We start from the raw sequence: 72089 nt of genomic DNA on the forward strand, positions 1-72089 counted from the left end.
CGTACCAATTCCAGTCCGTGCCTGTTCCACTTCCAGTCTGTGCCTGTTCCACTTCCAGTCTATATGCGTTCCACTTCCAGTCCATGCCTGTTCCACTTCCAGTCTATATGCGTTCCACATCCAGTCCATGCCTGTTCCACTTCCAGTCTGTGCCTGTTCCACTTCCAGTCTATATGTGTTCCACTTCCAGTCCATGCCTGTTCCACTTCCAGTCTGTGCCTGTTCCACTTCCAGTCCATGCCTGTTCCACTTCCAGTCTATATGCGTTCCACTTCCAGTCTATATGCGTACCAATTCCAGTCCGTGCTTGTTCCACTTCCAGTCTGTGCCTGTTCCACTTCCAGTCTATATGCGTTCCACTTCCAGTTCCACTTCCAGTCTATATGCGTACCAATTCCAGTCCGTGCTTGTTCCACTTCCAGTCTGTGCCTGTTCCACTTCCAGTCTATATGCGTTCCACTTCCAGTCCATGCCTGTTCCACTTCCAGTCTGTGCCTGTTCCACTTCCAGTCTATATGCGTACCAATTCCAGTCCGTGCCCGGTTCCACTTCCAGTCTGTGCCTGTTCCACTTCCAGTCTATATGCGTACCAATTCCAGTCCGTGCCTGTTCCACTTCCAGTCTGTGCCTGTTCCACTTCCAGTCTATATGCGTTCCACTTCCAGTCCATGCCTGTTCCACTTCCAGTCTATATGCGTTCCACTTCCAGTCCATGCCTGTTCCACTTCCAGTCTGTGCCTGTTCCACTTCCAGTCTGTGCCTGTTCCACTTCCAGTCTATATGCGTTCCACTTCCAGTCCATGCCTGTTCCACTTCCAGTCTGTGCCCATTCCACTTCCAGTCTATATGTGTTCCACTTCCAGTCCATGCGTTCCACTTCCAGTCTGTGCCTATTCCACTTCCAGTCTATATGCGTACCAATTCCAGTCCGTGCCTGTTCCACTTCCAGTCTGTGCCCATTCCACTTCCAGTCTATATGCGTACCAATTCCAGTCCGTGCCTGTTCCACTTCCAGTCTGTGCCTGTTCCACTTCCAGTCTGTGCCTGTTCCACTTCCAGTCTGTGCCTGTTCCACTTCCAGTCTATATGCGTTCCACTTCCAGTAAGTACGAGTTCCACTTCCAGTCTATATGCGTACCAATTCCAGTCCGTGCCTGTTCTACTTCCAGTAAGTACGAGTTCCACTTCCAGTCCGCATCAGTGAAAGAGAAAAATTACCTGTTTGCAAAATGTTATAACAAATCAAAACAATTTTTTTTTTCAAAATTTTCAATCTTTATTCATTTATTTTGCAAAAAAAAAAAAAAAAAAAAAAAGAAATGCCACCAAAATAAAGCAATTTAAATGATAAAAATGTCATATGGGTACAGAGTTGCATGATCACACAATTGTCATTCAAAGTGTGACAGCGCTGAAAGCTGAAAATTGGCCTGGGCAGGAAGGGGGTTAAAGTCCCCGGTAGGCAAGTGGTTAATGAGGCATTAGATCTGCATTGCTTTGTGCTTGGAGGATGATGTCAGCTCCTAGGACAAGGCTTGGCGGATCAGCTTATCACAGCAGACAGGGACATTAATGGACATTCTCCATCCTCCCTCGTGCCTTTCTCTATCTGTTCAAAGTGTTACAGAGTTACATTTTTGGCCGGAGGTCTCCTTTAGGATCTATAAATAGTGTTTGTGTCACCCAGGTGGGTGGAGGATTTCCCCGAATCTGTTTGGGGATCCCCTTTGTGGTTGGCAATCCCAGCTAACAGAGGCGGTGTTCGGGTAACAACCAGTGAGAAGATGAGGGGATCCCCAGAGACGCATTCTGCTACTTTGTATAGATATAAACGGATGCAGAACTCCACACAAATGATTCACAGCCCAAAAAATAAAAACATGTGATCTGTCCTATCAGCCCGACCGTTTATAATTCTGTCCGGCATCGTCTGTGATTCCACACAGCCAGGAGGGTGACACCACTTCCTTTGCTGGAGTTAGGGGGTACACTGGTGTCACTGCCCCGCCCCATACAAGACAGTCTGGTCTTAAAGGGGTAATAAACCCAAAACCAAAAATGTTATATATTGCAGCTTACCAGTCATTAGATGTGGCGGCTGCATTCATTTCCTTTGTTTGGATCCCCCCCCCCCCCCACCTCTGTTTTCCCCTGGTGACCTGGCCAGTAACACACCTCCTGTATTAGAGTGCCCCAATCTGGAAGAAGGACCATAGGGGGCACAGCAGACAGCAGCTTTGTCAGTCTGGGGAGAGGGGAGTGATAGATGTACTAGCAGATTTGAATACACTAAGGCCCCTTTCACACGGGCGCGCCGCCCGACAGAGTCCGTTCTGCTCAGCGGGGGATCAATCTGCCGATCCCCGCTGAGCAGGCAGATGACAGCTCCGTCTCCGCTCTGTGTGCAGAGACAGAGCTGTCACATTCCCGCTGTCCTCTATGGGGAGATTGGATGAGAATGGACCGCCTGTCCATTCTCATCTGACCCCATCCGATCCGATCCTCCAGACGGATGGAAAATAGGGTTTCCATCCATCCGGATTTCACGGACAGGATCAAATCAGATAGCAGCGGGTGTCAGAGGAGATGTCTCCGCTGACACCCGCTGCCCCATAGGGATGCATGGAGCATCCGATCCGGATCGGATCGCTCGTGTGAAAGGGGCCTAACAAGAGGAGAGTCTAGGCCAGTGGTGGTTAATTTTTCTGATATGGTGGGCCTCAAGTGCGACCCTCACCCTTTCAAAGGGGCTGCATATAAAATTCAAAGAACATTCAGTGCTTTTAGCCGGAAATCGGCTTTCCAGTAAAAGTGATCCAAGCAGCTTTATAGCCTCCTAATTACTTTTACAGGGCTGAGAAGGGCCCCACTGCTCCCATCTGCCACGGTAAGCAGTTAGGATGGCTGCCTACAAAAGAGATGGAGGAACATCTGTTCCCAAAACCCCTTCTCTGACTAAGGCCGCGTCTTTGAGCGTCTTTCCAGGGTTTTTAATGCATTCTTATGCGCAATTTTGGTGCATTCTTATACAGCGTTGAGCTTTGGCATTTTTTTTATTAGCCAATAAAGAAAACTATCATTTGTTGCATCATTTCTTGCTAGGCATTTCAGCTTTTTTAACTTTTTCATTAGCTTTTATTTTACTTTTTTTTTTTATCATTATTATTCATTTATTATTTCTTATTTTCTTTTTTTTTTCAGGGTAAGGGGTTAGAGATAAGGTTAGGTTAGGGTTTGGAGTTGATGTTAGGGTTAGGATTGTTTATTCTTTTTTTTTTTTTGTTAGAGTGTTTATATTATTGCTTCTACTACTAATAATAAATGTATGAATAAATGTAAAATAAATACACAAATTAATAAAAATAATCATAAATTAATATAAAATACATTAAATAAATGAATATTAAGTAATAAATAAATAATTTACTCTTAGCCTTGACCCCTAACCCTTAAAAAATAAAATAATAAAAAATAACTAAACACCCTAACTGTAAAACAAAATAAATAAATAATTATTATTAGTATAGTCATTTATTTATTTTTTTTGTTTGGGTTTGTCATTTTTATTATTATCATGATGATGATGATTATTATTATTATTATTATTATTATTATTATTATTATTATTAATAATATTTTTTTTCAATTTTTTTAAGATTAGGGGTTAATTATTATTAATTATTTTTTATTTATGTATTATTACATATTATTCTTTATTTTATTTATTATTTATTTATGATAATTTTTGTTTTTTGTGTTATTTATTTTTAAATTAATTTTTTTTAGATTTTATTACTATTTTTTTTTTCAATTTTTTTCATTTGAGCAGAAAAACGTGCAAATGTACACAAAAACACGCAAATGGCGTGTTTCCATTCATTTTTGGAATTTGGAATGGAGATGTGAACCATCCCTTAGAGAATAATTGATTTTTTTCTCCTCCAGCGTTTCGGAGCTTCAAGCTACAAAATGCTGAGGTGTTAATGGGGCCTTATAGAGCCGGAAATTATGAAGAATTCATAATTCCGGGTCTAAGAGCCGTCATTTCCTGGTCGGTACAGCCAGGGAAGCAGCTGCTCGGACATGATCTGTGTTTAATCAGATGCTTTGAAGGGCTGGGGAGAGATATCTGGGGTCTAATAAGACCCCTGATGTCTCCATAGAGAGTATATGTCACCTGCCCAAAGCTACCACAAGGGGTCTTGTTCACCACTTAAAGCGGAGTTCCGGGCACAAAAACTATATTTTTTTTTTGTGCCCCTCCGCTAGGTAGACCTGACCTGAAAAGGAATTGGATAGTTATTTTTTTTTTTTTGTTCACTCACCTTTTAATTGAAGATCGTAAATACTCACCTCACAGTACTTTCTCCCTCGGAGCCGCGGCTTACCCGTCACTTCCTGTCTCGCTATGATTCCTGGGAGCTGAACGTCATAGCTCCCAGGAATCAATGCGACGGCACCGGGCCCGCTCGTCATTTCCGGGCGACGCCGCATTCCCCTGCTAAACAGCTTCTGGGCATGCCCAGAAGCTGTGGAGGAATGCGGCGCCGCACCGGAAGTGACGAGAGGGGCCGGTGCATTCTGGGACAAGAAGACGCGGAAGAAGACACAGAAGAGGACCGCGCCGGCTTCAGCTGCCCACAACAGAGATGGCAACGCTGTGGAAGAAATTTTATAAGTAAGTATTTCTTCTAAAAGGTAAGTGCGAACCGGGACAGATCAGAGGCTATCCATTGTGGAATGTGCTAGCCCTGACTGTCCCGGGGGTATGCTTATTGAAAATTGACTTCTGTGCCCGGAACTCCGCTTTAATGATGATAAAAAAGTTACATGAAAAAAGTGAAACAAAAAAAATTAAATAAATAAAAATAATTTAAACATTTTTTTTTTAACACTTGGTTGTCACCAGAACAGATGTCAATGTTGGAAGATTTCCCATGTCTTTTCTATCTGCGGTGACAACTGTAGAATGTTGAGTTTCCCATTCCTGGCCGTGGTCACTGGGACACATACAGTGCGTCGCCTCATATAAACACCTGACAGGGGCTTTCACGCTCCTACATTTAAAGATCAAGTCTTGGATTCAGGCTCAGTTCACACTACTGCGATCTGAAAGTCGTGTGACTTTGCCAGGCGACTTCCTGGTGACTTGATGCGACCTGAGTACTACTTTGACGCAACTTGCAGGGAATGCCTGGGTAATCTTCCTGTAATGTTGGATCCAAATCACTTCCATGTAGATGAGGATCCGACTTGGAGGCGACGTCCATTAATCGCTTGCCGACTGTATAACCTGCATATACGGCGGCAAGGCGGCTCTCCTGCATCAGATCACGTACCTAGTGCGTGATCTGGCACTTCTAGGTAGGGGCGCACGCACGTGCCGCCGGCGACATGGCTCTGTGTTTCGGACGATCAGCGGGTGCCGGCGGTAATCTATTGGCCGGCACCCGCTGATCGTTCGGGAACACACAGGACAGGGCTTTACCGCCAGCCCTGTCCTGTCGGCAGGAATGTAAAAGATTTTCTTTTCCTGCAGGTAATGTAATCGATTAGTTGCCCTAGTAAAAGCATCTCCCACAGTATACATAAACACTGGCTAGGCACAGATTTAACCCTTTGATCGCCCCTGTTAACCCCTTCCCTGTCAGTGTCATTAGTACAGTGACAGTGCATATTTTTAGTCTATTAGTGTCACTGGTCCCCAAAAAGTGTCCGTTAGAGTCGGAATGTCCGCCACAATATCGCAGTCCTGCTATAAGTCGCTGATCGTCGCCAATTCTTATAATTTGTAGATGCTACAACTTTTGCACAAACCAATCAATATGCACTTATTATTTTGTTTTGTTTTTTTACCAGTTATGTGTAGCAGAATACATATTTGCCTAGATTTATGAAATACATTTTTTTTAATCTTAAATTTTTTGAATTTTTTTTTATTTATAATTTTTTTGTTTAAAAAAAAAAACACAGAAGTGATCAAATACCACCAAAAGAAAGTTGTGGGGAAAAAAGGACATCAATTTTATTTGGGTACAGCATCGCATGACCGCGCAGTTGTCAGTTAAAGTAACGCAGTGCCGTATGACAAAAAAGTGTCAGTTAGAGTCGGAATGTCCGCCACAATATTGCAGTCCCGCTATAAGTCGCTGATCACCCGCCATTAATAATAAAAAAAAAAATATCTTATAATTTGTAGACGCTACAACTTTTGCGCAAACCAATCAATATGCACTTGTTATTTTGCTTTTTTTTTTTTTTTTTTTTACCAGTTATATGTAGCAGAATACATATTTGCCTAAATTTATGAAGAAATGTATTTTTCTAATTTTTAATTTTTTTTTTATTTATTGTTTTTTGGTTTATGGTGGGGACAAAAAAAACACAGAGGTGATCAAATACCACCAAAAGAAAGCTCTATTTGTGGGGAAAAAATTACATCAATTTTTATTTGGGTAAAGCATCGCATGACCGCGCAGTAGTCAGTTAAAATAACGCAGTGCCGTGTCACAAAGAAGTGTCAGTTAGAGTCGGAATGTCCGCCACAATATTGCAGTCCCGCTATAAGGTCGATGATCTCCCGCCATTAAAGCGGTAATATACCGGTTTTTGTGACTTTTAACTACAGGTAAGCCTATATACTCACAGCGCCGGAGCCGCCGAACCCGGAAGAGACGCCGAGGGATCATGTCAGCTACCACAGCGGTGTCTGGGGGTCTGTGTCGGGGCTTCATTCTAAGGTAAGTATTTCATAATGAGCTAGTATGCGAATTTAGCCTTTGTCTTGCAGAGTTTTTTTTATTATTTTTAGTATACTACCGCTTTATTAGTAAAAAAAAAAAATATTCTATAATTTGTAGACGCTACAACTTTTGCGCAAACCAATCAATATGGGCTTATTATTTAGAATTTTTTTTTTTTTTTTTTTTTTTACCAGTTATATGTAGCAGAATACATATTTGCCTAAATTTATGAAGAAATTATTTTTTTAATTTTTTTGTTTTTATTTATAGTTTTTTGTTTATAGCGGGGAAAAAAAACAAAAAACACAGAAGTGATCAAATACCACCAAAAGAAAGTTCTATTTGTGGGGGGGGGGGAGGACATCAATTTTATTTGGGTACAGCGTCGCGCGACCACACAGTTGTCAGTTAAAGTAACGCAGTGCCGTGTCACAAAGAAGTGTCAGTTAGAGTCGGAATGTCCGTCACAATATCGCAGTCCCACTATAAGTCGCTGATCGCCCGCCATTAATAGTAAAAAAAAAAAAATATCTTATAATTTGTAGACACTACAATTTTTGAGCAAACCAATCAATATACTCTTATTATTTTGCTTCTTTTTTTTTTTTACCAGTTATGTGTAGCAGAATACATATTTGCCAAAATTTATGAAGAAATTATTTTTTTTAATTTTTTTTTTACTTATAATTTTTATAGCAGAAAAAAAAAAACAAACAAACACAGAAGTGACCAAATACCACCAAAAGAAAGCTCTATTTGTTGGGGGAAAGAACATCAATTTTATTTGGGTACAGCATCGCACGACCGCTCAGTTGTCAGTTAAAGTAACGCAGTGCCAAATCGCAAAAAATGGGCTGGTCATGAAGGGGGGGGGGGGGGTAAATCTTCCCGATTGAAGTGGTTAAAGTCTATGTGCACAAGTCGGATAGAAGTCGCCTTGAAGTAGTACAGGAACCTTTTCTAAGGTTGGAGCGACTTCAGTTGTGCTATATAAGACAACGCTCAATGACTAACATGGGATTTCACATCATGCGATTTGGGGTCTCACAAGGATCCCAAGTCGCAGCAGTGTGAACCAAGCCTTAGTTACACCAAAGGGATTGAACAAAAAAATGACTTTATTGTCTGCCAGTAAAAGTAGCAGCGCATCCCGTAAAAGTAGATGACACGGCGCTGAGTCCCGGCAACATCTGCACCGTTTTATTAGGACGGTTATATTTAGACTGAGGATTCGATTTAGCTGCAGCCCGGCTTCACCCCCCCTTCCCCTCCTCCTGTCCTGCTTCACCCCCCCCTTCCCTCCTCCAGTCCTGCTTCACCCCCCTTCCCCTCCTCCAGTCCTGCTTTGCCCCCCCTTCCCCTCCTCCAGTCCTGCTTCGCCCCCCCTTCCCCTCCTCCAGTCCTGCTTCACCCCCCTTCCCCTCCTCCAGTCCTGCTTCACCCCCCTTCCCCTCTTCCAGTCCTGCTTCGCCCCCACCCCTCCTTCTCCTCCTGGACTTCTAGCAGTTCAGGTCACCCCTGTGCATGCTGGGAAATGGTTAAAAGTCCTTAGCAGCCCACAATGCACTGCGGCTCACAGCGTTCAAATTCCAGGTTTTCCTGTTTTTGTGTCAAATGTCAGCAGGACTGAGAAGAGCTGCGGCAGAGGGGCGACACTGTGTAGGTGACGCTGGGAACTATACATGAGATTTATTTATTTTATATATTTGTTCTATTTTATTATTTAAGATTATTTTATATATACATTTTAGTATGTTACAATATTTCATAGGTTTTCACCAGAAGAAAGTAGCAGGTCGGCGCAATTTCAGGTGTTAAAAGACATCTGTGCAGCTTCATGCAAGGATGTCTATTGAAGTCGCACCTGAAATCGGCAAAAGTAGTGCAGGAACTACTTTTGCAAATCGTTGCAGCAGCGCAAAGTCGACGTCGCACTGGTTGGAACGATGCCATTGCTGACAAATCGCTTCAATGTGAACGAGGGCTTAGGGTCCTTTCACACGGGCTTTCCTCCTGGCGGATTCTGTGTTGCTCAACGGGGATCGATCCGCCGATCCCCCGCTGAGCAGGCGGGTGACAGGTCCATCTCCGCTCTGTGTGCAGAGACGGAGCTGTCCGATCCCTGCTGTCCTCTATGGGGAGATCGGATGAGAATGGACCGCCTGTCCACTCTCATCCGATCCCATCCTCCAGACGGATGGAAAATAGGGTTACCATCCGTCCGGATTTCACCGACAGGATCAGAATCGGATAGCAGCGGGTGTCAGCAGAGATGCCTCCGCTGACATCCGCTGCTCCATAGGGATGCATGGAGGATCCGATCCTGAAAAACTGACAGGCGGATCGGATCGCCCGTGTGAAAGGGGCCAAAGTGTCAAAGCCTAATTAAACAAGCTGAAGTTAGAAGGCGATTGGTTACTATGCACACCTGCACCAGATTCTGAGTGCTCCAGTTTTGGTAAAGTGTGTGGTATCAGTGCGTTGTATCAGTGCATCATATCATGAATCATAACAATGTGTTGTAACAATGGATTGTATCCATGCATTGTATCAATGCATCATATCACTGTGTTGTATCAGTGCATTATAACAATGGATTGTATCAGTGCATTGTATTACTGTGTTGTATCAGTGCATTATAACAATGGATCATATCAGTGCATTGTATCAATGCGCCATTTCAGTGTTTTGTAACAATAGGTCATATCATTGAGTAGTATCAATGTGCCGTAATCAGTGAGTTGTATCAAAGCATCATATCACTGCGTTGTATCAGTGCATTGTAACATTGGGTTGCATCGAATCAATACATTGTATCAGTGCATTATAACAATGGGCCATATCCGTGTGTTGTATGAATGCGCTGCATCCGTGCATTGTAACAATGGGTCCATAGGCGTGTGCACAGGGTGTACCAGGTGTGCCTGGGCACACCTTAATCACCCTGTTCTGTGCAGATTCCCCCTGCTGCTTGGCTGCAGAGAAAGGGACTGGGGAATCTCGGCTTCCAGTCCCTTTCTCTGTCTCAAAAATGAGACATCAGGGGTCTGTTTAGACCTCTGATATTTTACCAAAGCCCCCCACCCCCGATAGGGCTCTTAAAAAAAAATATAAAAAAATTATTGTAAAAAAAATAAATAATAATATTAATAAAAATAAACTACTGACATTGGAGAATAAATCAGCCCTGTTTTCAGTATCAGATCCTCATCCCTACTCAGGGCCATCTTTAATATTGACTGGACTCTGGGCAAATCTTTTCTTAGGCCCTCCAAAATCCATGTATTACCTATTTGCAGGCAGTGAGGGCTCAAGGGGCAGCTGCTTTGGGCCCCACAACAATGACTGGGCCCAGGGCAGTTGCCCCTCTTGCCCTGTGTTAAAGACGGCCCTGTCCCTACTAATTGGGAAATAGAAGAATTCTGTTGACCTCCTGGGCCTAGCAACCAGGTAAAGTCCTAAAGCAATGGGACTATATATCGGACCCGATACCGTCAGTAAAGGAGGTAAGCAGAAAATTGAAAACATATACAGTAAACCCCCCTCCATTGCGGGGGTTACGTTCCGGACCCAGCCGCGAAAAGTGAAATTCCGCGAAATAGAAAAACCCTATTAAAATGCATTGTAGGCATGATTTTTTTACTGTCACTGTACGTGTAAAAGCATTTTAAGGTCTTTAAACACACTTTTAAAACAATAGAAACTCATTTAAACACATAAAAGATACTTAGAGACAGAGCAAGAGCTATGGAAAACACAAAAATATTTCATTTTTAATGATTTATATAGTAAAATAACATTACAAAAAAAAACGCGAATTACCGGGACCGCAAAAACTGAACCGCGATGTAGCGGGGGATTACTGTATCCTTTATTACAAATATCATAAAATACATCTTGTAGCAAAACTTAGCAGCACAATATTATTAGCAGCATGACATAACATAGGTGAGTGATAATGATATGAGTTGCCCATTCGATGCATTTTGCAAATTCATTGCTTCATCAGGAAATTTTGGTAACACCATTCACCTAAAAGCAGGCTATAATTAACAAAGCCATAGTGAAAAACAGAAAAAGAAACAAAAAAAGAGCAGAAGAATTACATACAATAATATGTCAATCGGATATTAAAGATTTGACATCAAAACATCAAATGCATATAGCATATGAGGCAGAGGCGTAACTAGAACCTTCAGGGCCCCGGTGCAAGAAACCATGAAGGGCCCCCCGGACTCCTCGCCGGGGCCCTTCCCTTCAAGCCTGAGGCTCTTCCCACTGATCATGGGGCCCTTTACTCTCATTGCAGGGCCCTTGATTACGGTCCCGCAGCGGGACCCTTTCACAAGTTCTGCAGTGGGCCCCCTTTCTGCCATCTTGGGGCCTCCCCACGGTGGTGGAATGCCAGTGTCAGTAGTTTTTATTTTTTGGTATTTTAATTGTATTATTTTTTATCATTTTTATTTCATTTTTTTACAATGTCACTGACTATGACTCTGTCCATTCAGAAAAGGAAGGAGCTGGTAAATTGCATATTTACCGACCCCTTCCTGGTTCTCTATTGTGACACATCCCCTGCAGCAGCCGGCAGCAGAGGGGAGGGAGCACAGTGGAGGGGGGGACCAGGGGAGCACACAGGGACCCAGAGACAGCAGAACACAAGTGAACTGGATAGGAGGAGTGGGGGGGGGGGGGGGGGCAGCATACAGGGGAACCAATCTCCTCCGTTTTCTCCTGCAGCTACAGGTGGAAAAAGGAGGACAGTGATTTCTCTACATGCTGCCCCCACCGCCCCTCCTATCCAGGTGTACAGGGGAGCCACACAGGCCCCCTTGGTCGTGGGGCCCAGTTGCAATTGCAACCCCTGCTACCCCTGTAGTTACACCCCTGATATGAGGGCATGCTTACCATACTTCAATTGTGTAATCACATTATTCGTTAGCTCGACAAGGGGTACTACTGACTACTGACATTGGTATAAGTAGTTCATTTTTATATTTTTTTTTAAAATTTATATTCTATTTAATATTATTATTAATTATTTATTTTTATTTTTTATTTCTCCCCTACTGATACTGTCCACTTTTCTACTGACGCCAATGCCCTACTGACATTGTCCACTCCTCTACTGACACACTGTGCTATATATATATATATATATATATATATATATATATATACTGTATAAGGTGTGTATGTGTTTGAGCTATGTTGTGCACACCCTAATGCAATAGGCTGCGCACACCTATGAATGGGTTGTATCAGTTTGTTTTAACAATGGTTTGTATCAGTGCATCATATCACTGTGTTGTCACAATGTGTTGTATCAGTCCATAGTGTCAGTGCATCGTAAAGCGCTGCGTAAACTGCTGGCGCTATATACAGTAAATCCTGTATAATAATAATCAGTGCGTTCTATCAGTGTGTTGTCAGTGCATCATATCAGTGCATTGTATCAGTGTTGCTCACATCCTATGAATGATTGCAGAACCGGAAAGACTTGAGATGATTTGTTTTTTCTTGTAGCTTGGACGAATCTTGGGTTTCCGCGCTCCGCAGTGGAGAAGACTTGCGCCAACCTCCACCTCCGCTCTGCCGCCCCGCCCAGTGCCAGCCACATCTCTCCGCACCATGTACACCACCAGAACGGAGCAGGGAGGTGGCGAGGCCGCTGTGGTGGACCTCCGCAGTGACACCGTGACCAAGCCGTGCGCCGAGATGAGAAGAGCGATGGCGGAGGCGGAAGTCGGGGACGACATCTATGGAGAAGATCCCACTGTGAACGGTGAGTGAATAAATATTAATTACCGCCCCCGAAGAATCAATATTCTAAAATGTCGTCAATTCAAATGTACTGAACTTTATTATTTCATGAGAGCGGCATGGCGGACAATTCATAAGAGCTGGGAGAAAGCCAAGCATATGATTGGATGGGGTGTCCACATGTGTGAGTGAGCATGCGCAGTCACAATCTAAAAACCAATCTAGCTGATTGTACACCGATTTTCAATATGTACTGCGCACTCCTGCTGTTGTATTCCAATATGGCGGGGTCTCCAAACATTTCAGTATGAGGGCCACGTTGTGGGTTTTACAAATATTCACGGGCTGTAAAAATCTGGTTTATTATACAAGTCTACCCTTATATTAGGGAGGGTCTATCCGAGCTTCCCCTAGGATCCAAGAGGGCTCATGAGATCCAGGAGAGCCCATCTGAGTCCCCGCCCTTCGGATCCAAGATGGCCCATCCAGTCCCCCCTTAGATCCAAGAGAGTCCATCAGAGACCCCCCCTCCCAGATCCAGTATGGCCCATCAAGTCCCCCCTTAGATCTAAGAGAGACCATCAGAGTCCCGCCCCAGATTCAAAATGACCCATTGAGTCCCCCTTAGATCCAGGAGGGCCTATCAGAGTCCTATCTTAGAGCCAGATGGGCCTATCAGGGTCCCCCCTTAGATCCAGGAGCACCAATCAGAGTCCCCCCCCCCTAGAGAGCCCATCAGAGTCCCCCCCATAGATCCAGGAGGGCTCATCAGAGTTCCTTCTTTGATCCAGGATGGCCCATCGAGTCCCCCCCTTAGATCTAAGCGAGTCCATTAGGCTCCCCTTTAGATCCAATAGGGTCCATCAGAGTCCCCACTTAGATCTAAGAGAGCCCATCAGAGTCCCCCCTTAGATCCAGGAGGGTCCATTAAAGTCACCCCCCCCCTAGATCCAGGAGGGCTCATCAGAGTCCCTACTTAAATCCAGGATGGCCCATCGAGTCCCCCCTTAAATCTAAGCAGGTCCATCAGGCTCCCCTTTAGATCAAATAGGGTCCAGCAGAGTGCCCCCCTTAGATCCAAGAGATAGCCAATTAGTGCCCCCCCCCCCCCAGATCCAGAAGGGCTCATCAGAGTCCCTCCTTAGATCTAGGATGGCCCATCGAGTTCCCCCTTAGATCTAAGCAAGCCCATCAGGCTCCCCTTTAGATCCAATAGGGTCCAGCAGAGTCCTCCCTTAGAAAATGGAGGGCCCATCAGGGTCCCCCTTTAGATCTAATAGGGTCCCCCCTTAAATCCAGGAGGGACCATCAAGTCCCCCTTAGATCTAAGAGAGCACATCAGAGTCCTACCTTAGATTTAGATGAGCCCATCAGGGTCACCCCTTAGATCCAGGAGGACCCATCAGAGTCAGAGAGCCCATCCGATTCCCTCCTTAGATCTGAGACAGCTCTTTAGAGTCCCCCCCTAGATCCAGGATGGCCCATCATGTCCCCTTTAGATCCAGGAGGGCCCATCAGAGTCCCCCCCTTAGATCCAGGAGGGCCCATCAGAGTCCCCCCCTAAATCCAGGAGGGCCCATCAGAGTCCCCCCCCCCATAGAACTAATAAGGCCCATAAGGATCCCCCTTAAGGATGGGGGAAGGGGTATGGAGGGTCTGTGGAGGGTCTTGGCTGGCTAACTGGCAATGGATGTGCTGGAAATACATAGATCACTGCCATCCAGCTGGGGGATTTTCACAGACAGTTGCTGAGGGCTGGATGTGACTCACATGTGATAGTTTGGAGACCCCTCCTATATGGTATGAATGGTGTGACACCATAAAGGACATCCAGGTCTGTTATCAGAGAAATAATAATATACATTTATTTCTTCCAGAGATTCAGCGCTACGCCGCCCAACTGTTCGGAATGCAGGACTCTCTCTTTGTGTGCACCGGCACAATGGGTAATTTGATTGCAGGTAAGTGTCCCTGTCATTGGGTATCTTCAGGGCTGGCCCAAGACATTGTGCTGCCTGGGTCCAAGAATGAAATGCTGCCCCATCCCCCACAACAAAAAAAATAAAACCACGCCCACCAAAAGGCCCCCACATCCATGTTTTTATATCATAATTAAAACTAAAATTAAATTTATCAGGAAGTCAGATTTACATGCAACAGCACCTTGTCTATATGCAAAATTATATGACATACCACCATGTTACCACTCCCCCATCTTGGTGCCCTAGGGCATCCATGGGTGCAGTGTGTGTCAGCACAGTGGGGCCACGTTGCACTTATTGATATGCCACTGGGATAGGGCAGTATAGGGGTGGGCTAGGGCAGCAGAGGGGCAGGCTAGGGCAGCATAGGGGTGGGCTAGGGCAGCAGAGGGGCGGGCTAGGGCAGCAGAGGGGCAGGCTGGGGCAGCACAGGGGCAGGCTAGGGCAGCATAGGGGCAGGCTAGGACAGTACAGGGGTGGGCTAGGGCAGCATAAGGGCAGGCTAGGACAGTACAGGGGTGGGCTAGGGCAGCACAGGGGCAGACTAGGCAGTACAGGCGGGGGCTAGGGCAGTAGAGGGGCAGGCTAGGGCAGCAGAGGGGCAGGCTGGGGCAGCACAGGGGCAGGCTAGGGCAGCATAGGGGCAGGCTAGGACAGTACAGGGGTGGGCTAGGGCAGCATAGGGGCAGGCTAGGACAGTACAGGGGTGGGCTAGGGCAGCACAGGGGCAGACTAGGCAGTACAGGCGGGGGCTAGGGCAGTAGAGGGGAAGGCTAGGGCAGTACAGGGGCGGGCTAGGGCAGAACAGGGGCGGGCTAGGGCAGAACAGGGGTGGGCTAGGGCAGTACAAGGGTGGGCTAGAGCAGTACAAGGGTGGGCTAGGGCAGTACAGGGGTGGGCTAGGGCAGTACAGGGGTGGGCTAGGGCAGTATAGTGCCAAGCTAGGGGCTGTATAGTGATTTTTGAGCATGACAGGTTATGCAACATTTGGCCATCCAGCAGATCAGAAGCCACTACTAGAAAAAATGATGGACAACCTTTGTGTCCGGTCACACAGAACTAACTTCTATTACCTCTGTTGCTCTCTCCCAGTGCTCCCACAGTCTTCAGTGCCTAGCCTATGCATGCATCAGAGCAGAAGAAGGCAGCCAGACATGAGAGGCTTGGGGGCTAAGAATATGCAATGCTTAATACATACTGGATGGAGTAGAACTGGGCAGGGGCGTAACTACAGGGGTTGCAGGGTTTGCGATTGCTACCGGGCCCCATGCTCCAGGGGGCCCAGTAGCAAACCAGTGGGTGAACTTCCAGGATTGCAAAAGTCACACTTGCGACCGGGCCCTGGCATTGCACCACTGTGGGGAGGCCCAAAGATTGCAGGAAGGGAGCCCACTGCAGAACTTGTGAAAGGATCCTGCTGCGGGACCGTAATAAAAGGCCATGCAACGAGAGTAAAGAGCCCCAGGATTAGTGGGAAGAGCCCTGGGCTTGAAGGGAAGGGCCCCGGCCAGGGATCTGGGGGGGCCCTTCATGGTTTCTTGCATCGGGGCCCTGAAGGCTCTAGTTACGCCTCTGGAACTGGGGGATTCCATAGCAGAGAAGGATCTGGGTGTTCTGGTAGATCACAAGCTTAATAATAGCATGCAATGCCAAGCTACTGTTTCCAAAGTAAGCAAAGTCCTTTCTTGTATTAACAGAGGCATGGACTGCAGAGAGAGAGATATCATTTTGCCCCTGTACAGATCATTAGTAAGACCTCATCTGGAATATGCAGTTCAGTTTTGGGAACCGGTTCTCAAAAAGGATATCGGGGAACTGGAGAAAGTGCAGAGAAGGGCAACCAAACTGATAAGAGGGATGGAGAACCTCAGCTATGAGGAAAGATTAGAGGAACTGAATTTATTCTCTCTTGAGAAGAGAAGATTAAGCGGGGATATGATATCTGTAACTCTATGCATCCCCTTCTCCAGTTCTACCCAATAGAAATGCAAGCCTCACAAGCTGCGCCCGAACATTGGCTGCTGGGAGCTCTTCATGTGTGCTCAGGTGTTTAACAGCCGGTGTTAGACTGTGTGTGAGCACCCTCGCGCCCGGCAAGTATGAGTATGTGTGTTGAAATCAGTAGTGCGGCCTTTTTTTACAGGGGCAGCAGAGCGGCCGCCCCTGGATGACACACAAAACTGCTGGAAAAAAAGTCGTCTCCCCTCTCAAAGTTCTGCCTGGATCCAATGGACCCAGTGGGACCCATAGTAGGGCTGGCCCTGGGTGTTATGGATGATATGTTTCTTTAAATGCAACTCTATGGTGCATCTCTGTTGTACTACTTCCTGTGTTGTGTTTCCTTTTCCTGTTGGTTTTACTTCAGTAAAGCATGGCTTCTGTACAGTAATGGCTTGTGCTGTCTCCTTCCATATATCACATCAAACATGGTGTCAGAAGATTTCTGGATCCATACTCCTTCTACACATTTGATGCTGAGAGCCTGCTAGCCTTGATGTGAGTGTTCTTAGACCTGATTGTGCTTTCTAACACTTGCAGTCCTGTCCTGGATACTGAGTATTTGCAGCAAGGAGAACAGCATCATGGCAGCTAACAGCATTCCACTGCCTGAGACAATGAGGGTGAGTGGAGATGTCAGCAGTAACTGGGACAATTTCAGGGCTGAATTTGAGGACTACTCCCTAGCCACAGGGATGAATGAGAAGCCTGCAGCAGTGCAAGCAGCCACACTGAGGAGGGTGATGGGCAGTGAATGCCTCCATGTGTACAAGCATAATCTGAACCTCACAGAGGAGGAAAAGAGTGACACCAAAACTATTCTGAATGCATTGGAAGCTTTCTTCAGACCCTCTAGAAATGTAATTTATGAAAGATATATATTTGGCTGCTGTGAGCAAGAAGACTGTGAATCAATAGACAGGTTTGTCACACGGCTAAGAGAAAAAGCTGCAAGCTGTGAGTATGGCTCTCTGAGAGATGAACTTATTCGTGATAAAATAGTTTTGGGTATCACCAGTGAAAGCACACGTCGCCACCTGCTGAGGAAACATGATTTAGATCTACATACAGCAATTGAGATATGTCGCACTGCAGAAATTACTGACAAACATATGAAAGCTATGGAGCAGGATAAACTGGTTGACAATATCCATGCAGCCTCTAAACAACAGCAAAACTTCAGAAACCACCAGCATAAGTTTCAGCACAAGGGTCACCTACACAACTCACCTGGGAGGAAGCCTGCATCATGCAAGTATTGCGGCAATGTGCATGTACAAAAGAAAGAAAAGTGTCCTGCATATGGGAAAATTTGTACTGCATGTGGTAAACCAAATCACTTTGCAAGGGTGTGTCTCTCCAGTAAAATGGAAGCAAGGAAGCTGCACATAATTGAGCAAATATCCGATCCGGAGGACGCACACCTGCTTAGCACTGATATGGTTTACTCCTCAGAATGCATTGGTGCTGTAAACACAAAGGGCAAAAAATGGTTTGTAAACCTCAGATTAAACAATATAATCCAACCATGCCAGCTGGACTCGGGTGCAACGTGTGATGTCATGAGTATAAAGGACAAAATGAAACTGGCACCCAGAACACCCCTTCAGCCTAGTAGCACCAAACTAAAATTGTATTCAGGGGAACTAATGGAATCATTGGGGCTATTCCAAACAGAATGCAGCATACGTGATTGTATACACAAACTGAACTTTGAGATTGTAGACGCGGATCAGCAACCTCTATTATCGGGTTCAACATGTGAGCGCCTTGGACTGATGCTGTTCACCATTCCTGCTGAGCTACATAATGTGGATAAGCAGCCTGCAAAATCTCTGACTAGGCCACTGACAAAACAGCAAATTCTTCACGCCTACAGTGATGTGTTTGAGGGCCCGATAGTCTCTGTTCCAGGAGAGGTTCGTTTTGAACTGGATCCTACCATTCAACCTGTACAATGTGCCCCTCGCAATGTGCCTATCGCCATTAAGCCACAGGTTAAAGCTCAACTAGATAAATATGAAGCTGAAGGACATCTAACTTCAGTATCAGAGCCTACAGATTGGATCAGTAACATGGTCGTTATCAGAAAGCCTGAGAAGATCAGAATATGCATTGATCCCAAGTTTCTGAATATGGCCCTGAAACGGTCACACTACTTAATGCCAACGCTCGATGATATTTTGCACAAACTTCCTAAAGCGCGTGTCTTCACACTTGTTGATGCTAGAGATGCCTTTTTGCAGTGCAAACTGGATGAAAGGAGTAGCTACATGACCACGTTCTGGACTCCTTGGGGCAGAAAGAGATGGCTCAAACTACCATTTGGAGTCTCTGTAGCACCTGAGGTATACCAGCGAAAGCAGCATGAACTATTAGGTGGTCTTCATGGAATTGAGCCAATAGCTGATGACATTCTTATAGTTGGCTGCGGTAATACTGATAAGGAGGCTGAGCATGACCATGATGAAAAGTTAATAGCGCTACTGGATCGTTGTCGGCAGGTGATGCTGAGGCTTAGTGTAAAGAAATTGCAGTTCAAGGTGGGAGAAGTTCGTTTCCATGGACATATCCTGTCTTCACAAGGCTTAAAAGCTGACCCGGATAAGATTAAAGCCATTGTGGACATGCCACTGCCTGCTGATGCCAAAGCGGTACAGAGATTTATTGGCTTTGTTACATACCTGGCAAAATTCCTCCCACACTTATCTGAGGTGTGTGAGCCATTACGACGACTTCTGGACAAAGATGCAGTTTGGCACTGGCTTCCCAAGCATGACCAGGCAGTAGAGGACATAAAACGCTTGGTCACCTCTGCCCCAGTGTTAAAATACTATGATGTCACAAAGCCTGTTACGATACAAAGTGACTCCAGTAAAAATGGTCTAGGTTGTTGCCTTTTGCAGAAAGGTCAACCAGTTGCATATGCATCCAGAGCTCTTTCATCAGCTGAGCAAAATTATGCTCAAATTGAGAAGGAATGTTTAAGCATTGTATTTGCTTGCCAGCGTTTCCATCATTATCTTTATGGAAGGGATTCAATTACAGCTGAAACTGATCACAAACCTCTGATAACCATATTCAAAAAGCCCCTTTTGTGTGCTCCCAAGCGTTTGCAGAGCATGATGCTTACATTGCAGCATTACAACCTCAATGTTGTCTACAAGCCAGGATGTGATATGTATATCAGCGATACCCTGAGCAGAGCTACGTCAGATGATGTGGCACCTGGAGGTGAGCATGAGCATCGTACAATTTGTCTGCTGCAACGGGAACAAAATTTCTTTGCTGATATCAATCAAGCGGACTATCTTAATGTCACAGATCAGCGATTACATCAACTCATACAGCACACTGACAGTGATGCAACTTTACAAGCTTTGAAGTCTATTGTTTTGAGTGGGTGGCCGGATGTAAAAGAGGCAGTACCTGGAATTGTAAGGGAATATTGGTCCTTTAGAGATGAGATCAGCATACAAAATGGTATCTTGTACAAAGGTCCAAGAGTCATCGTGCCAAAGTCACTGAGAGCAGAAATGTTATTGCGCATACACTCCAGCCATATTGGTGGTGAAGCATGCTATCGACAAGCTCGTGATACCCTTTACTGGCCCAACATGCATGGTGAGATCAAAGACTTTGTCAGTAATTGTCCCACCTGCAATGAATATGCCCACTTACAACAAAAAGAAACCATGATGTCACATGAGATACCTACACGTCCGTGGCAGATTATCAGTATGGACTTATTCAACTACGCAGGCAAGGAATACCTGCTATTAGTTGATCATTATTCAGACTTCTGGGAAATAGACCTTCTTCCCGACTTATCCACGGAATCTACAATTAAGAGGTGCAAGGCACAGTTTGCACGTCATGGCCAACCAGATACAGTGATCTCCGACAATGGCCCTCAATTTGCAAGCCTACAATTCAGAAAATTTGCTACTGAATGGGAGTTTGAGCATGTTACCTCCTCACCCCGTCATCCACAGGCTAATGGCAAAGCAGAATCAGCTGTAAAGATTGTTAAAAATTTATGCAAGAAAGCACAAAGTGATGGTAAAGACCCATGGAAAGCCATTTTACATTGGAGAAACACTCCAACTGAAGGCATGGATAGTAGTCCGGCACAAAGACTTATGTCAAGGAGATTGAAGACCTCCTTACCAGTAGCAAATAGGCTGCTTGAACCCGCTGTCATACAAGGTGTCCCAGAAAAATTAAGGATTAAGAGACAAGTGTCTAAGGCACGATATGACACGTCGGCCAGAGATTTGCCAGAATTGAATCTGGGGGAACGAATCCGTATGAAGCCATTGCCTGGCGATCGTACAGGCCGTTGGAGAATAGGTACTTGTCTGCAAAAGGTGGCACCACGCTCCTATCTTGTGGACGTTGACGGTACTCGTTATCGCCGCAATCGAGTGGATTTGAGAGTGGCAGAGCAGCCTGAATCTCAGTATCCCGTTGGTAGTTCAGACTCACCCATTGACAGTGAGGAGTGTACAGAGGCACAGCCTCATACCAGCGGCAATGACAGTTCTGGGCAAGCAAGTATGCCTGACGACCGTCAAGCGCAGAGCATACCAGTACCTGATGAGAGAAGCCCAGTAAATTCAGAGAGGGCTAAAGGAATCCTTGCACAAGGGCCAGTCTTCACCCGTAGTGGTAGATGTTCAAAACCACCTATGAGACTTAACCTATAGAATGTGTTATTACTGTGTCTCTATCGAATTTCACATGTTCATTTATTAATACTAAAAGGGGGAGATGTTATGGATGATATGTTTCTTTAAATGCAACTCTATGGTGCATCTCTGTTGTACTACTTCCTGTGTTGTGTTTCCTTTTCCTGTTGGTTTTACTTCAGTAAAGCATGGCTTCTGTACAGTAATGGCTTGTGCTGTCTCCTTCCATATATCACATCAAACACTGGGTATCTTATACAGACTCAAATATCAGGTTACTGCATTAGAAGTCTGTGTGCTTCCTGGCAGACAACTATTAGAATGCTGCAGCTGGAAGATGTAGAGAGGCAAGAGCAAATCCCAACTAATACTGGACTTCTTCCGGACCGCCCGCTGCAGATATACTGCGGCAGGCAGCCCCTCCTGCGCTAAACGACGTAACCCTACGCCGGTCGTGCGCCTGCAGCTGGGACTCCAATGCACGGGGCCGGCGGCTCCGATTGCCGCCGGCCACCCGCTGAGAGAGAAGGACGGTCGGCTGTTGTAAACACAGCTGACCGTCTTCTCTGAAATGATCACAGAGCTCCTGTGATCCTTCTATATAGAATCACAGGTCTCTATGATCTTTTCAAAAGCCCAACCCCCATACAGTTAGAAACACTCCCCTAGGCTCACATTTAACCCCTTGATCACCCACTGTGTTAACCCTTCCCTGCCAATGGCATTATTAGAGTAACAGTGCATATTTTTAGCACTGATTACTGTAGTAAAGTCACTGGTCGCCCCAAAAGTGTCAAAAATGTCAGTTAGGGGTCCGATCTGTCCGCCGCGATGTCGCAGTCCTGCTAAAAATCGCAGATCGCCGCCATTACTAGTAAAAAAAAACCAATAAAAATGACATAAATCTTTCCTGTAGTTAGTAGGTGCGTTAACTTTTGCGCAAACCAATCAAAATACGCTTATTGCGATTTTGTTTTTTACCAAAAATATGTAGCGGAAAAGAAATTGGCCTTAAATGTTAAAAAAAAAATTGATTTTTTATTTTTTTTTTGGAATGTTATATAGCAGAATGTGAAACATATTATTTTTTTTCCCCACAATTGTCGCACTTATTTGTTTATAGCGCAAAAAATAAAAATTGCAGAGGTGATCAAATACCACCAAAAGAAAGTTCTATTTGTAGGGAAAAAAAGGATATCAATTTTATTTGGGTACAGCGTCGCACGACCGCGCAATTGTCCATTAAAATAAAGCAGAATTGCCGAATCGTAAAATATGGCCTGGTCATTAAGGGGGCAAATCCTTCCGGTCCAGAAGTGGTTAAAGGAGAATTAAGTCTGAAATGGGCCCTGAGAAAGTGAGAATTTAGCTTTTTTTTTAAACAATAGATAATAGTTTTATGTCGTTTTATTTTTTATTTTTATTATGCTTACCTAAATATTGCTATTGAAAAAACACAGCAGGCATGTCGGATCCTCCACACCTAAGGTGCCAGATACAATCTAGATTGTTCATGTGTGCAGGATCCAACATGCCTGCTGTGTTTTTCCTTTCACTCATAGATGGAAGACGTGTGTAGAACTGACTTAGGCCCCTTTCACACACGGTAGTCCGTCGGCAGGACTCCGTGTTTCTCAGCGGAGGGTCGATCCACCGATCCCCCGCTGAGCAGGCGAATGCCAGCTCTGTCTCCGCGCTGTGTGCAGAGACAGAGCTGTCAGATCCCCGCTGTTCTCTTTTTTTTTTGAAAATTCTGTTTATTAACTTTAAACACATAGAAAGACAAGGCCATAAGGGGGCATACCCCGGCCAACAGACAATAACATAACCCCAGAAAAACCCACCCAAAACAACCCGCAACCACACTGCTCAGCACCCTCAATCAAGAATCATCATTGGCAAAACAACCAATACTTTGACAGGAACACATAATCCCTGTTCTCTCTCCCCATGGTCCCACCAGAGTTCAGGCCTCGTCAGGCTCAGAGTCTCGCTCGTCAACCGTGGATCTGGAATCCACCCAGACTCGCCAGACCTTTTCATATTTCTTAGGGTAATTCCTAGAGATATAAGTCGCTTTGTACAGCGGAACCACCGCATTAACCAACCCTTTCCAGAAGCCCAGAGTCGGAGAATGAGGAGATTTCCACTTGAGGACTATGGCCTTCCTGGCATAAAACAGCAATACAGTAAAACCTTGGTTTGAGAGTAACTTGGTTTAAGAGCGCTTTGCAAGACAAGCAAATTTTTTAAATAAATTTTGACTTGATATACAAGCGATGTCTTGATATACAAGTAGCGTCATGTATAAAAAAGAAGAGAGGAGCCTCTAAAGTGTAGCAATATGGTTACATTTAATGAAGGTACAACATTTAGCAACTCACATGGTTGATGATTACAACAGGCACATCTAAGTATGCAGGCATCTGGGGTAAAGCTGTCCACATAGACCATCCTCCGCACTGCCATCTTCATCACTTTCAGATCACTCTACTGCAGGCTATTCTTCCCGGTCACGATTGCAGACTGACAGTGGTAAGAGTCGGTGGTTCAGAAGATGGTCTATGTGGACAGCTTTACCCCGGATGCCTGCATACTTAGGTGTGCCTATTTTATTCATCAACCATGTGAGTTGCTAAATGTTGAACCTTCATTAACCACTTAAGCCCCGGAGGATTTGGCTGCTAAACGACCAGGGGGTATTTTGCGATTCGGCACTGCGTGACTTTAACGGACAATTGCGCGGTTGTGCGACGCTGTACCTAAACGAATTTGGCGTCCTTTTTTTCCCACAAACAGAGCTTTCTTTTGGCGGTATTTGATCACCTGTGCGATTTTTTGATCACGCGCTATAAACAAAAAAAGAACGTCAATTTTGCAAAAATAGCAATATTTTCCCCTTTTTTTTATATGAAATTCCCCCCAAAAAAATGTAAAAATCTAAATTTTTTAACATTTTCGGCCAATTTGTTTTATGCTACCTATGTTTGGTAAAAAAAATCGCAAAAAGCGTATTTTGATTGGTTTGCGCAAAATTTATTGCGTTTACTGACTAAGGGAAAGATTTTTGTCATTTTTGTTGTTTTTTTTTAACGCGTAATGGCGGCGATCTGCGATTTTTTTTGCGGTACTGCGACATTGCGGCGGACAGATCGGACCCTTGACTGACATTTTTGACACTTTTGGGGTTACCAGTGACATTTCTACAGTAATCAGTGCTATACATATGCACTGTTACTGTAAAAATACACTGGTAGTGAAGGGGTTAACTTTATTTGAGAGGGAGGGGCTGTGTGTGTCCCTAGGGGCGTGATTCTTACTGTGATTGGCTGTGGCTTCAGCTGTATGCAGAGTGATCAACGTATCTACATAGTAGAGCCGTATGATCATCAATCATACACAGGGGAAAATGACAGGCAGCTTGTTTACACAAGCTGCCTGACTTTCTCCCTCTCCCCCGCCGATCGCAGAGTGGCCGGCGGACATCGGGTCCACCGGTCACACGCGCGGGGGGGTCCGTGACCACGCGGGAGCGGGAGCGCGCCTCCAGGGGCGCGCTCGCTCCCTAGACCCTCACAAGCTAGTGACGTAGCCCTACGTCACTTTGCCTGTGAGGGGCTGACCGCCGACGTAGATCGGCGTGCGGCGGTCGGCAAGTGGTTAAATGTAACCATATTGTTACACTTAGAGGCTCCTCTCAACTCTCTTATATTCTGTAGCTCTGCTAGATTTTGCTTTTAATCCCCTTGGGAAGGCTGCATATTGTGGATGGACATTTTATGGTTACACAACCTATCACATTGCTATAATCTTTGTATATAGACTATAAACCGAAGGACTTGTGGAACGAATCATCTGAGTTTCCATTATTTCTTATGGGGAAATTCGATTTGATATAAGAGTGCTTTGGATTACAAGCATGTTTCCAGAATGAATTCTGCTCACATTCCAAGGTTTTACTGTATTCCGATAAGGGTTCTCGTCGCCCTGGCCGTCGCCAACTGGTCGACCAGGCCAAGAAGACAGACCCCCACCGTCATCGGACCCGAGATAGAAGCTAGACCGGTTACAAAACGGGTCACCTCCAACCAATAAGAAGCAATCTGCGGGCAGTCCCAGAAAATGTGAGAAAAGTCTGCAGAAGTGCACGTGCATCTCCAGCAGGAGGCCGAGACACTAGGGTAAATACGATGTAGCCATCCCCGCTGTTCTCTATGGGGGAATCAGATGAGAACGCACCGTCTGTCCGTTCTCATCCAATCCCATCCGATCCGCTGGACAGATGGAAACCCTATTTACATGTCTCCACTGACATCCGATGCCCCATAGAGATGACAGCCAATCGGCTTTTCAGCAGCATCGTTTGGTATTACAAGACAGCCGACCGTCGTCTATGGACGCCGGTACCAGGATGATTCCTCCAGCTGCAGCCATCACTCCGGTACAAGCACTTTCCCGAAATATCGGCACTATCGGCAACCAATTCCGATATATCGGGGAAAGTGCATATCGGCCCTCGATATATCGGCATTGCCGATAATCGGTCGATCCCTACCACATAGCACACATTTAATCCTTTGATTGCCCTAGATGTTTAACCCCTTCCTCGCCAGTGTCATCAGTACAGTGACCGTGCAAATTTTTAGCACTGGTCATTGTATTGGTGTCAGTGGTTCCCAAAAAGTATCGCAATCTCACTATAAGTCGCTGATCGCCGTCATTACTAGTATAAAAAAAATATATATTTAATTCCAGTATATATATATCTCATAGTTTGTAAATGCTATATAAAAAATACTGTATGTAGCAGAATACATATTGGCCTAATTTTTTCAAAATTGTCGGTCTTTTCTTGTTTAGAGCACAAAAAAAAGCAGGTGTGGGAAAACATTTTACTTGGGTACAGCCGTTGCACGACTGCACAATTGTCAGTTAAAGTAACTCAGTGCCGTATCGAAAAAAATGGCCTGGTCATGAAGGGGGGGGGTATAGGGTAGAGGGCAAGTGGTCACAATAATTACAGTGCCATCATCCATATACAGAAATAGATGGGAGAATGTAAATTATACAGAGTGCGTTTACTATCACTTAAAAATAAAAAACCTATAATACTTCCCTTCTCTGTGTGGTTGGTTTTGCAAAAAGCTGCCTAGATCCTCCTCTTCTGGATCCCTCGCCCGAAACTCCTGGCCCCTCCCTCCCGCCAGCTTGCTATGCGGGCACCCGAGACGAGCCACTGCTCGGTGTGTCCATTCAGACATAGAGCTGCTGCTAGGCTCTGCCCCCTCTCTCTCCTCATTGGCTCACTGACTTTAATTAACATTGGCTTCTGCTGCTGTCGTAAGCCCATGAAGAGGGGAGTCCCATGCAGCCGAGACTCTCGTGCAACATTGCTGGATTGAGATGGGACTCAGGTAAGTATTAGGGGGGCTGCTGCACACAAAAGGCTTTTTATCCTAACCACTTCTGGACAGGAAGATTTTCCCCCTAATGACCAGGCCATTTATTGCGATTCGGCACTGGGTTACTTCAACGGACAATTGTGCGGTTGTGCGACGCAGTACCTATGTAAAATTGACGTCCTTTTTTTCCCACAAATAACGCTTTTTTTTGGTGGTATTTGATCACATGTGCCATTTTTTTTTCTTTGCACTATAAACAAAAAAAGAGCAACAATTCTGGAAAAACAATATTTTTCAAATTCTGCTATATAACATTCCCAAAAAAAAAAAAAATAGAATGTAAAAATCAAATTTTTGTTATCATTTTAGGCCAATTTGTATTCGGCTACATATTTTTGATAAAATAAATCTCAATAAGTGTATTTGGATTCGTTTGCATAAAAGGTATCCGGTCTACAAATTAGGGGAGAGATTTATGTCATTTTTATTTATATATGTATATATATATATATATATATATATATATATATATATATATATATTATTATTATTATTATTTTTTTTAACCCAGGGGTGAGCAAAGGGTTAAGTGTGAGCCTAGGGGAGTGTTTTCTAACTGTATGGGGGAGGGACTTCTGGAATCAAAACAGAGACCTGTGATCCTATATAGAAGGATCACAGGAGCTCTGTGATCATTCCAGAGAGAACAACGGTCTGCTGTGTTTACAACAGCAGACTGTCGTTCTCTCTCAGCGGGGAGCGATCGCGGGTGGCCAGTCCCGTGGAACGGCTTCCCCGCTTTCTAATGGAGGGGGGGGGGAGCGCGCCCCCAGGCGCTTTACCACGAACCGACGTACCCATACGGCAGTTTGCACAGCCAAGTGGTTAATGCAAAGAATGCATTAAGATAAAAAACCTTCTGACTTTAGAACCACTCTAAGACCTCTAGGGGCCCTGTTTTTATCATTGGCCCTAGAATATCACCCTGATGGTGGCGAAATGACGTGACGAAGGAATTACTTTTTTTTTTTTCTCCTGTTTCCATGGCGCCAAGCGCTGTACTCAACCGCACAAGCATGAACAGGATCCCTATAAAACAGTCCAAACATCCAGCTTGTTAAAAACTGACAGAAGAGGCGGAAATTTTCTGTCCGGTCTGACTTGTGTCTTGTTTCAGTGATGAGTCATTGTCGGAGGAGAGGGGCCGAGGCCCTGCTGGGAGACGAATCGCACATGTCCATCTATGAGCAGGGGAGCATGGCGCAGGTGAGAGTGTGCTGCCACCATGTGGTGGTTTGTGTGATGACACAAGTGGCAGGGTCACATTACAAACGCAGTGCGATATTTTGTACAGTTCGTGCAGGGCCGTCTTTAATATTGATTGGACCCTGGGCAAATATTTTCTTGGGCCCTCCCAAAACCACTTATTACCTATTTGCAGGCAGTGTGGGCTCAAGGGGCAGCTGCTTTGGGCCCCACAACAATGACTGGACCCAGGGCAAGTGCCCCTTTTGCCCTGTGTTAAAGACAGCTCTGAGTTCATGAAAGCAGAGCAAGTGAATGCGATGGTGAATTGTGAAAATGTACGTTCCATCGTCCAGTCACGCTTTATGGAAATGCCGCAAACATTCCCTGGTTTGTTTATCGTGAGTGACGGGTTGCAGAGAATCATGTGACGGGAGGCTGCACTCCATCTGCAGTGCCGAACTCAGGGCTGTCTTTAACACAGGGCAAAAGGGGTAGCTGCCCCGGGCCCAGTCATTGCTGTGGGGCCCTAAGCAGCTCCCCCTTGAGCCTGCACTGCCCACAAAAAGTTGACAAGTGGATTCAGGGAGGGTCCGAGAAAATGTTTGCCCGGGATCCAATCAATATTAAAGATGGCCCTGGCCGAACTCCTGCTGAAAATGGCTGCAGTGGGTTGTTTAACCCCTCCATGCTGGGGTATGAATACTTTTTTTTCAAGGCACTGTATGCATTAGGACGTTGATAAGAGGTTAGAGTGCAGAATGAAAGTCAGCTCCCTAAATCGTATTGGTCACGATAACTCACTTCACATTCTCCTGCTGTTGTGAGGGGTTAGAACCCCCATCAGGTTTTTATTGCTGTCTGTGTCCCCATTAGGAAGACTCCCCCTCTCTGACTGTCCTGGTGACCAATGGGAAAGTCAAAATTCTTAGATGACAACAGAACAGGAAAAAAGGGGAAATCTTCCAATGGTGACACCTATCTATGGGATTTCCCTTTCTTTTGGAGTGATTTTCTGCCACTTCCTGCTGTGGTGTCTACTGTATAGGAAGTGAGAGGAAATCTCCCCTAATAGGATGCAGGTGGCAAAAAAAATATGACCGGGGTTCTAACCCTTCCCTACTCCTTTCAAAAGGGGGGAAATGTTCCGGCTTCAGATACACCTTGAAATATTGTGTGTGGAGTGAGGATGTATCACAGGTGCCAGTTGATGGCAAGATTTAACTTATTCGCTGTATTCACTCCCTGTTTCTGCAAGTGGCAGTTGATAGACAAATCTGATCTATTTGTGTATTCACCCCCTGTTTCTGCAAGTGGCAGTTAATAGACAGATCTTATATATTCACTCCCTGTTTCTGCAAGCGGCAGTTGATAGACAGATCTTATCTATTCACTCCCTGTTTCTGCAAGTGGCAGTTGATAGAAAGATCTTATCTATTCACTCCCTGTTTCTGCAAGTGGCAGTTGATAGAAAGATCTTATCTATTCACTCCCTGTTTCTGCAAGTGGCAGTTGATAGACAGATCTGATCAATTTGCCGTATTCACTCCCTGTTTCTGCAAGTGGCAGTTGATAGACAGATCTGATCTATTTGCTGTATTCACCCCCTGTTTCTGCAAGTGGCAGTTTATAGACAGATCTTATATATTCACTCCCTGTTTCTGCAAGTGGCAGTTGATAGACAGATCTTATCTATTCACTCCCTGTTTCTGCAAGTGGCAGTTGATAGACAGATCTTATCTATTCACTCCCTGTTTCTGCAAGTGGCAGTTGATAGAAAGATCTTATCTATTCACTCCCTGTTTCTGCAAGTGGCAGTTGATAGACAGATCTGATCTATTCACTGTATTTACTCCCTGTTTCTGCAAGTGGCAGTTGATAGACAGATCTGATCAATTTGCCGTATTCACTCCCTGTTTCTGCAAGTGGCAGTTGATAGACAGATCTGATCTATTTGCTGTATTCACCCCCTGTTTCTGCAAGTGGCAGTTGATAGACAGATCTTATCTATTCACTCCCTGTTTCTGCAAGTGGCAGTTGATAGACAGATCTGATCTATTCACTGTATTTACTCCCTGTTTCTGCAAGTGGCAGTTGATAGACAGATCTGATCAATTTGCCGTATTCACTCCCTGTTTCTGAAAGTGGCAGTTGATAGACAGATCTGATCTATTCACTCCCTTTTTCTGCAAGTGACAGCTGATACAGATCTGACCTATTCACTGTATTCAATCCCTGTTTCTGCAAGTGGCAGTTGATACACAGATCTGACCTATTCGCTGTATTCACTCCCTGTTTCTGCAAGTGGCAGTTGATGGACAGATCTGATCTATTCACTGTATACACTCACTGTTTCTGAAAGTGGCAGTTGATAGACAGATCTGATCTATTCACTGTATTCACTCCCTGTTTCTGCAAGTGGCAGTTGATAGACAGATCTGATCTATTAACTCCCTGTTTCTGCAAGTGGCAGTTGATACAGATCTGACCTATTCGCTGTATTCAATCCCTGTTTCTGCAGGTGGCAGGAGTCTTTCCTCGCTCAGTGAGGACACTAAAAGACGGCCGTCTTGACCTGCAAGACCTGGAAAGTAAAATCCAGCACGGGTATCCGGATGTCCATTTCGCACAGACGCAACTCATCTGCCTGGAGAACAGCCACAACCGCATGGGAGGGCGCATCCTTCCACTCTCCTACATGAAAGAGGTACGCACGGTCTTCAATTCCATTATAGAAAGCCGAAACTTTAAATAAAATTTTGGATAAAGTACACGAGGGCTAAAATCTTTGTGTTCCATTGGGGAGATTTCTCTTCACTTCCTTTCCCATAGAGAACAGGAAATAAGAGGAAGTCTCTCCAACGTTAGTTGTCACCATCCCCATTGGAGAATTCTCTCTTTCTTCCTGTTCTAGAGACAACTCAACAGTCTGAATGTTTGTATACAGGGCCGCTGATAGGGGGGGGAGGGCACCAGCCCTCTTGTAGGGGGCCCGAGCACACAGGGGGGCCCACACAGAGAGGGGGATTAGTGATGGACAACAAATACAGAAATCTTCCTCCAGCACCTGAATCTGATCTGTCCCTCTCCCTGCTATCAGCTTTTATCTGCTGAGAAAGAGACAGTCATCCCTCATTAATCCCCCTCCCTGTGTGGGCCCCCCTCCCAGCACAGGCTCTAATGTTATCTCTGCTCAGGAGTTTATTTGTAACTTTGTTTCTCTCTCTCTCTGATCACTGAGCTCCAACTGCCCATCCTGTATATTTTTGTTATCTCATCTTCATTTTTATTTAACATAGTTTTTATTTTTTAGATTTAGCAGGAATTATGTGAGTTATGTTATATTTGTGTCTGCTAATAGTGATTTTGTTGTAATTTTAGCTAAATATATCTTTAATATTTTCTTACGGGGGGGGGGGGGCCCTGCCAGGTAGTCTGTACGGGGCCCCGCGATTTCTAACAGCAGCCCTGTTTGTATATATGGCTTCAGTAGAAGACTGGAGATTTATTTCTGGTGAGTTGGCTATTCCTCCACATGTCGTCCATGGTGTCACCGCTGGCCAGGCATCCTCCTGCAAGGTGTGGGAGGGACGTTATATGATCAGTGAAAACCTGGCGGGGGTTCCAAACCCTTGCCGTCCTCTTCAAAACTAAATAAAATATTTTGGCTTTGGATAAAGTATAATCTACAATGTTCTACCACCTGGTTTATATAAGAAACGTTTTTAACGTTTGAAGGACATTTCGATGTATCAGCACTATAAATGCAGACATTCAGTTCTGGGGAGACATCGGCTGCACATGGGTTATACTCACGACTCTGGGGAGCCTTTATCAGCCTAAAATGACTGACGACCTTCCCAGCCAAAACAAACCCTATAGTTCCATTATAGAAATGGTAACGCTAAACAGAAACCAAATGATTATTGAGGCTGTCGTCCCTTATTATTTCCTATCCTGCAGGTCCGGGACATCGCTGACCGCTATGGGCTGAAGGTCCATCTGGATGGGGCCCGGCTGATAAATGCCGCCGTGACGCTGGGGGTGGAACCCGCAGAGATTGTGAAATACTGCGACTCCGTGTCCCTCTGTCTATCCAAGGTACAGTGTCTACAGAGTGACCCTACAGGAAGTAATGCCATCACTCATCAACTGTGTCAGGTCAGGTGTGTATTGTACAGAGTGTAGGGATCAGATGTATATAATGTACAGAGTAAAGGGATCTGGTGTATGTAAAGTACAGAGTGTAGGGGTCAAGTGTGTATTGTGCATAGTGCTGGGGTCAGGTGTGTAATGTACAGAGTGTGGGGGTCAGGTGTGTAATGTACAGAGTGTAGGGGTCAGGTGCGTAATGTACAGAGTGTAGGGATCAGATGTATACTGTATAATGTACAGAGTAAAGGGATGTGGTGTATGTAAAGTACAGAGTGTGGGGGTCAGGTGTGTAATGTACATAGTGCTGGGGTCAGGTGTGTAACGTACAGAGTGTAGGGGTCAGGTGTGTAATGTACAGAGTGTAGGGGTCAGGTGTGTACTGTAGAGAGTGTAGGGGGTCAGGTGTGTAATGTACAGAGTATAGGGGTCAGATGTATGTAATGTACATAGTGTAGGGGTCAGGTGTGTAATGTACAGAGTGTAGGGGTCAGGTGTGTAACGTACAGAGTGTAGGGGTCAGGTGTGTAATGTACAGAGTGTAGGGGTCAGGTGTGTACTGTAGAGAGTGTAGGGGGTCAGGTGTGTAATGTACAGAGTATAGGGGTCAGATGTATGTAATGTACATAGTGTAGGGGTCAGGTGTGTAATGTACAGAGTGTAGGGGTCAGTGTGTAATGTACAGAGTGTAGGGGTCAGGTGTGTACTGTACAGAGTGTAGGGATCAGATGTATGTAATGTACAGAGTGTAGGGGTCAGGTGTGTAATGTACACAGTGTAGGGGTCAGATGTATGTAATGTACAGAGTGTAGGAGGTCAGGTGTGCAATGTACAGAGTGTAGGGGTCAGGTGTGTAATGTACAGAGTGCAGGGGTCAGGTGAGTAATGTACACAGTGTAGGGGTCAGGTGTGTAATGTACAGAGTTCAGGGATCAGATGTATATAATGTACAGAGTAAAGGGATCTGGTGTATGTAAAGTACAGAGTGTGGGGGTCAGGTGTGTAATGTACATAGTGCTGGGGTCAGGTGTGTAACGTACAGAGTGTAGGGGTCAGGTGTGTAATGTACAGAGTGTAGGGGTCAGGTGTGTACTGTACAGAGTGTAGGGGGTCAGGTGTGTAATGTACAGAGTGTAGGGGTCAGATGTATGTAATGTACATAGTGTAGGGGTCAGGTGTGTAATGTACAGAGTGTAGGGGTCAGTGTGTAATGTACAGAGTGTAGGGGTCAGGTGTGTACTGTACAGAGTGTAGGGGTCAGATGTATGTAATGTACATAGTGTAGGGGTCAGGTGTGTAATATACAGAGTGTAGGGGTCAGGTGTGTAATGTACAGAGTGTAGGGGTCAGGTGTGGAATGTACACAGTGTAGGGGTCAGGTGTGTAATGTACAGAGTGTAGGGGTCAGGTGTGGAATGTACACAGTGTAGGGGTCAGGTGTGTAATGTACACAGTGTAGGGGTCAGATGTATGTAATGTACAGAGTGTAGGAGTCAGGTGTGTAATGTACAGAGTGTAGGGGTCAGGTATGTAATGTACAGAGTGTAGGGGGTCAGGTGTGCAATGTACAGAGTGTAGGGGTCAGGTGTATACTGTACAGAGTGCAGGGGTCAGGTGAGTAATGTACACAGTGTAGGGGTCAGGTGTGTAATGTACAGAGTGTAGGGGTCAGGTGTGTAATGTACACAGTGTAGGGGTCAGGGGTGTGTAATGTACAGAGTGTAGGGGTCAGGTATGTATTTTACAGAGTGTAGGGATCAGGTGTGTAATGTAAAGAGGGGCCTGAGAGCAGAAACTGGCAGGACCAGGAGGGATTTATTAAACATTTACTCACCAATATAGAAATCTTCCACAACTACATACTTATATGTACTATGGACACATCCTTAGTATTTGGGTTCACATACACTTTAATTTGTGTTTTTTTGTACAATGCGGAATATAAACTTGTAATTACATTTTTTTTTGTCAATGTTTTAAGGGACTTGGGGCTCCAGCAGGCTCACTTCTTGGTGGGACGGCAGAATTTGTGGCTGAGGCACGGCGAATCAGGAAGCTGCTTGGGGGAGGCATGCGCCAGTCTGGTGTACTTGCAGCTCCTGGGTTGGTCGCGTTGAAACATGCGCAGGAAAACCTGACGTTGGATCACCAAAATGCCAAAACGTTTGCCAAAGGTAAGACTGCAGATGCTGAGAGACCCAGTATATTGATTGGATGCATGTTCTACTTAGTCACCACTCCCATTGGCTTTGTTGGAGATTTAGAGTGTATCTACACCAACAACAAAAATGTAGAATATTGCAGCTTACCAGTCCTTAGTTGTGGTGGCTGCATTAGTTTTCTTTATTTCAGACTTTTTTTTTTCCATTATTTTTTTTATTGTATTTTTTTTATTTATAGTTGAATAAAGCGGAATATTTCTTGGGATGGAGTCGTGGTCGTCTTTAAAATATTGAAAAGGTTTATTTCCATCAAAGGTTAAAAATGAGTAAAGGGCATTGAAGCCTTTTCCCTTTTTTTCACAATCATTTTTGAGAGTGAATATTGTTGCAAGTATAGAAAATTACTAAAATATAAAAAGTACAATAAAAATTTTACAAAAATGTATAATCTGACGCAAGAGAATACAATGATGATGGTTAGGGATGATCGAACTTTTCAAAAGGTCGGTTCGACCAGAACACCCGAACTTCCCGAAGGTTCGGCCTGGATTCCAGAACCCCATTGAAATCAATGGGACCCAAACTTCGGTAATCAAAAAACACAATTTTGAAGCCCTAAAACCCAATAAATGCCCCTAAAAAGTGCCTAGGGTTCTGGGTCAGCCCCAGGGACTATTAATCACACAAAAAAAGTTGTCATTTTTGATAGAGAGCCAATTATTGAAAAAAGTATTGAAAAAAAAAAATTTAATTTCTTTGGATTTAGTGTCTGGGGGGTCTAAAAAGTGTACCTGTGAAGTTTCAGCTCTGTAGCATGTCCAGAACCAGAAAAAAAGTTTGTTTTTATTAGAATTAATATAGAACAGGTTAGTAGCTTCGCTACTTTTACACCCGGCTTTTTGCTGCAGACGTTTATAGGGCTTTTTTGTGGACGTGTTTGGAGGCAGGCATGACATCTGAACTTCTGTGTAGGGGTATATATACACACACACTTATATGTATATAGACACATACACATATATAGGTGTGAAAATAGCAGAACCCTATGCTTGCGCTAATGAAATAATTTGCAGGCATAGGGCTCCGCTCCTATCACACCTATATGTGTGTATGTGTATAAATACATATATGTGTGTGTGTATATATACCCCTATACAGAAGTTCAGATGTTATGCCTGCCTCCAAAGACCCCCAAAAAATGCCCAAAAATAACGCCTGCAACAACACACCTGGGCGTTTTTGTAGCAGGCGTTTTTTTGGGCATTTTTTGGGCGTCTTTGGAGGCAGGCATAACATCAGAACTTCTGTGTAGGGGTATATATACACACACACTTATATGTATTTATACACATACACATATATAGGTGTGAAAGTAGCAGAACACTATGCTTGCGCTAATAAAATAATTAACAGGCATATGTCTGCGCTTCTATCACACCTATATATGTGTATGTGTATAAATACATATAAGTGTGTGTGTATATATACCCCTATACAGAAGTTCAGATGTTATGCCTGTAATGTTGTTGTTTGACTACTCAACAACATTTCGACATGACGGATCTTTCTTTTGGCATAAAACTTTGCATTTCTAGAATCGGAATGCGACCACTAACGTTTCTAAAGTCGAACAATCGGGCTTATCGAACGCTTTTTAGAATGATTTTCCATCCATGTATGAAATCCTGTTCGACGTAACGCATACGGGAGGAGGAGCTACCTGCCTGACATCACCCGCTGCCATCCTTCCAGTTAGCTGTTGGAACGCTGGCCGCTCTGTTCCATTCATTTTTGCTGATATTCACCGATTATTCTGTAAGTGCAATCATTGAATACATTGTTAACTCCTACATTAGTTGATTAATCTTAGATTGTTTCTTTTTATCTTATACATCGGTATTTGTGGGGAGTTCTTGCTGGTGGATTATGCCTGGTCCCTTCAGTTTCATATCTTGAACACAGACTACTGGCTGGGATTTTGCGCTCCTATATCTGTATGATTGATCCCAAAGATAAGTGGTATTGGACCCACTGGTAACACGGGGGGTCTGATTTTGAGGTGGGCGCAATAGTTGTACTTAGGGTGGAGGCTTATCACCTGAAGTGGATCTCTGGATACCAACACCTCACATGTCATGTGATTCTTCTTTTCTTACAAGGGACTTTTGGGCTTCACTATCTCATTTGATCTTTGATGTTTTATGTTGATTGTGCTGCACTTATGAATGCTTTATGTCTATCCATGTATGGCCAGCTTTAGTCCAGTACCTGTAACGGACCTGTAATCATTCGAGAGCACAAACGTGTTCAATGCACGGCAAGTTTTGTTGAAGCGTGTTGTGTCTTTTCTAATCCACCATTTTAATTCCTGAGGGGTCCTCCATTCCAGGTGGGGATATTGGACACTTCGTGAATGTCGGCAAAAGGGAGGTGTAAAGAAACAACAATTCCTCAAAATTTTACAGGGCCCCAGACTAGGCAAAGCCAATATATCGAGGGCCGATATGCACTTTCCCCGATATATCGGAATCGGCCCCAGATCTAGAATCGGAATGCGACCACTAACGTTTCTAAAGTCGAACAATCGGCTTCTCGAACGTATTTTAGAATGATTTTCCATCCATGTATGAAGTCCCTTTGGACGTAACGCGTACGGGAGGAGGAGCTACCCGCCTGACGTCACCCGCTGCCATCCTTCCAGTTAGGTGTTGGAATGCCAGCCGCTCGGTTCCATTAATCTTTGCTGATATTAACCGATTATTCTGTAAGTGCAATCCTTGAATAAATTGTTCACTCCTACATTAGTGGATTGCCCCAGGGGTTATCGATATTGCCGATATTTCAGGAAAGTGCTTGTACCGGAGTGATACAAGCACTTTCCTGAAATAGAGGCATCACCTCGTCCATAGCCAATGGTCGGCTGTCTTGTAATGACAACCGATGCGGCTGAGAAGCCGTTCGGCTGTCATGACAAGGAGCGGGAGGGGACGTGTCCCCCCCCCCCACCGCCTTCCACGGCCCACCGGGAGACCCGGGCAACCAGCCTGCATGGCCGCCGAAGACCCAATCAAAGCCACATTCTCCATGCAAAAACCCGGAAGTGATGACATGACATTACTTCCGGGTTTTCGGCGCCAGATTTAAAAAAATGACAGCATTCAAAACAGTCAAACTTGGCATTTTGAATGCTTTTGAGTGCAGAGGAGGGGTTTGGGGTCTTTTAGACCCCAAGATCCCTACACAAGAGTACCTGTCAAGAAAAAAAAAATATATATATATATTTTTTTAAATGTACAAAATTATCAGCACATATTGGCCGATACCGATATGCATTGGCCAAAATATTGGTATCGGCAACGAAAAAAACGATATCGGTCGATCACTACCCCAGACCTTTAGGTGATGGAGAAGGATGGGGTTCAGGTCTGACGGTCTGAAATGTGGCAGGATCCAGAGGAGGGAAGAAAATTGCCCCTGGACCACAGACCACAGTACCAAGTAGAACCCACGGAGGGAATTCTAGGTAAGTATGGACAAGGGAACCTTACAGGCAGCTTTGAAAATAGTCTATTATAGCTGGTACACCCAGTCTCCCTTGTAGTGTATGTCCAGTCAGGGTGAATCTATTCACTCTGGGAAGAGGCCCATGCTCAGTAGACATTTTCCATGCTTCAACTGCCATGTACTGAGCATTTAGTAATTCCATCTTAGGAATCTTGCAGAATACAAAATGAAGCTTGGTGAATACTTGAAGACATAGCCGACATTGAAGTCAGAATTCAGCATTCCCAGGTTGGGGGTGATGGGAGCTTACAGAGAGCCTCTGGGCACTTTGGAGGTCTGTGGTTCACTTCCAACTGCCATTTAAATTCCCCAAGCCAAGATGCAGCCTGCGGCTCTCTCATTATGGGGGCTGAATTACTAAAGGCAAAAAGACTGTGCACTTTGCAAAGTGCAGTTGCTCCAGAGCTTAGTAAATAAGGTAAATCTTCATTTTCTAAAGAACAATCGCATGCAAGGAAAATTAAAAAAAAAAAACGCATTTTTGCTTGGATTATTGGATGATGGAAGTCAGCAGAGCTTCCCCTCATTTTCTAAGCTCTGCAGGAGCTGCTTTTGAAGAGTGCACAATCTATTTGCCTTTAGTAAATCCACCCCTATATGTATAAAATATTTTTTGTTCCTCATCCATTTATTATTTTTTTTCCAGCATGTGACAGTTTTGTATTTCTTTTTGCCTCTTCAGCTGTGCAGGAACTGGGCTCTCCGCTCTGTCTCGTGGACCCGGCCGCCGTGGACAGTAATATGGTGTTACTCTCGCTCCCTGGCAGACTGATGGGTGAGGAGCTATGTATGCAGCTGAGTGCAGTGACACCTGAAGAGCAGGAAAATGGACGGGGGTTGGTGGTGAAGGCTCTAGCACTTTCTCCTCGCCAAGTGCGCCTTGTCTGGCACCGCGATGTCTCGGCGCAGGACACCCAGCGGGCATTAGAGAAGCTGAAATCCGTGCTTGGGAAGTGCAGCAATGAAGCCGCATAGGAAGAGATTGGAGGCAGACAGGGACAGGCCCAGAAAAGAAGAGCAATGTGTGACATCCACAAGTGACCACATCCCTTCACAGTCCTGCTAGATCTGAGCCACGTTTATTATCCGGTACACAAGACAAAGGTCTTAATAGGAGGAAAACTAAAGGAAATTTTGCTGCTTTAATCAGTTTTAGATACCTCACTAACCATAAAGCCAAAAATAAAAATTGATATTCCTGCTCACCAGTCCCTAGTTGTGATGACTGCATTCGTTTTCCTTTTTTCAGAATAAAAACATTTATTTTCAACAAGTACAGAAAAACAATCTTATGTTTCTTTTGTAAGCTACTAGTCTCATCAGTCCACCATGTAATGGAGGTGAACAAAGGCAGACATTTAAAAATGGGTGTACTTGCGCGCTGCTATGTTATGTATAGAGTGCTATAAGACTACAAAATGTACAAAGTGGATCGCTCACACCTATACACACTCTCTAAATGTGTATCAATGTGCAAAGTTATTATCAAAAATGGCGCTGCGCTCCCAAATGCTAATGATCTAGTATCCCTTTAAATCTGTTTTGCATAGCAGTTTTCAGAATCAGTCCCCAGGTGGCGTAACATGTAGGGGAGGGGCCAATCTGTGATCACACTGAGGCGCCAGCGTTGCCAACCGTCAGTTTTTTTACTGGCAGCCAGTAAAAAACGCGCATTTTTCCCCTGCCAGTAAATGCCAGTGACAGGAAAAAGTTGCCAGTATAAATTATGGCTGTGACCAGAGGCGTAACTAGAACCTTCAGGGCCCCAATGCAGGAAGCCATGAGGGGCCCCCCGGACCCCTGGCCGGTGCCCTTCCCTTTAAGCCTGGGGCTCTTCCCACTGATCCTGGGGCCCTTTACTCTCATTACGGGACCCTTTCACAAGTTCTGCAGTGGGCCCCCTTCCTGCCATCTTGGGGCCTCCCCACGGTGTTGGAATGCCAGGGCCCGGTTGTGACCTTTGCGATCCTGGAAGTTCACTCACTGGTGTCAGTAGTTTTTATTTTTTGGTATTTTTATTGTATTGTTTTTTATCATTTTATTTTATTTTTTTTACAATGTCACTGACTATGACTCTGTCCATTCAGAAAAGGAAGGAGCTGGTAAATTACATATTTACCGACCTCTTCCTGGTTCTCTATTGTGACACATCCCCTGCAGCAGCCTGCAGGAGAGGGGAGGGAGCACAGAAGGGGGGGACCAGGGGAACACACAGGGGCCCAGAGACAGCAGAACACAAGTGAACTGTATAGGAGGAGTGGCGGGGGCAGCATACAGAGGAACCAATCTCCTCCATTTTCCTCCTGCAGCTACAGGAGGAAAAAGGAGGACAGTGATTTCTCTACATGTTGCCCCCACCGCCCCTCGTATCCAGGTGTACAGGGGAGCCGCACAGGCCCCCTTGAGCATGGGGCCCGATTGCAACTGCAACCCCTGTAGTTACGCCCCTGGCTGTGACACTCGGCTCGGAACTGCGCATGCGAGTTCCAGTCCGGAGCCGGCCGAGACCATCCGAGTGTCTGCTACAATGTGTTCGGTCAACGATAGCGGGGGACGTTTCTGGTGGAGGCGTGTCTGAGCGTGTCCTGTGATGTCATGGTGCAAGGGAGCCGAGCGGAGCGGCTGGAGCCTCATGTGCGGGTCTGCAGAATAGGATCAATCCAAGCCGGAAGCGGGACTGTCAGTGCTGTTTGGACTGGAGTGGACTGATGGGACCACCTGGTATGGAGGGAGACTACTACCGTAACTCAGGAGGGGACCTGTCGTGTTGGTGAGGTGTCATCATCTGAACTGCTGCACACTGCTGTCCGTGTCACTGTGTGTGTGCAGCCCATTCTAATTTGTTGCCCTCCTGAGTCCTGTCCCTGCGCTACTTACTGTATCGATATGATAAGAAATATGTTATTTTCTTTAACCACTTGCCAACTGCCCACCGCATATATACTGCGGCAGGCTGGCTCAGGAGCGCTCCTGGGGGCTAGCTCGCGCCGCCACTAGGCAGCAGGGATGCTGATCCACGGGACCGAAGGCACCGATTGCCGCCGGGCATCCGCGATCGCTCCCCGCTGAGTGAGAAGGATGGTCTGCTGTTGTAAACACAGGCAGATCATTGTTCTCTCTGGAATGAACACAGAGCGCCTGTGATCCCTCTATATAGGATCACAGGTCTCTGTGTTCATTTTCCAAGTCCCTCCCCCATACAGTTAGAAAACACTTCCTAGGCTCACACTTAACCCTTTGACCCTTAACTGTGGTATCCCTTCACCATTCTACGCACTCACCAGATATCAAATTGCTACAGACCTTGTATTATTATCCTGGTGGAATCCCATTCAGAGTAGTATTCAGCAGGGTGAACCTCTTGGGGAGACTGGCACAGATATCAAATCACTATCAGCCTTATATTAATTTTCCTGGAGACTGGTGACATCTCATTCAGAGTTGTAATTAGCAGGAATGAACCTCATTGGAGACTGGAAATAAGATGGCCACCGCTCCCAGCATAAGGACACGGCGGCGGTGGCGTCAGTGTGTACGCCCCTCACGACGCGTTTCGTGTGCATGCACGTTCTCAAGGGGTCTTCCTATCCCATCTCATGTATGAAGTCCAGCTTGTGTGACAGCCATGGCTCCCTTCATAGATACAGTGGAGAAATGACTGGGACAGCAAATGTGTCAGGACCGGGACAAGGGGTGGGCGAAAGGAGCGCTGCCCTGGGTGCAATGGTTTACTGTAGAAATGGGGGCACCTTCCTTCTGTTGCAAGGCTGACAGAAGTAGTGACAGCGGCAGTGATTGTGACAAGAGAGCAACTGCTGGGCATAGGATCCCCAAAGCTAGCATATCATGAAAAAGGGAGGGGGCATCTTTGCCCTGGATGACCCTGTCCCAACACTGAAATATGTTCCTGTCCCTGTCTACAGTCATTTCTCCACGGTATCTATGGAGGCAGCCATGGTTGTCACACCACATCCAAGGAATGATAATCTGCAAAATCAGAAATTTTTCATTTTAAATACCGTTGAAAGATCTCAGTATTGTAACAGTTGACATTGGGATTCCTATGTCTTTAAATGATAGGAACTTGTGGAGAAATTCAGCTGTTGTCGAATTGTTCCCCTCCCCCATCAGGTGATAACTGTCAGAAGAGAACAATGGACAACGTAGTGCTCCCTTTTTACCTGCTTAGTAAAGTGGACCAAGCTTTGTTTCCTTGAAAGGTGTAGTGATGACTTGTTTGTTCTGCCATCCAGTGCTAACCACCAGCTACCAGTACATTAGTAGCATTGCCCTGCTGCTGGGAATCTACGTTGTCCGCCCAAAGTCACTTGCCAAACCAGAAAAGCTTGACTGAACCCAGCAGTCATACGAAGGGCACCAGTCAGCGTTCTATCCTTCAGCATGGTCTGCAGAGGGCCTTCGTAAACCTGCCATGTCCATGCCTACTGAGCCTGCAAAGAGTGTATGGTCAGGTGCAGAGGCCTAACTAGAACCTTCAGGGCCCCAGTACAAGAAACCATGAAGGGCCCCCCTGGCCATCTTGCTTATCCCGCAAGCCCCGGGCCCTTCCCACTGATCCCGGGGCCCTTTACTCCAGTAGCGGGGCCCTTTATAAGCCCCGGTTCACACTGCTGCAACTTGGGACACATAAAGTTGCACGACAAGTGACGTACCTGGTACGTCATTTCGCTCAAGCGGTTGTACCAGGGTGATATGCAGCTGCAGGCATCACATGTTTTTTAGAGCCAATGGGCAGCCCTCTTGTAATAACAACCGATGCGGCTAAGCTGACGCTCAGCTGTTAATACAAGCAGCGGGAGGGGACACCCCCCCCCCCTCCTCCCACTGCCTTCTGCCACTCACCCGGGCTCTCCCGTCCCGCAGGGAAACCTGAGCCACCAGCCAGAACTGGCTTTGATCGGGTCTCTGATGTAGTAACCCAGAAGTGACATCACAACATCATTTCCGGTTTACTCGGCAGCCAACGGCGCCAGTTTTAAAAAATCCAAAGTATTAAAAATCGCAGATCTTGGCGTTTTGAATAGTTTAAAGTAGAGATTGACTGATTATCGGCAAAGCCGATATATCGGGGGCAGATATGCACTTTTCCCGATATATGGGAATCGGCCATCAAGGTAACCGATATTGCCGATATTTCGGGAAAGTTCTTGTACCGGAGTGATGCCTGCAGCTAGAGGCATCACCCCGGTACCGGCGTCCATAGCTGACGGTCGGCTGTCTTGTAATGACAACTGATGCAGCTGAGAAGCCGCTCGGCTGTCATTACAAGGAGCGGGAGGGGACGTCCCCACCCCCCTCCTGCCGCCTTCTTCGGCTGGCCCGGGTCTCCCATCCCACCGGGAGACCCGGGCAACCAGCCTGCACGGCCGCCAAAGACCCGATCAAAGCTGCATTCGGCTCTGATCGGGTCTCCATGTAAAAACTCGGAAGTGATGTCATGAGTGACATCACTTCCTGGTACTGTCTGCTGCCAGATTAAAAAAAATTACAGCATTCAAAACAGCCAAACTTGGCATTTTGAATGCTTTTAAGTGTAGAGGAGGGGTTTGGGGTCTTTTAGACCCCTAGATCCCTCCACAAGAGTACCTGTAAAGTAAAAAAAAAAAAAAACTTTTTTAAATGTACAAAAATATCGGCCGATATGCATTGACCAAAATATCAGTGTTGATATCGGCAATGAAAAAACGATATCGGTTGATCACTACTTTCTAGTATAGAGGAGGGGTTTGGGGTCTTTTAGACCTCAGATCCCACCATAAAGAGTACCTGTCACTGCCTATTACTGTCATGGGATGTTTAGATTCCTTGTGACAGCAATAACAGTGATCGGAAATTTTTTATTTTTTTTGGAAGCGGCGGTACTTACTTCTCTTGAGACACTGCAGCTCCTCTTGTTCAGAAGCCCAAAGGCCCCATACCTGCTCACTCCATCAATGCTTACTACCATTAGAGTCTGGACAGTGGGACCCAGGTATGAACACCTTCCAGAGGGTACTTACTCGCCAAATGCTCCGCTCTGGCTAAACCCATCCTTGCCTCATTTTTATATGCTGACTGCCATAACGTGAAACTAATCTCGCACATTTCCTCAGGTGGCCCTCTAAAATCCCTGCCACAATTGTCCTCTGATTTCAATGCTCCCCTGTCTTATTTGTTTCGATACCTACAGCTCTCTCATGCCTTTTTCAATCAATTCCCCCAAGCCTCCCTTGTAGTGGCTCAATCAGCCCTTGAATGAGCACTTCGTATGGACTGTACGGAAAAACCTATATTCCTATCTGATTACCACATCCCTTCCCACCCTGTCTAGTCTTAGAGCCAAATGGCAGCGGGACATCCCACACCTGGATGATGATGACTAGGATGCCATTTGAGATCTCCCATTCTGTATTTTTTTTCGCAAGGAAATTGCAAGCAAGTGGGGTTGCAGCAGTGTGATGGGAGCATTATGGTCCCGCAGCGGGACCCCTTCCAGCCATCTTGGGGCCCCCTTGTCATCTTGGGGCGCCCTCCACCCACAAGTGTTTAAAAAAAGGGTTATGCAGCAGATTTGTTTCTACTCCATGCTCTAGTATATTAGCACAATGCCTCGCATATTTAGGAACGGCAAGGTTTATGATTACAGAAAACAGGCAAAAAAAGGAAGACCTGCAATTGCTTTCCTGCTGTTGGACAAAACCAAAGATCAAAAAGAGTAAATACAAGACGCAGCGTGCACATACCCTGTAAAAGCACAGCTAGCCATTGTAACAGGAGCCGAAGTTAAATTATAGTGTGAACATAAAGTTTAATGACATGTTCTACTTTAAGACAACACAACACCTGTGGTTCAGCCATGCTGGTGCTGAAGGGTGGAGATCCCAGGGGCAGACCCTCAACAGCTGTTTTAATAGCAAGATGGTGATAACCTGGATGCTGCTCCTGGAAGTGCCCGGCAAAGTAGCAAAGAGACACCCCTACAAGCAAGTGGACCATATAACCTTTGTTCCACTTTATCTGAAAAAAATTATTTTTTGTACTCACCATAAAATCTTGGACCTTGGAGTTCATTGAGGGACACAAGAAGTCCTAAGCCATTGAATTATATTTCTACCGACATTGGCAAACCAAGCCCAGGAAGACCCCCTCCTACTACCAACAGGCCTCAGATTTGCAGGAAAGCATTACTGAGAGGTGGGACCTGTGTCCATTAATGGACTCCAAGAAAAGGATTTTACAGTGAGTACCAAAATCCTATTTTCTTTCTCGACCATTAGGTGATACAGGAAGTCTTAATCTATCGGCACATCAAAAAGCAGTACAACTGAGAGGAGAGCAACACAGCAATCACTAACATGCCCAAAAAAATTGAGAACTGGACTGTTTGCAGTGCAAAAAGCCAAATGAAGGACCTTGTGCCTTAAGCTGGCATCAGATGAGGCTACAAAGTCCACCTGGTGGAACATAGAGAAAGTCTGAAAAAGAGAACAGGTGAGGTGGCAGCCTTCAATGCAGAGAGATCAGTGTGCCCCCTTCAATGCAGAGAAATCAGTGTGCCCCCTTCAATGCAGAGAGATCAGTGTGCCCCCTTCAATGCAGAGAGATCAGTGTGCCCCTTCAATGCAGAGAGATCAGTGTGCCCCCTTCAATGCAGAGATCATCGTGCCCCCCCCCCCCGAGACCAGTGCACTTACCTGCAGCGGCGGCTTCTCCTCAGTCCCCCGGCGTCTCCTTGAGTCCTCCCGCCTCCTCCTTGGCCAATGGCATGGGGTTTGCCTTTCGGCCAATCAGAGAATGGGACTCGGACCCGCTTTCTGATTGGCCAGGAGGAGGATCCGTGTGACAATAGCGAATTTTCATTCGCTATTGTCACACAATGGGTGGGCTTGGGGCGCACTGCTCTGCGCCCTGGGTCCACCCTTTGCTGAAGCCTATTAGAGCCTCTGGCTCTAATCAGGTGACTAAAAAAATAAAAAAAACATTGAGCTCCATGCGTCCGGCGCCCCGCATGCAGATTAGGGGGCCGGACGCATGGATAGGGGGGACGGCGCCCCTGCGCCCCCAACACACCAGCCGCCACTGCAAAGAACCATTACAGGGACTCTCTCTCTCAACCCCCATCCAGACAATGAAGGAACATTTCATTTTTGTGGACTGGAGACGGACAGAGCATTGTGGGAATCACATAAACTGGGATGCCCATATCCTTCAGAACCTTAGCTTCAACAGCCATGACTATGAATTAGGATTGCAAGTCAGTCGTTGGGACAGAAGATCCTGACGATCCAGAGGAGCCCACAGAGCCAGTCCTGAGCAATTAGGATCACCAGAAGGCCCGTCCTATCGATCTGCAAAGCAGACAAGGAAAGAAGGAGGTTTCAGGGGAGCAAATGCTCTGATCCTATGTACCCCAATCCCATGTAAGGTGCCCTGATCCCTTTTGCTCTGATCCAATGTGCCTTGTTCCCATGTAAGGTTCTCTGATCCAATGTGCCATGATCCCATGTAAGGTACCCTGATCCCATGTGCCACAATCCCATGTAAGGTGCTCCAATCCCATGTAAGGTGCTGTGATCCCATGTAAGGTGCTCTGATCCCATGTAAGGTGCTCTGATCCCATGTAAGGTGCTGTGATCCCATGTAAGGTGCTCTGATTCCATGTGCCCTGATCCCATGTAATGTGCCCTGCTGCCCCTATGTAGTGTGCCCTCCTGACACCCTGTGCTTTGCCCTGCTGCCCCCCTGTATACCGCTTCTCTCAAGTTTGACCCAGAATTGAGCATCCGTGCAGAAATAAGCAGCTGGGCGATGCCTTATCAGTGCTGTATGGCGGGAAAGAGCACAGGGAATGCGCAGGAGACACCCCACATAGTGAATGGCGTCAGCGCTCAGTCACACAGCTTTAGCCCCTTACACAGCAAAACTGGTGGGAACTGGGGATAAAGGCACCCGATGACTAAAGTTATTTAGGTAGCTCCCTGTACTTAGCCTGACTGGCTTACTTACTAAGTAAGTCTTTAGAATGCCAATTGCTCTGGACCTGAAATATACTACGCAAATAACTTTGGAACCACAATGGAAACTAGAAAGCGCCTTATGTGAAACCCAGTGCCCCAAGGTCACTTCCAGGCTATCCCTACCTGTCCAGTCCAGTGGGGTCCAGAAGCGGCACTACAAAAGCCAGGCTGAGAACATCTGCCCCGGAATACTGAAATAGAAGAGACAAAGCTCCAGCATCCATATAGAGAAGAGTCAGAGACAGAGCTTTTAAAAAAAGTAATCCATCCATTACGGACACTAGCAAAAAACTGAAGCATGCTGGTTGTGGAAGGGGCTATCCTGGGCCGGCCTACAGTTTTGTCTGCCCATTTCCAATCCTCCTGTAGTCTGCAGTATAACCCAAAGATTTAGGACTTCCTTTGTCCCCCAAAGAATTAAAAATATAACTCTTTAAAGCAAACCTAAAATGTATACCAAAGTGTCTGGAGATAAATCCTCAAACACCCGCCCAGCACTGGTGGCCACAGAAATAATGATTTTTTTTAAAAAATTAATAAACAAAATTAATATAAACAGTTCAATTGCAAACTGTTTTGCAAAATCGCAAACAGTGAGCACTTCAATCATGCGCTAGCAGCCGCTGTATAAAAATCTCATAAGCCACCCATGCAATGTAAGCAAAAAAAAGGCAAGGGATAGTGTAATATTGCTTATACCTTTATTTCCATATATGACACTGGAACCCCCACACCCCTATTTAAATCTGCTTACATAAACAATAGGTCAACAAAGCATATGCATATGTAGTAACCGGGAGTACCGCTGCTCGCCGTCCGCGAGCGAGATGTAGATCCGTGCTGACCTATTGTTTATGTAAGCAGATTTGAATAGGGGTGTGGGGGTTCGAGTGTCATATATGGAAATAAAGGTATAAGCAATATTACACTATCCCTTGCCTTTGTTTTGCTTACATTGCATGGGTGGCTTATAGTCCCTGATCCTGGTACTGGGAGGAATTTTCTGTATATTCTGATCCGAATCGCCGGGGATTATTGGATGTCCGGGGAAAAGGGCTCATGCAGCTAAAAGCATACAGGCATAAAAGATCTATTTTCTGGTGAGTGTCCATTTCTATGGGGAGCATGATGATGGTGAGGGTGATGGTGATAATAGCATACGCCTAAGGAACACCAGGGTGATCGACTGCAGTTTTGAAAACCATTTGAAACCACCGTTTAACCCTATATGGACACTTGCATTTATGGACATTATGTTGAATATATGAACTAAATATAAGCGCTGCTGAATGTGATTGAATGCTGCTATTTTGTGCAGGAGAGATTACATTTACATAGCCTTTAAAGCAAACCTGTCATGAAACACAGGACCTTTCACATAGTGTAAATGCCAGGACATCATGATTATTATTTGGCTTTGTACTTTGAGTCACTGACCCAAACAGCCATGCAGGCATGGCCCTGAGAGATAGATTTGGGTGTTGTCAGCATAGAAATGATATTGAAAGCCATGGGAGGCTATCAGCTGATCCAGGGAGGCGTTGTAGATTGAGAACAGAACTTTGGGGGCCCCAATGGAGAAAGAAAGAGGAGAGGAGGAAGAAGAATCGTAAGTGACACTGAAGGTTCAGTGGGATAGGCAGGATGAGAGCCAGCGACGTCAAACGTCGTCTCCTAGCAACCGATTTAAAGAGCCAATTTTTTTTCAGCATGAAAAAAAATGACTTTTTTTTTATTTTTTATTGTATTTGTGAGGTCTGAGGTCTTTTTGACCCCAGATCTCACAATAAAGAGGTCCTGTCATGCTTATTTCTATTACTAGGGATTTTTTTTTTTAAACTGTAAAAATAAAAAACAATAAATAAAATAAATAGGAAAAAAAAATTATAGCGCCCTGTCCCCGTTAGCTCGCATGCAGAAGCGAACGCATACGCAAGTCCCGCCTACATATGTAAACGGTGTTCAAACCACACATGTGAGGGATCGCCCCGATCGTTAGAGCGAGAGCAAAAATTTGAGCCCTAGAACTCCTCTGTAACTCTAAGCTGGTAACCTGTAGAAATTTTTAAAATGTCGCCTATGATTATTTTTAAGTACCAATGTTTGTTGCCATTCCGCGAGCGTGCGCAATTTTGAAGGACGACATGTTGGGTATCTATTTACTCGGCGTAACATTATCTTTCACATTATGTAAAAAAAAGTGGGCTAACTTTAATGTTTTCTTATTTTTTAATTCAAAAAAGCTAATTTTTTCCCCCAAAAAATTGTGTTTGGAAGACTGCTGCGCAAATAAGGTGTGATAAAAAATATTGCAACGATCTACAATTTATTCTCTAGGGTCTCTGCTAAAAAATATATATATATATATATATATATATATATATATATATATATGTGTATATATATATATATATATATATATATATATATATATATATATATATATATATATATATAATGTTTGGGGGTTCTAAGTCGTTTTCTAGCAAATAAAAACTTATTTTAGCTTGTAATCACCAAGTGTCAAAAAAAGGCCCAGTCTTAAAGTGGTTAAGGGGGTAAATCCTTCCGGTCCAGAAGTGGTTAACAAGCTGTCCCATGCTGGTTTTGTTCTCAGGCTGCATCCCAATTTTGGAGCAGCGGTGACAGCTGTAGACCTTTTCATTACACTGCTGGGTCCTGAAACTCCCTCTCCCCTCCACCTGTGATCGGCATTGCTCTCTTGCAATGAGGAAAGATTGAGGTAAGAAGTTCTCTGCCTGTTCCACCTGAGCCGGTTCACATATATGCGGTGACAGAAATCGCATGTGATTTGGAGGGCACTGATCTGAAAATCACATGCGATGCGAATTCAGCCATACAGATTGCATGGCTGAATTAGCATCGCATTTGGACACAACTCACACAGGACCCTTTTTTTGGGTTCGCACCAGAATTGGATCGCATGGGTGTTCACACCTATGAGATCTGATTCATGTCCGAACTGACAGCTCGCACTGCGATATGCAAACTGATCTGGGGGTGTCGTTAACTTTGTATTGACACCCCTAGCGATTTGCATATGGCAGTGTGAACTGCCTGCGAGTTGAATGCGATGCGGGAACCCACAGTGGATTCGCAGGGTTCCTGCATCGCATATGTGTGAACCGAGTCCTGAGCTCTGCTCTCCTGACCTCACCATGCTCTGTAATCTGCAGTGGCTGCAGGGTTTGAATTTTGTAGTGCTTCTGCTGAAACGGGGGGGGGGGGGGGGTGAAGCTGATCAGGTAGGCTGTACTGTACAGGGCCCCGTAATTTCAACAGCAGCCCTGCCTGAAGATAATGTAGTTGCATCATTTCTGTTGCTGGAGAGAGCATATATGTGATGACGGACATCGCATGTGATTCGGAGCGCACTGCTCTGCAAATCGCATGCAACGTCTATGCAATGCCAATTCAGCCATACAAATTGTATGGCTGAATTCCCATCCCATTCGGGCACAACGCGCACAGGACCCTTTTTTGGGTCTGCACCAGAATCAGATCGCATGGGTGTTCACACCTATGCGAGCCGATTCATGTCCAAACTGACAGTTCCCACTGCGATTTGTGAACTGATCTGGGGGTGTCATTACCTTGGACTGTTTATTGAGTAACGAGCCATTGGGAGTAAGGAGGGATGTGTGAACTGTCTGCAGGTAATCAGAGGAGGCTGAACAAGTCATCATACAGCAACCCCTACGGGGACAGCGCTACAAATATTTTGGATCTAATGAGAAATTAACCACTTCTGGACTGGGAGGATTTGCCCCCTTAATGACCAGGACATATTTTGCGATTCGGCACTGCGTTATTTTAACAGACAATTGCGCGGTCGTACGATGCTGTACCCAAATAAAATTGAGGTCCTTTTTTTTTCTCCACAAATAGAGCTTTATTTAGGGGGCATTTGATGACCTGTGCGATTTTTTTTTTTTTTTTTTTTTGCATTCTGCTATATAACATTTCCTAACAAAAAATTTAAAAATCTAAATTTTTTAACATCTTAGGCCAATTTGTTTTCTGCTACATATTTTTGGTAAAAAAAATATTGCAATAAGCGTATTTTGGTTATTGCATATACTAACTACAGGAAAGAATTGTGTCTTTTTTTTTTTGGGGGGGGGGGACTGCGACATTGCAGCGGACAGATCGGACCCCTAACTGACATTTTTGACACTTTTGGGGGACCAGTGACATAATCAGTGCTAAAAATATGCACTGTTACTGTAATAATGACACTGGCAGGGAAGGAGTTAACACAGTGGGTGATCAAGGGGTTAAATGTGTGCCTAGGGGCGTGTTTCTAACTGTGGGGGGTCATGGCTTCTGAAATGATCACAGAGGATCAAAGGATCACATGGGCTCTGTCATCATTCCGGTGAGAAGAACGGTCAGCTGTGTTTACAACAGCTGACTGTTCTCTCTCAGCGGGGAGCGATCGCGGGTGTCAGGCGGCAATCGGAGCCGCCTGCCCGCTGCATCGGCTTCCCCGCTGACGAGCGAGGGGGGGAGTGCGCCGGCGGCGGCGGCACACGCTTGCCCCCTAGCTGTCTACACGCGACGTATACCTACGTCGGTTTGCTCAGGAGTGGCTGCCTGCCGCAGTATATCTGCGGCGGGCGGTCGTAAAGTGGTTAAACATCCCTTCTGATCTAAGAAAATGAGTAATGATCCCAGAGAGTTTTGTGTCCCAGCAGTTGCAAACCTGGGAGGATCCTAATGCCTCGTACACACGCAACGATTATCGGCCGACCAATCGTCTGACTTTTCTCCAGAGTTGTGTTTTGTTGGTTGGAATGCGCCTAGACTGCGCACGATTTTTCTTGGCCAACAAAAATCTACTTCAGAAGTGATGTCATGTGCTGGTTTACTTTCCGTGTGTTTTTTTCTTCTCTGAGCATGCCCAGTCTTGCTCATCAGATTTTTTGTCTGTCGAAATCTGTACTGACTGATGGAAAATCGGCCATTGTGTTGACAGCCAACAAAAATTTTATAGCCTGCACACCAGATTTTTTTCGGCCAAAAAGTCGGAGTCGGTTGTCGGAAGCATCATACAAACAAGCCGAAAATCGGCCGATCGGACGTTGGCCGAAAATTCCCGGCCAATAATCGATGCGTGTGTACCAGGCATTGGGCACTGATCACATCTAGGCCTTCTGGATCGTGGATGGAATCGACGCAATTCTGCCTGCGATCCCGAATCACAAATCATGGGACGCCCTCGCAATCACCGTCATTTCTGAAGGCACCCCAATCGCAGTGCAATTTTGAGTGACATGCATCCTGCGATTTTGTTTGTGTGATTTTACTGCGATTCTTTCAGCCAAAATCAAGCCGCGATTGGGGTGCCATTGGAAATGACAGGGATCGCAAGTGCATCTAGTGATTTGCAGTGATTCTGAATCATTGGCAGAATTGCAGCATGTCTGCCTATGAATGATCCAGAACGCCTAGATAAGAACAGAGCCTTAAGTGAGCGCATAACTTGATCACCTTTATCCACCACCCCAAGCCTACAGGATCTTGTGAGGTAACCTGGGGGGAGGGACTGGGGGAAATATCCTGTAAAAGCAGCAAGGAGTTTATTTCTCATCTACAGGCCCAAAGATGCCTATTCAGATTCTTTAGCCCTCAGAATTTGTTTTGGCGAGATCCTCTCCAAGGGTTAAATATTTCTAAAGGAATGCAGACTCTGCAGCTTTCCTTGGCAGATCACTGAGAGTGCACCAGGTGATTATAATGATGCAGACCCTCCCATTCAGAATCAGTCTACACAGGACATGGTAAGACAAACAGCTATTTCTTCACAGCAACACAAGGTAGAATTTTGCTACAAAGTTTGTTGTAATCCCTGCAATGTACATAGACCACCCAGAAAGGAGGTTTTTTTTTTTTATCTCAACAAAAGTTTTGACCAACTGATTTTACATGGGAGGGTGGATGACCAACAAGAAAATAAGTGCACTGGTGTTAAAAGTAATTTCTATATATTACCCAGTGGCAGCCCGTCCATTGGGGGCACCGCCCCCCCTATTCATGCGTCCGGCCCCCTAATCTACATGCAGGGCGCCAGGACGCATGGATTCCAATGGGTTTGTTTTTTTTTTTTTTAAGCATGTGATTAGAGCCAGAGGCTATAATAGGCTTCAAAAAAGGGTGGGCTCGGGGCGCAGAGCACTGCGCCCCGAGCTCACCCAGTTTTGTGACAATAGTGAATGAATATTCGCTATTGTCACACAGATTCTCCTCCTGGCCAATCCGGAAGCGGGCCCAGAGACACGTTTCCGGATTGGCCAGGAGGAGAAGCCATGCCATTGGCCATGTAGGAGAGGGGAGGAGACGCAGGAGACTGAGGGGGAAGAAGCCACTGCTGCTGCCTGCCCTTCCACATGTCCAGGCAGGGTGAGTGAGCCGGCGACTGGATGGGTGGGCATTTGTCTATGGTGTGCGGGCTGGTGTGGTCTTGGGGGGGGGGGGGGGGGTATGGCGTGGTCCATCTTCCGCCCCCCCCGGCCCATGGAGCACCAGTCACCACTGATATTACCACAGCGCTTTTTATGTATAGCTGGTTAACAAGTAGTGATTAGGTGAATTGTAGTGAAAGGTCCGCTTTTATTAAATGACAACATATTTAAAAGTGAAAAGAAATGCTTTAATAACTGAACATTTTAAAACCAAAATCCAAGACAGTGAAAGATATACAGGAAGGAGAATATAAGCACTATGTACATTGTAACAAAATGCAGATCGGCACCAGGAATGGTGACTTCTATTCATCCGTGTCCTCTTTATCCAGCTTCTACAAGGAATTTCTCACAGTCTGTGCCGTGGTCTGGAACTTCTCAATGTGCTTTGTCATCGCCTTTTGCTGGAAAATATTGTAACCATTAATAGTGATTGGAGTCCTTCCACCTGCCAGAGCTCAAGAGGCTAACAGGACGTTTTCCTAAAGTCCAAGTGCTTGCTCAGCTATATAATTAGTTAGAGGAGTCCATACATGATGAGGCTAAAGCAGGACTCTAACCAATTACCTATACAGACCCCCATGCGATGGCCCAATATGACCCCATACCCCCGTCATCAGATTTCCCAAATCATAATCCCCAGTCTTATCGGGCATTGGTATGACTTCAAAGGAAGTCAGTAGGTTGGTCTTTTGTTTCCTATGGATAGCTAGGAACAGAAAAGATGAAAGAAAATACAATGGCTACAACCAATTTTCTAGTTTTCTGTAATTAATCCAAATGGAGGTCCAATTGCACCCAATGTTACTTCCATCTCATAGGACATATCATTTTGATTTCAGGTTTGATAATGCAGAGAAACCTTTTTCTTCATCTGGTGATCCTGTCCGTAACACTTCGGGGTTGATTTACTAAAACTGGAGAGTACATAATCACGTGCAGCTGTGCATAGAAACCAATCTGCTTCTTGTAACAGACCTAGCCGGGACAAGGGCTATTGGGGAGGACTGGGAGCAAACCACTTATCCCACCACTGCCACCAATGTGACGGAACCCCTCCCATACTCCGCTTGAGTGCTTCCTCCAGTCTGAATATAGATATCAGATATTATAGCCGCATATTGCAACCAAGAACTAGGCAGGACTAGTTTAGCTGCAAAACTGGAACTGTTTATTTGAAAACTCACAGAAAATTTATACTACACAATCCGATGAGGCTGATCACATTATCATATGCAAACGCAACTGTATACAGAAATATAATTAACACTATAAACATAAGTTAAATTAAACAATTAGTCACCTTGACAATCAGGGATCTCATTCCAGGTCAGATTTGCTGGCATCGAGCTCACAAAGTACAATGCACATTATTACAAGTATAAACACCCCCCCCCAATAGTTTGCTATCAGACAATAGGTGTGTTAATTAGCACAATTCAAAATACAAACAGTGATCCCCCCCCCCCCCCCGCTCCTAAGGCTAGTAAGCAACAGACTATAGCAGGAGACCTACTTACAATAAACCCATTATGGCAGGGGACCACACATTAGAGTGGATTACATAAACCGGGGCTCAACAATTCCCAGGTGCCAGGTTGCATTGGCGACTAGAATTAGCACCCTGGCGCCTTGGTTACCCTGCAGTAAGTGTCTGGTCGCCAGACATCCCATATCTCCTGCGAGGTGCGGGAGTCTCCTGCATTCGGGCTGCGACTCCCTGACACCCGCAAGTGCCACTCCCGCACCTCGCAGGAGACTTTGGATGTCTGGCAACAGAACTGTGCCTGTCAGCTGTGACAGAATGGAGCTGATGCTTCCTGTATAGTTCCGGCTCCGTCCTGTCACAGGCGGAGTGATATCAAATAAACTCCGCCTGGGAGAGGAGAGATACAGGAAGCATCGGCTCTGCATGCTTCCTCCAGCGCCGCTCTGTGATCTCCGCCAGCAGTACCAGCTAGCAGTACCCACCAACAGTACCCACTAGTAGTACCCGGTAGCAGTACCAGCCAGCAATACCCACCATTAGTAAGTTACATGTGCTAGGGGTGCAAATAGCCCCCAGCACATAATTGTAAATATCCCAGCATGTGCAATGTTTGACTCCTACCACCATGACCACTTCAAATCACTGAAGTGGTCATGGTGGTTAGAGTGTTCCTTTAATATCTCTCAGAAGAAGTAAACAAAGTACACACGGGTCAAATGCCGGGAAACATCAGCTGGCCCGGTTCATTAAAAACTGGCCGCCACTGGGCCCGTGTGTATAGCAGTGGGTCCGACAGAAGCCGGCCATTCGGCATGAGCGAAAAAAACAAATGGCTCCTAACTTTTTAGTAAATGAGGTAAAGCTTCACTTTGGAAAGAGTACCCAATCACACGCAAGAAAAATTTAAAAAAAAAACAGCTTTTTTGCTTGCACATGATTGGATGATGTAAGTCAGCGGAGCGTCTGCTCATTTACTAAACTCTGCTAAAACTTTTTCTGCAAAGTGCTCAGTCTATTTGTCTTTTGTAAATCAACCCTAATGTCTCATCACTGATTTCAGAGGGAGTAATAGTGCCCCATTGATATCAGTGAGAGGAATAATGCCCCATCATTGGTATTAGTGGGAGGAATAGTGCCCCATCTTTGGTATTGTTATGTAACAGTATTAGCCAAATGATCAGACCAGTGGTGATGGGCAATTTCTACTTTACTTAACAACGAAAATCAACTTGGATTACACAGGAGATCATGTGAACAGGGGTTTGCAGCAGTGGCGGCTGGTGCTCAAAATTTTTGGGGGGGGGCGCAAAAAGAAAAATGTAATAGGTATTGCTTCGCGCCAAAAAACGCAGTAAAAAAATTGCGTGACTTTGAAGCTGTGCCCCCTTCAATGCAATGAACACTGTGCTGTGCCCCCACAATGCAGAGTTCAGCGTGCATGCCCCTTTCAATGCAGAGTGCCACAGCATTGTCCCCAATCACTGCAGAGCGCCACAGCATTGTCCCCCAATGATTGCAGAGTGCCCACAGCATTGTCCCCCAATGATTGCAGAGTGCCCACAGCATTGTCCCCCAATGATTGCAGAGTGCCCACAGCATTGTCCCCCAATGATTGCAGAGTGCCCACAGCATTGTCCCCCAATGATTGCAGAGTGCCCACAGCATTGTCCCCCAATGATTGCAGAGTGCCCACAGCATTGTCCCCCAATGATTGCAGAGTGCCCACAGCATTGTCCCCCAATGATTGCAGAGTGCCCACAGCATTGTCCCCCAATGATTGCAGAGTGCCCACAGCATTGTACCCCAATGATTGCAGAGACCAGCGTGCGTGCTCCCTTCAATTTAATGCACTTACCTGGCGGCGGCGGGTTCTTCCCTCCTCGATCCAGTCTGTCCTCTCTGCGGCGGCGGCGGCAGGAAGGTGAGCGGCTTCTCCCTTGTCCTCCGAGCGACGGTGAGTGACTGACTCACGCACCGGCACCGCCCCCATTGTGACGTCAGGGATCGGATGTCCTGGATGATGATTGGTCCAGGCTGGAGACTGGACCAATCACAGCCAGGATATCAGAAAGTGGGGGTGTCCAATCGCAAAGACTTGCGCTCGGGTTACACCCCCAGAAGGCTGCCGATCGGCGCCTCTTCTGGGACGTAACCCCACCCCCCCCTAGCCACCACTTCCATTACAGAGGCCGGCGAACCCAATTTTTTTTTTTTTGTAAAACTTTATTTGTTCGCTTTGTCATTTTTTTTTCTTTTTTTTTTTTTCTTTTTTTTAGGGGTAGGGTGGCGGCGCCCTGCCGCCACTGGTTTGCAGTACAAAACGATAATATGAGCAATCGGAAAGCAAAACATATGAAAACAATTCTACCGCAGTTCTACTAATGGCCACTGGATGGCAGCAGAGTGCTCTGAGTTCAGTTTACTGATAGAATAGAGATCTGAAGAATCTCCCATGTCCAAGATGGTAATGGTTCATTCAACAGACTGTGAGCTGAGGGGATTTCCTTCTGGCACTGCTGATGCTGACTTCGGTCAGGAGGCTCTTGGGGCTGTAGATAGGACCACCCCACTGCTTGGACAGCTTCTCCGCATGAACTGTAACAGAGTCTGCTCCAGTGACTGGGGCTTGGACAGATGCTGCGTGCTCTTGTGCTCACTGCTGGTGGCCCGCACAGCAGACTTAACAGGGGAGGACCCAGCACCTGGGGACAGTTCACTTGCCCAGTCACTGCTGTTCCATCAGGCAGGATCTCTCTCAGCACAGGAAGCTGGGAGGGGCTGGCATTTATACTCCCTGGGCATGTCCAGGAGCCCAGGCAATGCTGGGAGCCCAGAGGATTGTAGAGAGTTGAGTTAAAGGGACTTGCACCTGAATCTGGATAAAGGGGCACACGAACTATTAGTGGGAGGAATAGTGCCCCATCATTGCTGTCAGTGGGAGGAATAGTGCCCCATCATTGGTATCAGTGGGAGGAATAGTGCCCCATCATTGGTATCAGTGGGAGGAATAGTGCCCCCTCATTGGTGTCAGTGGGAGGAAATGCGCCCCATTGTTGGTGTCAGTGAGAGGAATAGTGCCCCATCGTTGGTATCAGTGAGAGGAATAGTGCCCCATCATTGGTGTCAGTGGGAGGAATAGTGTCCCATCATTGGTATCAGTGAGAGGAATAGTGCCCCATCATTGGTGTCAGTGGGAGAAATAGTGCCCCATCATTGGTGTCAGTGGAAGGAAATGCGCCCCATTGTTGGTGTCAGTGAGAGGAATAGTGCCCCATCGTTTGTATCAGTGAGAGGAATAGCGCCCCATCATTGGTGTCAGTGGGAGGAATAGTGTCTCATCATTGGTATCAGTGAGAGGAATAGTGCCCCATCATTGGTATCAGTGGGAGAAATAGTGCCCAATCATTGGTGTCAGTGGGAGGAATAGTGCCCAATCATTGGTATCAGTGGGAGGAATAGTGCCCCATCATTGGTGTCAGTGGGAGAAAAAATGCCCAATCATTGGTGTCAGTGGGAGGAATAGTGCCCCATCATTGGGGTCAGTGGGAGGAGTAGTGTCTCATCATTGGTATCAGTGAGAGGAATAGTGCCCCATCATTGGTATCAGTGGGAGGAATAGTGCCCCATCATTGGTGTCAGTGGGAGAAATAGTGCCCAATCATTGGTGTCAGTGGGAGGAATAGTACACCATCATTGGTATCAGTGGGAGGAATAGTGCCCCATCGTTGGTATCAGGGTATCAGGTCCATAAAGACATGGATGAGTGAGTTTGGGGTGGAGAAAAAGTGAGTTGCTGGCCTGCAAAATGCGCTTCTTAAAGAAAGGTCAAACAATCCCATAGACACACTCCTAAACATGGTGGACAGCCTTCCTAGAAGAGGTTGAAGCTGTTATAGCTGCAAAGGGTGGGCCAACTCAATATTGAACCCTACAGGCTAAGACTGGGATGCCATTAAAGTTCGTGTAAAGGCAGGTGTCCCAATACTTTTGACAATATAATGTATGCTGTCTCCTAGTTTGTTCTGTTCTCGAGATTCTCCTAAATCACGCACCTGGCTGTCGGCTGTGGGTTCCTACGGACATAATACATGCAAAGAGTGCATGAGGCATAAAACGAGCACGTCTATCACTTCCTTTTCAACCGGCAAAACGCATTCAATCGGACAATACATTACCATCAATTCCAAATCGATTGTTTTTGTTTTTGAATGTAGCACATGTACTGTCCAGTAGGTTGGTTTACCATGCCTTCTCTAAAACCTAGATTATCAGAACATTTTCATGATTCCAATAACAATAATGCAAAAAGCATTTCCAAAGTTTTGAGACATTTTAGTGAAATACTCAAAGGAAGTCTGACACATCCTCTGGTATCAAAAAGGTTAAGAAACCTTTGAGAGGAGGAGATATTCTACTATTGTACTTCTACTACGTATTCAACTTCAATGTGAGGTGTGGTGGATACCTACCCTTAACACGAGTGCCTCGGGGCTTAACTACTTAAGGACCAGGCCTTTTAATAAACAGAAATTTTCAAAAAAAAAAAAGGACAAACCTATTTCTGACACATGTTGTTTACAAGTTAAAATCAGTATTTTTTGCTAGAAAATTACTTGGAACCCCTAAACTGGAGCATAAAATGGCAGTTGTTACAATATTTTTTGTCACGTGGTATTTGTGCAGCGGTCTTTCAAATGCAATTTGACAGTAATAGGCAGTGACACAGGGCTGGCTGGCCCTACCATGGGTCCCGGTGAGTCCATTGGATCCAGGCGGCAATTTGACAGGGGTAGCAAATCAGTGGCGGACTGGGCCAGGGGGTCGGAGTGTGCCGGGAGCTTCAGTGTTCGGGGCATCTTCTCTGCTGCTGCTAAAGCTGCAGGCTTCTTATCTTTGCCGGCCCGCCCACCACCTGTAGCACAGAGCCGACAGGGCAAGCATTTAACAGTCCTTGGCAAAATTGTCCCTGAGTGGCAGTTTGGAAATGTCACTTTCCCTCCGGGCCGCTCTGATGCCCCGTACAAATTTCATTCTTGGACCCAGGCAGCACAATGTCTTGGGCCAATCCTGCAGTGACAGGTACTCTTTATGGAGGAAATGGGGGCCTAAAAGACCCCTCCACTGCACTTCAAAGTATTCAAAATGCCAAAATTAGCATTTTTGAATGCTGACATTTTATTTAAATCAGCGCCATTGGAACCTGAGTAAACCGGAAGTGACATCGTGGATGTCAGCCGGCACCCACTGATTGGCAAGGAGAGACACAGAACAGAGCTCTGCATATGCAAACAATACAGACCTCTGTCCTGTCAGCAGGGATGTGCTGGATTTTGTTTCCCTTCAAAGCACATCCCTTAGCAAAAGCAGCACACTGTGTACACATAAACACTGGCTAGGCACACATTTAACTCTTTGATTACCCCTAGATGTACCCCCTTCCCAGCCAGTGTCAGTAGTACTGTGACAGTGTATATTTATAGTGCTAATTACTGTATTAGTGTCACTAGTTCCCAAAAAAGTGTCAGATTGTCTGCCATAGTATCACAGTCCTGCTTAGTATCACAGTCCTGCTAAGTCACTGATCGCCGCCATCACTAGTGTAAAAGAAAAAAAAAAAAATTCCAGTATATATCCCATAGTTGGTATAAAAACGTTCACGTAAACGAATCAATATATAGTTATTGGGATTTTTTTTTTACCATAAATGTGCAGCAGAATATATATTGGCCTAGTTCTTTTAAAGAAATTAGATTTTTTAAATTATTAATTTTTTTTTTTTCATTGGATTTCTTTTATTGCAAAAAGTTAAAAAAATAAAATTTATATATATATATATATATATATATATATATATATATATATAATATAATTTTTTTTTTTTTTGCAAAACTGTTGGTCTTTTTTTGTTGTGCAATAAATACCACCAAGAGAAAGCTCTATTTGTGGGAAGAAGTTACATAAGTTTCATTTGGGTACAGTGTCGCACGTTCGTGCAATTGTCAGTTAAAATAGCGCAGTGCGGTATCTCCAAAGAGGAATATTTTTGTATGCCCTGAGGAAGGCTGCATAGCGAAACGCGTTAGATTCTACTGTGTTGTGTTTTTATACATGTACCCAATAAAGGATTTTCTTTGCAAGAGCACTACGAGTTGCTGGCTTTCACCTGATCAGCTGGATTGGAGTGCAGTCTTTCTCTAGTGGTGGCAAGTGGTAGTGCGGGCTGTGAAAGTGTAAAAGCTCCCTCTCATCCCAAGTCGAGGACCACACCCTTGGTTAGCTAGCCGCTGTGGGTGTGCATTTTGTGACAGAAGCTTAAAGGAAATGGTTAATAGTCCTCAGCGGCTTAAAATGCACTGCAGCCTGGAGCATTTAATATCCAGATTTTCTGGTTATGCTATGAATGTCAGCAGGACTGAGGAGAGCTGTGTCAGAGGGGCGACACTGCGAAGGCGAGTTGGGTATTGTAGTTAAGATTCTCTCTATTCTATTCTATTGTTTTATTTTATTTTATTCTATATTATTATTGCATTTGTATTCTAGCGGTGTATGTATTTCTAGGAATTATACTATTGTCGTATTTTCCCCAGGAATTGTCGCTTTTGTTGAGGATCTGTCCGATCGTACTGTGGCATCTTTTTTACTCTCTGTATAGTAAATATGTAACTTTTAAAGGTGACCTCTCTAGTGGGGGCGGTCCTTCCTGTCTAGGGGCTCATTCACATCGGGGGCGATTGGTTCATCAAAATTGGCACAATGCAAACACAGAAAAGAATTGCTGTCGAAGGAAAAAACATACTTTTATTATTTTCATCCTTGTGATTAGAGTTAGATGAGCATTAAAGTAAAGAAAAAAAAAGGGAAATAAAAAAAAAAAAAAACAAGCAATGCGTTGTATCAGTCTGCGGTATCAGTGTATCCTATCAATGCATTGTATCAGTTCTTTGTATCTTATTGGGTTGTATCAGTACAATGTGTCAGTGAGTTGTATTACAGCATTGTATTATTGTGTTGGGTGCATTGTGTCAATGCGTTTTTATCCAGTGTTAATTTTTACATAAAATTTCGATTTAGTTATAGTCTTTTGTCTAAAATGCCATTTTAGTTTTAGCTGTATTTTAGTCTTTTGACTAAAATCCCTTTTTAGAAAAAAAGTATATGGCCGCATGTTTGTATTCCCCTTTTTTTTTTTTTCTTTTTTTTTGTGGCCGTGGTGGGATTCCCCTTCCTTTTTTTTTTTTTTTAACTAAATAGTATCTTCTGTGTATTTAAAGTGCTAATGCGTTTAGTGTCTCATAAAACTTTCATAATCCTCATGTCTAAAAAAAAAAAAAAAAATACCCACACAAAAAGTGCCATGTGCAATATAATCTGTGCAAAATCAAGATTAATTCATCAATAAACTCACATGTTTATATGAGTTTATTAATGAATTATTCTTGGTTTTCTATATATATATATATATATATATATATATATATATATATATATATATATAGAGATAGATAGATAATATGTTCGTGTGTATAGCTCAAAGAGTGAGGTGCACTACGGCAGTTTAAGCTAGTGCTAGCAACCAGACCTTCCCACAGGTCATATATAGAAAAAATAAAATGGGAGGTTGCTGCACAAAGAGTAATTTTATTCCAGATATAAAATTGCATACGTATGTAATTTTATTTTTGGAATAAAATTACTTTTTGGGCAGCAACCCCCTATATATATATATATATATATATATATATATATATATATATATATATATATATATATATATATATATATATATATATCATTATTTTTAACACAATATTTTCATATATTATTGGTTTGATTCTCTTGCACGGAGATTTTTTGGTATTCATTTTGCGGCAGCACTTTTTAAGGAATATTTTGTGCTTGCCATTTTTTGTGTTGGTATTTAAAAAAAAATTTTTTTTAGACATGATGATTATGTAAGTAGACACTGTGATGCATTAGCACTTTGGATACACAGAAAATACTATTTTGTTAAAGGGGGAAATACAAACATGCGCTTATATACTTCTTTCCTATTTTTTTTTTTTTTGTATTTATAACTTTATTTGGAATTTTCAGAGAAAAAAAGAAACACATTACAGAATATATAACTCCATAATAAGTAGATAGCTTACAAAGACATTATCCATATCATTTTTCTCATCTCCTAGGTCTAATAGAGACCTCTGGAGATTTCCAACTCATTAATATATAATCCTTTATCAAATGTTCAACTAAGGCTAGATATTGTTAAGTCAGCAAGTCTCTATCTCTATTCCCGCTCATTTAATCCTTGCCTCTCTTTAACTTCTTTCCTATTTTTATGTGGGACCACCTGCAGCTAATTGGCAGCAGTTTGTTCTGATTCCCTTTTTTTGTGTTATACAACCATTGATTACCTGGGCGCTTGATCTTCGTTTTTTGCTTAAAATCCCATTTTAGTTTTAGGCCCCTTTCACACAGGCGGACCGTTCAGATCCGCCTGTCCGTTTTTTTTGCGGATCTGAAAAGTCCCCCCATGCATCTCTATGGGGGATCGGATGTCAGCGGAGACATGTCCGCTGACATCCGATCCGTCAAATCTGGACGGATGGAAACCCTATTTTCTATCCATCCAGCGGATCGGATGGGATCGGATGAGAACGGACCGATGGTCCGTTCCCATCCGATTTCCCCCATAGAGATGCATGGGGAACTGACAGCTGTGTCTCCGCACACAGCGCAGAGACACAGCTGTCATCCTCCTGCTCAGCGGGGGATCGGTGGCTTGATCCCCCGCTGAGAAAAACGGAATCTGTCCGACGGATGGATAGTGTGAAAGGAGCCTTAGTCTTATTTTAGTCGTCTGAATTGTTTTAGTCCTATATTAGTCGACTCAAATCTACAGTACATTTTAGTCGTCTAAAAGTTAAATTTGAATGCATTATTTAAGCATTTCTTTAGAATTGCCAAACTCATTATATACTCCTGGAGTAAAAATCTGATAACTTGTTATTTCTGGTATTAAGGATTGAACGTGAAATACAGACACAGATTTAGCCGTTGTCATATGGAACGTCTTTTATAAATCCAAGCTTCATATACAAATATTTTTATTACATTACAATATATTTATTAACCACTTTACCGCTGCTCACTAGAGCTGTACTGCGGCAAAGTGGTTCGTTATCGTCTGGTGACCTAGACCTACGTCGCCAGACACTCCCCTTTATCGACGGCGCGCGCGTGTGCACCGCCGGAGGCGCGCTCCCGCTGTATTCAGTCACAGCGGGAGTCGGGCCAGGGGAGGAGCGGCGGTGATCACCGCCGCTCTTCCCCGATCGTCGGGGACTCGAGTCTGGAGATCCGCCTGCTTGTGTAAACAGAGCGGGCGGATCTCCTAAGTGACAGACCGGGTCAGATTGCAGCATAGCTGAACATGCGATCTGTCCCTGTGTCACTCAGTCACCTCCCCCCACACACGTTAGTAAGCCCCAGGCATACATTAACCCCTTCCTCTCCAATAAAATTAACCCCTTCCCTGCCAGTGTCATTTTTACAGTAACAGTGCATATATACAGCACTGATTACTGTAGTAATGTTACTGGTACCCCCAAAAGTGTCAAAAATGTCAGACAAGGGTCCGATCTGTCCGCTGCAATGTCGCATTATTGCGATTTTTTTTTTTTTTTTTTTTTTTTTTTTTTTTTTTTACCAAAAATATGTAGCAGAAAACAAATTGGCCAAAAATGATAAAAAAATTTGATTTTTACATTTTTTGGGGGGGGAATTTCATATAAAAAATGTGAAAAATATTGTTATTTTTTTCAAATTTATTTGGGTACGACGTTGCATGACCGCGCAATTGTCAGTTAAAGTCGCACAGCGCCAAATCGCAAAAAGTGGCTTGGAGGTAAGACAGTAAAATCCTCCAGTGGTAAAGTGGTTAAATATTTATTACAATATTAATACATTTTTTGACAAGCTGAAGTACAACTTGAAAATCTAAAAAAAACAATAACAAAAAAAAAAAAATAACAATAGCCTTTTTCTTCATTTTCTTTTCTTTTAGCAGCTTAATAGATGCCCCCTACATATGTGGTAGTGCAGTGTTTAATTTTGACGTCAAATTTCAATTTAGTTTTAGTCCTAGTCTTTTGACTAAAATACCGTTTTAGTCGTATTTTAGTATTTTGACTAAAATGCCATTTTTAATTTTGGTCGTATTTTAGTCATCTCAATTCTTTTAGTTTTAGTTGTATTTTAGGCGACTAAAATTGTCATCATTTAGTAGACGAAAATGTTTTAGTTGACTAAATTAACACTGGTTGTATCAGTCTGCAGTATCAGTGCACCATATAATGCATTGTATCTAGTGGTGCACTGAAATGAAAATTCTGGTACCAAAACCGAAAATTCAGAAATGCAGTTGGCTGAAAAGCCTAACAGACAGTTTAAAAAAAAAAAAAAATGAATGTGGCTGGTTTTTGCATTTGAAGTCAGTGGGATGTGATTTGGAATTGCAGTCAATAGGGGGCGTTTTTTCATTCAAGTCAATAAGACATGATTTTTCATTACAGTCAATAGGGGGTGTTTTTGCATTGAAGTCAATAGGATGCGATTATTGCAGTAAAGTCAATAGGACATGATTTTTCATTACAGTCAATAAGGGGTGTTTTTGCATTGAAGTCAATAGGATGCGATTTTTGCAGTGAAGTCAATAGGACATGATTTTTCATTACAGTCAATAAGGGGTGTTTTTGCATTGAAGTCAATAGGATGCGACTTTGCATTACAGTCAATAGGGAGTGTTTTTGCATTGAAGTCAATAGGACATGATTTTTAATTACAGCCAATATGGGGTGTTTTTGCATTGAAGTCAATAGGATGCGATTTTTGCAGTGAAGTCAATAGGACATGATTTTTCATTACAGTCAATAAGGGGTGTTTTTGCATTGAAGTCAATAGGATGCGGCTTTGCATTACAGTCAATAGGGAGTGTTTTTGCATTGAAGTCGATAGAACATGATTTTTCATTACAGTCAATAGGGGGTGTTTTTGCATTGAAGTCAATAGGATGCGATTTTTGCAGTGAAGTTAGTGGGACTCAATTTGGCATTGCAGTGAATAGGGGGCATTTTTTGCATTACAATCAATGGGGGCATTTTTGCATTACAATCAATGGGGGGCATTTTTGCATTACAATCAATGGGGGGCATTTTTGCATTACAATCAATGGGGGCATTTTTGCATTACAATCAATGGGGGCATTTTTGCATTAAAATCAATGGGGGGCATTTTTGCATTACAATCAATGGGGGGCATTCTTGCATTACAATCAATGGGGGGCATTTTTGCATTCCAATCAATGGGGGGCATTTTTGCATTCCAATCAATGGGGGGCATTTTTGCATTACAATCAATGGGGGCATTTTTGCATTACAATCAATGGGATGCGATTTTGCATTGCAGTCAATAGGACTCAATCTTGAATTGAAGTCAATAGGACTTGATTTTGCATTGCAGTCAAAAATGGGCTTTTTTTGCATTGAAGTCAATAGGACACAATTTTGCATTGAAGTCAATGGGACGCAGCATGCCATTATCGGCACTTTTTTTTTTCTATCGGCAACACAGATAACTCTATTTTCAGATGATAATTTTTGGCGATGTATACATCAATCAAGACATCCCTAATTGTATCAGCACATGGTATCAGTGTGTTGTATTAAAGTGTTGAATCAGTGCGTCGTACCAGCACAGGAAATTACTGTGTTGTATTATTGTTTTGTATTAGTGCATTGTTTTATTGCATTGTAACAATGGGTTGTATCAATGTTGCTCACATTCTATGAATGATTGCAGGACTGGAAAGACTTCGTTTTTTTTTTTTTTTTCATGTAGCTTGGACAAAATCTCGGATATCTGCCCTCCGCAGATTAGATTAGTGCCAACCTCTACCACCTCTACCACTACCAGTGGCAGCCACATCCCTCCGCACCATGTACACTGCCATAACGGCGAATGGAAAAAGTGAGCCCACAGTGGTGGACCTCCGCACTGACGCCCTGAGCAAGCCGTGTGCCAAGATGAGAAGAGCGATGGCGGAGGCGGAAGTCGGGGATGACTATTATGGAGAAGATCCCACTGTGAACGGTGAGCGAATAAACATTAATTATTGCCCGCCCCCGAGGAATCAATATTCTAAAATGTCATCAATTCAAATGTACTGAACTTTGTTATTTCACAAATACGGCATGGCTGCCAATTCATAAGAGCGGAGAGAAAACAACCATATGATTGGATGGTGTGTTCACATGTGTGAGTGAGCATGCACAGTCACAATCCAAAAACCGATCTAGTTGGGGGTCTCCAAACTTGTTTAGTATGAGGGCCATTGTGGATTTGACATATATTCACGGGCCGGAAAATCAGGTGTATTATACAACTTTCCCCCTATATTTAGGCCTATCAGAGTCTCCTCTTAAATCTAAGAGAGCCCATCAGATTCCCTCCCCGTCCCCCCTTAGATCCAAGAGGGCCCATCAGAGTTTCTCCCTAAATCCAGGAGGGTTCATCAGATTCCCCCCCCCCCCTTAGACCTAGGAGGGCTCATTAGAGTCCCTCTTAGATCTAAGAGAGCCCGTCATAGTTCCCCCTTAGATCCAGGAGGGCCCCTTAGATCCAGAAGAACCCATGAGAGTCCCCCTTAGTTCTAAAAGAGCCTGTCAGAACGCCCCCTTAGATCCCGAGGGGCCCACCAGGGTTCCCCCTTAGATCCCGAGGGGCCCACCAGGGTTTCCCCTTAGATCCCAGGGGGCTCATCAAAGTTTCCCCTTAGATCCCAGGGGGCTCATCAAAGTTTCCCCTTAGATCCCAGGGGGCCCACCAGGGTTCCCCCTTAGATCCCAGGGGGCCCACCAGGGTTCCCCCTTAGATCCCAGGGGGCCCACCAGGGTTTTCCCTTAGATCCCAGGGGGCCCACCAGGGTTTTCCCTTAGATCCCAGGGGGCCCACCAGGGTTTTCCCTTAGATCCCAGGGGGCCCACCAGGGTTTTCCCTTTGAATCCAGGGGGCCCACCAGGGTTTTCCCTTTGAATCCAGGGGGCCCACCAGGGTTTTCCCTTTGAATCCAGGGGGCCCACCAGGGTTTTCCCTTTGAATCCAGGGGGCCCACCAGGGTTTTCCCTTTGAATCCAGGGGGCCCACCAGGGTTTTCCCTTTGAATCCAGGGGGCCCACCAGGGTTTTCCCTTTGAATCCAGGGGGCCCACCAGGGTTTTCCCTTTGAATCCAGGGGGCCCACCAGGGTTTTCCCTTTGAATCCAGGGGGCCCACCAGGGTTTTCCCTTTGAATCCAGGGGGCCCACCAGGGTTTTCCCTTTGAATCCAGGGGGCCCACCAGGGTTTTCCCTTTGAATCCAGGGGGCCCACCAGGGTTTTCCCTTTGAATCCAGGGGGCCCACCAGGGTTTTCCCTTAGAATCCAGGGGGCCCACCAGGGTTTTCCCTTTGAAACCAGGGGGCCCACCAGGGTTTTCCCTTTGAATCCATGGGGCCCACCAGGGTTTTCCCTTAGAATCAAGGGGGCCCACCAGGGTTTTCTCTTTGAATCCAGGGGGCCCACCAGGGTTTTCCCTTTGAATCCAGGGGGCCCACCAGGGTTTTCCCTTTGAATCCAGGGGGCCCACCAGGGTTTTCCCTTTGAATCCAGGGGGCCCACCAGGGTTTTCCCTTTGAATCCAGGGGGCCCACCAGGGTTTTCCCTTAGAATCAAGGGGGCCCACCAGGGTTTTCCCTTAGAATCAAGGGGGCCCACCAGGGTTTTCCCTTAGAATCAAGGGGGCCCACCAGGGTTTTCCCTTAGAATCAAGGGGGCCCACCAGGGTTTTCCCTTAGAATCAAGGGGGCCCACCAGGGTTTTCCCTTAGAATCCAGGGGGCCCACCAGGGTTTTCCCTTAGATCCCAGGGGGCCCACCAGAGTTCCCCCTTAGATCCCAAATGACAATATACATTTATTTCTTCCAGAGATTCAGCGCTACGCCGCCCAGCTGTTCGGCACGCAGGACTCTCTCTTCGTGTGCAGCGGCACAATGGGGAATTTGATTGCAGGTAAGTGTCCCTGTCGTTGGGTATCTTATACAGACTCAAATGTCAGGTAAGTCTGTGTGCTTCCTGGCAGACAACTCTTAGAATGCAGCAGTTGGAAGATGTAGAGAGGCAAATCGCATGTGTCTTCCTAGCTAAAACCTAAAGGAGAACTTTGAACAAATGACATTTTCAAAATTCAGACTGAAAGAATGGATCTGATTGTTTAGCTTTTTTTAAATATTTTTTTTTCTTTATTATGCTTACTTAATTATTGCAGATTTATTATTTTGTGTTCTTATTTTTAGCCAGGAGGGGGAGCTCTCAACTCTATTTCGCATATTTTCAGGCTTTCTCTATCTCTTGTTGTTTACAGAGCTCAGTACCCCAACACAAGAGAGCAGCGATTCCTCCTTTATCTGATGCTCTATTGGAGGTTTCATTCAGACAAACCAACCTCAAAGCAGGCTGCCACTGCTCATGTGCAGCGCTTTTGGCTAACCGGTAATGCACAGAAATTCCTTTATCATGTGTATAATGTCTACACATGATCATAAACATTTACCTTTCCAAACCTTTTTTTATTTACTGGCCCATTATCATTTTTTTTTTTTTTTTTTTTTTTTTTTTTAGCTCCAGTCTGTGAGTGTTGAATATGAATTTAAAGAATCTGTTTTAGATTTTTTTTAATTAAAGCTTAGGTAGTAAAAAGTCCCAAAGGGGTCCAATGCATCCTCGGAGAGAGGACCCTCGGGTTACAAACACAGAGCAATATAGTAACAAAAATAATGAGTAATTCCAAAAAGAGAAACAAGCAGCGCCATCTGAGTGTAGTATTATCAGGTGCTTTAATTCACAAAAGTGACAACTCACATGAAGCTTGTACATTGTGTGTCAAACAGTAACTCTCACTGCTACAAGCAGTTTGGGTCCCGCTGTGTGTATTTGCCTCTGATGGTGTGTACCCTTGGCTGCGCTGGTGGATCCCAGAGCTCCCTGGCTGGCGTGGATGCACTTCAGTGCCGGTTCCCACATATGCAATGTGAGACATCGTATGTGATTCGCACTGCTATGCAAATCGTATGCAATATCTGTGCCCCATCAGTGCTGCACATCTGTGCCCCATCAGTGCCTCCTCATCAGTGCCCATCAGTGCCGCCTCATCAGTGCCCATCAGTACAGCCTCAATCAGTGCCCATCAGTTCAGCCTATCAGTGCCCATCAGTGCGGCCTCATCACCGCACATTAGCGAAGAAGGAAAAATTACTTATTTCCAAAAAAATTTAACAGAAACAAAGAAATGAAGAAAAAAAAAATATATATAATATATATATATTTTTTTTTACAAAATTGTTGGTCTTGTTTTTGATTGTTTAGCAAAAAATAAAAACCCAGATGTGATTAACTACCACCAAAAGAAACCTATATATATATATATATATATATATATATATATATATATATATATATATATATATATATATATATATATATATATATATTTTTTTTTTTTTTTTTTTTTTTTTTTTTTTTTTACAAAATTGTTGGTCTTGTTTTTGATTGTTTAGCAAAAAATAAAAACCCAGATGTGATTAACTAACACCAAAAGAAACCTTTTATATGTCTAAAAAAAAAAAAAAAAGATAAAAATTGAATTTATGTACAGAGTTGCATGACTGTGCAATTGTCATTCAAAGTGTGACAGCACTGAAAGCTGAAAATAGGCCTGGGCAGGAAGGGGGTGAAACGGCCCAGTAGGCAAGTGGTTAAAACACCTGATAATACTTACTACACTCAGATGGCGCTGCTTGTTTCTTCTTTTGTATCTGTTTTTGCAGAGTCGTTTCTAACTCCTTCTCCCAGCAGCCACTGTACAGCAGGGCCGGGACAAGGGGTGGGCAGGAGGGACGGTTGCCCTGGGCACAATGGTTTATTGCAGGGATGGGGCCTTGACCCTAACCCGAAGGGAGGGGGGGGGGGCGCAGTTTGGCATCCTTGCCCTGGGCGCTGGATGACCTTCTCCCAGCAACCACTGTACAGTATAGTTGGACTTTGTATATGGACTATACATGGGACTTATTTACAGCCTTTTTGAGTCTTTTATCTAATCCACTACCACACCCATATGTTATCATTTATGGTTTAATTATTTGGCACTTCCTCCCCCCTCTCGGTGCGCCACTATTTTTGTTTAAAAAAATACCATAGTACTAGATGAGTAGTAACTTTATGGTGCATCAGTCCCTTTAATCTCTTGGATAGAAATAGGGCAGAGAAGACCCTGGTTCCCCCAGCGTCCCTCCAATCTCCATAAGTAGTAGTTAATTCAGATGACATGTAACACTGTACCCAAATTAAATTTTTATAATTTTTTTTCAAACAAATTGAGCTTTCTTTTGGTGGTATTTAATCACTACTGTTTTTTTTTTTTTTTTTGCTGAACAAACAAAAAAAGACCAAAAATTTTGAAAAAAAAACAAAACTGTTTTTAGAGTTTCTATAAAATTTGGCAAACAGGTCATTTTTCTCCTTCATGAATGTGCGCTGATGAGGCGGCACTGATAGGCGGCACTGATAGGCGGCACTAATAGGTGGCACTGATAGGTTGTACTCATGGACACTGATGGGCACTAATGGGTGGCACTAAAGGGCAATGATAGGCACTGGTAGGTGACACTCATTCGGCACTGGTGGGCATTGATCGGTGGCACTGGTGGGCATTGATCGGTGGCACTGGTGGGCATTGATCGGTGGCACTGGTGGGCATTGATCGGTGGCACTGGTAGGTGGCACTGGTGGGCACTGGCAGATGGCACTGACCTGCACTGGTAGGTGGCGCTGGTGGGCACTAGTAGGTGGCACTGGGGCAAAGATTATCCTCTCCGGCAGTGGTCCTCAACTCCAGTCCTCAGGGCCCACTAACAGGCCAGATTTTAAGTATTACCTTGGGGAGATGCCGACTAGAATACTGCAATCACTGAGCAGCAAATGATATCACCTGGGATGTATCTCAGTTATCTTGCAAACCTGGCCTGTTAGTGGGCCCTGAGGGCCAGGGTTGAGGACCATTGCTCTCCGGGATCGATGTCCCTCTAACAGCAGCCAGCGGTCGGCTTTTTTTTTCTCCTCGCGCTGACAGCTGATCACATGGTAAGGGACCGGGATCAGCCCCTTACTCAGATCTGTGATCAGCCGACACTCGTAGACTCGCTGATCACGAAGCGAGCCGTGCATGCTCCGCAGGGAGCGCGCAGGCAGCTCCTGCATGGGAGGACGTACATGGATGCCCTCCCGGCCATTAAGGTCCGGGCTGCA

At 44.9% G+C, this 72089-nt stretch overlaps 2 protein-coding genes across 3 annotated transcripts in view; both read left to right on the forward strand.

The window, feature by feature from the left end:
• The first annotated feature begins 8232 nt into the window (after positions 1-8232).
• LOC309566457 (L-allo-threonine aldolase-like) lies at positions 8233-38976 on the forward strand. 2 transcript variants are annotated; one of them, XM_082271604.1, is made up of 8 exons: positions 8233-8402; positions 12270-12528; positions 14384-14467; positions 27757-27845; positions 30346-30531; positions 31788-31925; positions 33958-34150; positions 38385-38976. In XM_082271604.1, exons 1-8 carry the CDS (start codon positions 8358-8360, stop codon positions 38675-38677), a joined length of 1287 nt encoding a protein of 428 aa, XP_082127730.1. In that variant the 5' UTR covers positions 8233-8357; the 3' UTR covers positions 38678-38976. The 2 variants fall into 2 exon arrangements, with proteins under 2 accessions (XP_082127730.1, XP_082127731.1); XM_082271605.1 differs by having other exon boundaries at positions 8388-8406.
• A 27692-nt stretch (positions 38977-66668) lies between these two features.
• LOC309566459 (uncharacterized protein) overlaps positions 66669-72089 on the forward strand; it is a 13227-nt gene continuing 7806 nt past the window's right edge. The window contains exons 1-2 of the mRNA XM_082271607.1: positions 66669-66843; positions 68715-68798. Of these exons, the coding sequence (XP_082127733.1) occupies positions 66690-66843; positions 68715-68798 (238 nt within the window). The 5' untranslated portion in view covers positions 66669-66689. The remainder of the gene's footprint in view (positions 66844-68714; positions 68799-72089) is intronic.

This window comes from Pelophylax lessonae (assembly GCF_965119305.1).
Source record: "Pelophylax lessonae genome assembly, chromosome: 11".
Taxonomy (NCBI): Eukaryota; Metazoa; Chordata; class Amphibia; order Anura; family Ranidae; genus Pelophylax; species Pelophylax lessonae.

Coding starts and splice junctions, on each gene's coding strand:
- LOC309566457 (XM_082271604.1), top strand. CDS start 8,358: ATGTCAGCAGGACTGAGAAGAGCTGCGGCAGAGGGGCGACACTGT. Junction 8,403..12,269: donor CGGCAGAGGGGCGACACTGT/GTAGGTGACGCT, acceptor TTTTTCTTGTAG/CTTGGACGAATCTTGGGTTT. Junction 30,532..31,787: donor CACTCTCCTACATGAAAGAG/GTACGCACGGTC, acceptor CCTATCCTGCAG/GTCCGGGACATCGCTGACCG.